The 72,089-nt window shown below is 41.8% G+C and overlaps 2 long non-coding RNA genes across 2 annotated transcripts; one reads left to right on the forward strand and one right to left on the reverse strand.

The window, feature by feature from the left end:
- The first annotated feature begins 7,798 nt into the window (after positions 1–7,798).
- On the forward strand, positions 7,799–24,388 carry LOC117530315. The gene is made up of 2 exons (XR_004566305.1): positions 7,799–7,865; positions 24,307–24,388. It is a non-coding gene; the product is annotated as an uncharacterized LOC117530315 (long non-coding RNA).
- A 788-nt stretch (positions 24,389–25,176) lies between these two features.
- Positions 25,177–26,616, reverse strand: LOC117530309. The gene is made up of 2 exons (XR_004566299.1): positions 25,291–26,616; positions 25,177–25,206 (listed from the first exon to the last, which is right to left on the reverse strand). It is a non-coding gene; the product is annotated as an uncharacterized LOC117530309 (long non-coding RNA).
- Positions 26,617–72,089: the final 45,473 nt, after the last annotated feature.

Here is a 72,089-nt window from a genome sequence, read left to right on the forward strand (position 1 = left end):
AGATGCCAGTCTCTGTCTACATTCCTCGGGGCAATTTGGCCCTGCCGAGTTGCATAGGCTCGCCAGCAGGGGGAGCTGGCGTATGAGAGGAGGACTCGGTGGAGCCGGGTCCTGGTGTGGTCCTCGAGATTGCACGGCTCATCCCGGACAGCCAGTTTGTCTTTAAGTGCCTCGTTTAGCCCATTAATGAAAACGCTTCGCAGTGCCACCTCATTCCAGTCGGCCTCCGCAGCCAAAATGCGGAAGTCCACTGCAAACTCCACAGCACTATGCTGGCCCTGTTTGAGTGTAAGAAGCCGTTGTGAGATGGAATATCTCCGGGATGGATGATCAAAAATCAGACGGAATTCTTTAGAAAATGCCGCAAAGGAACTAAGGAGTGGAGAGTCGTTGGTCCAGAGCGCGGTCACCCAGGAGTGCGTGTCCCCCCTGAGGAGATAGACTACATAAGCTACTTTGCTTTTGTCAGAGCTAAACTGATATGGACGTTGACTAAACACTAATGAACATTGCATGAGGAACGTGGCGCACGTATCTACACAACCCGCAAAAGGTTCCAGATGGCAAATGAATGGCTCTGCTGATGCAGTTGCGGCAGCGGCTGAAACTGAGGTGATATGCTGAACTGGAGCCGCGGGAGGCGGTGTTGGAGAGTGTCTGACTGAAAGCTGAGACAGCTGTGAGGTGAGGTCTGAGAGACGAGTGTCAGAGTGTTTGACATGGTCTGTAAGTGAGCTCACATGATCCGCGATGGAGTCCACGGCTTGCTGGAGCTTCCTGAGGTACTCTCCTTGAATGTTTAGCACCTACTGAAAATGGTCTGCCCCCGCTGGGTCCGTGACGTGGCCAGAAGCTTCAGTTATGATTCGGGCATGAGTGGAAGACGAACCCAGAAGCAGAGAGCAGAGTGAGTGGAAACAAAGGATTTATTGTACAGAATAAATGTGTAAGGCTGCCTAGCCGAGTGGAGACCGGCCCACTGAGCGGTGGAACCAGGGAGTCCGCAGTCCAGACAGTTTCAGTCCCCAGCGGATGGATCCGGAGCCAGGTGGCAGCCACAAGCTGTTGACGAGGCTGGGGGGAGAGACACAGATGGTGAGTGCTGAGTCAGTCACTTCCAGAAGCGGTTCACACAGTCAATCAGTGACAACTTATCACAGCTAGTCCAGATAAGCAGGCAGTTAGACAGAAAGATTTTGTTCAGTTCCTTCTAATCGTTCTAAATCAGGAAAAGTTCTCAGTTCAGTTTGAATCAGTGATAACAGATCACAGCTGGTCCTGGTAAGCAGGCAATTAGACTAAATGATTCACTTCAGTTTCTTCCAGTCGTTCCATATCAGGAAAAGTTCACAGTTCAGTTTGTATAATATTCCAAGCAGAGTTCTCGTAAGAGAGTGCTCGTAAGAGCAAAAGAGAGCAAACACTTAACTTGGCTGATGTGGAGTGTGGGAGCTCCGTCACTGTCTGCAGGAGAGTCTTGGTTTGCTTCAGTGACAAGCTGCGTCTTTTCAGGCTGGTGTGTGGAAACGCAGAGAGAAAAAATATTCACGTAAGAAAAATGACCAGCCTTACCATGGAAGGTTTTCAGAGTTTCTGGTGAGGATGGAGTGAAGAGCCAGGATTCAGATACTGCAATGAACAGGTGTGTCGATCAGCTTGAGGCACGCCACCTGTGCAGAGAAGAGAGAGAGCAGCAGCAGGAGGAAACAGAGCAGGCAGCCCACAACACATCTGGCTTTCAAACCCCTACAACGTCTGTGCGAAATTTTAATTATTACCGGACTATTAATAGAATCCAATTTGGCCATCCAATATCCAGAATCCAGAAGAGCAGCAGCGGGAGGAGTTACACAAAGCGTGGCCAGCGTCTGAATTATTGAGCCGACACAGCTGTCCCCAGCAGCCACCGCGGGAGGTGCAGCCTGGTCCCGCTGTGATGTAGACACCACATTGCAACAATCTGACGCCTGCAACAAAACTCACAAGACAGACCATAGAACAATACAGCAAAAGAGAATGACAACATCGAGTGGACAGATGGAAACAGCACAAAAGGGCTGGATGATTCCAAGTAGAACTCGAAAAGGAATACATTGACAAAGCTGGATCAATGCAGTGGCTGAAACATGGAGAACCTGGTTTTGATGGAGAAAGAATTCTGAGTGGAGCACAAGATCAGTGACTTCTAACAAATGGCTTCAAAAAAATGGCAGGTATCTCACAAAATGACAAATGCCGATTCTGTCATACAACTGTTGAGAGTGGAAACCATCTAACATCAGCATGCCAGATCCTCATGGCAGATGGACATTATACATCCTGACACAACAAGATCTGTAAATATCTCCATTGGAAAGTATGCAAGGAATTGGAGATGGAAGTAAAGGAAAACATCTGGGATCATGAGCCAGCAGCAATCTCGTCCAACGGAAAAGTAACTGTCTTCTACGACAAAGAGATATCGAAGGAGGTGCAACCAAACCTGATATTGTCATCTGGAACAAACAAGAGAAAACAGCCAAAATCATCGATGTAACAGTCCCCAATAACTATGGCCTGAATCGAGCTGAAAGGGAGAAAATAACGAAATACCAAGACCTGAAAAATGACCTAGGAACAACATGGTCATTGAAAGAAATAGATATCATACCAGTTGTGGTGGGAGCAACAGGGCTTATGAAGAAGAACCTGAAGAAATACCTTGAGGAAATCCCCAGTCACCCAAGCGCACATGAGGTGCAGTTGTCTTCAATTAAGGGAGCAATCACCATCTTGAAGAGAGCCCTCAGATACAATGCCAGCTATGGTTAAGGTAACTATAGAGCCTAGGGTGAAACTTTAGATCCCATGTCTGGGGCCCACTGCATTCTATTAAAAAGAAATCAAAGATAAATGAAAAGACAAAAACAATTTGTCAGTTCTGAATGTGGCCAACGATTTCAGCGAAAGAGCACTCTGAACAGACACAGGATAATTCCCAAATGGAAACATTTTTGGGAGGCCAAAACTATAAAAGGAATCTCCTTAAAAAGTCAATCGCATTAAAAGAAAATACAGTGTTGAAGATAAACAGCTGGGTGGGAGGCTGGCTGAACATCAAGCCTTAGTGAAAGCTTTTGTTGCACAGATTAGGAACAATGACAAGAAAATACAAGCAAAACAGATGAACAAGCAATTTGCAAAAAAAAAAAAAAAAAAAAAACAAGCTTACTACCAAAGACCAAGGAAACACAGCTACCCAACAAGTACAGATCCATCTGCTGCCTAACAACAACATAGAAATGGCTGACAGGAATCATAGCTGATGCCATTTATGAACATCTTGACACTGGGTGGCTACCTGGAAAATGAACAGAAAGGTTGTTCCAGAAAAAGATTAGGAGCTAAAGACCAGATACTGATAGACAAAGCTATCATGGAGGACTGCAAAAAAGGAGGGGAAACCTCAGCATGGCTTGGATTGATTACAAAAAGGCATTTCACAGCGTGCCACACTCCTGGATCATGAGGTCCTTAGAACTCTACAACATCAACGAGGAGATAAGATCTTTCCTGAGAGCACAAATGAACAAGTGGAACACCACCATCACCCTCAACCACACAGAGGGACAAATAATAATCCCAGACATATGAGTTCAAAGAGGGATATTCCAGGGAGACAGCCTCTTGCCACTTTTATTCTGCTTAATCATAGACCCACTCAGCAAGATCCTGAAGGAGCATGACATCAGATATGACTTAAGTAAAGGCAGAGGAAGGAAAAACCAAAAAATTGTGAACCATCTACTGTTCATGGATGATTTGAAAATCTATGCCAACACAAAAAAGGGACTCAGTCAGCTCATGGAAACAGTCCAAAAACATTGGTATGGAATTTGGACTGGATAAATGCTCAAAATGCACAATCAAAAAAAGTAAAAAGAAAAAAACAGAAAACATGTAGTTGGATGAAGGGAGCTACATTGAAGATTTGGCTGTAGACTCCACATACAAATACTTGGGAATTGAACAAAATGCTACAATCGAGCACAAAAAAAAAATGAGAAGAATACCTAAACCACTTAAAAAAGATCTTCAAAACAGACTTACAGCAAAAGAGAAGGAAAGCATCGAATGGACAGATGGAAACAGCACAAAAGGGCCGGACGAGTCCAAGAAGAACTTGAAAAGAAATACGTTGACAAAGCTGGATCAATGCAGTGGCTAAAAAAATGGAGGACTTGGTTTTGATGTAGAAAAAATTCTAACTGGAGCACAAGACCAGGGACTTCTAACAAATGGCTTCAAAAAAATGATAGGTATCTCACAAAATGACAAATGCTGATTCTGTCATACAGCTGTTGAGAGTGTAAACCATCTAACATCAGCATGCCAGATCCTCATGGCAGACGGACATTATACACCCCAACACAACAAGATCTGTCAATATCTCCACTGGAAAGTATGCAAGGTACTGGAGACGGAAGTCAAGGAAAACGTCTGGGACAGCAACAGTCTCATCCAAAGGAAAAGTAAAGGTCTTCTATGACAAATAGATCCCAGCAGAAAGACATATCGAAGGAGGTGCAATAAAACCCAATATTGTCATCTGGAACAAGCAAGACAAAACAGCCAAAATCATCAATGTGACAAGTCCCCAATGACTATGACCTGAATCAAGCTGAAAGGGGACAGATCAAATTCCAAGACCTCAAAAATGACCTACGAACAACATGGTCATTGAAAGACATCAATATCATCCCTGTTGTGGTGGGGGCAACAGACCTGATGAAGAAGAACCTGAAGAAATACCTTAAGACAACCCCTGGCCACCCAAGCGCACACGAGGTGTAGTTGTCTGCAATTAAGGGAACCATCACCATCTTGAAGAGAGCCCTTAGATACAATGCCAGCTATGGTTAGGGTAACTATAGAGCCTAGGGTGCAACTTTAGACCCCACACCTGGGCCCATTGCATTCTATTAAAAAGAAATCAAAGATAAATGAAAAACAAAAGAAAAGACAAAGAAAGACCAAAATAAATGAAAACAAAAAGATAAACAACAGGGTGTGAGGCTGGCTGAACATCAATCCTTCGTGAAAGCAAGACAAGAAGATACATACAAAACAGATAAACCAGAAGTTTGCAGAAAATCCAAGGCTAGTTTACAGGAACATGGCAAAGGACACAATAGAAGTACAACAGCCACCTGAGAAAGAAGAAGTTGAAAGGTTCTGGAGACCACTCTTTGAAGACCCAAATAACACCAGGAGGCCGAGTGAATAAAAGCAATAAATAGAAGAACAAAGACAACCAGCAAATGCCAGCAACTATAATAACTGAAGAAGGGATAAGAAAGAAAATTAATGAATACAGTAATTTAAAGGTACCTGGCATTCATAGAGTCCCAAATTTTTGGTTGAAAAGGCTGACGGCATTGCACCACCATTATGCCGTAGCTTTCACAAAAATACTGAGTGGAGAAGAGGACGCACCAGATTTGCTAATGATTGGAAATACAAGCCTACTACCAAAGACCAAGGAAAACACAACTATCCAACAAGTACAGACCCAGAAGGGTTGCATAATGGAAAAGATTAGGAACTAAAGACCAGCTATTGATAAATAAAGCTATTCTGGAGGACTGCAAAAAGCAAGAAAAACCTTAGCATGGCTTGGATTGATTACAAAAAGGTATTTGACCGCATGCCACACTCCTGGATTAGGAAATGCTCACAACTCTGCAATATCAATGAAGAAATAAGACACAGATGAACAAGTGGAACACCACCATCACCCTAAATCATACAGAGGGACAGATAATAACTGAAGACATACAAGTGCAGAGAGGGATATTCCAAGGAGATAGTCTCTCACCACTTTTATTCTGTCTCAGCATTGACCCCCTTAGCAAGATCCAGAAGCAGTATGATATTGTTGGAGTCAGAGGAAGAAAAGATCAGGAACTGGTAAACCATCTCTTATTCATGGACAACTTGAAGATCTTTCCTTACTCGGAGCAGGGACTCAGTCAGCTAGTGGAGGAAGTCCATGACTTCTCCGAGGACACTGGTATGGAATTTGGACTGGATAAATGTTCTATACACACAATTAGAGGAGGTAAAAGAAAGCAGCAGAAAACATACAGTTGGATGACGGGAGGTGGCTGAGGATTCCACATACAAATACTTGGGAATTGAAGAAAATACTACAATAGAACATAAGAAAATGGACTTGAGAGTGACACAAGAATACCATAACTGTTTAAAAAGATCTGCAAATCAGAATTAACACCAAAGAACAAGATCACAGCCATAAACCAGTTTAAATTGCCCCTGATGGCTCCCTTGACGACTCTCTCCTGATGACGTGAATGACTCATTACCATGAACAAAAGACTGAAACTGCTTTGACCTGAGTACCACATTGTAAACAGTGGACAAAGCGTGTCTGAGACCCGCTCCGCGGTTAAGGATGGGTTTCAACTGTTTTACAAAGAATGCTTCCTTGACACCTCTCTCAAACCATTTCTTCTCTCTGGCTAAGATTTTAACTTCCTTGTCCTCAAACGTGTGGTTAGTGTCTTTCAGGTGGACATGAACTGCAGACTGAGGTCCACTGGCGACCTCTCTGCGGTGCTGGCATAGCCTCTTGTGTAAAAGTTGCTTCGCCTCACCTATGTAGTGTTCATTATAGTTTTCCTGACATCTGATAGAATACACTACATTGCTCTGTTTGTAACTAGGGATCCTGTCCTAATTTCTGTCTCAAGGTGTTGACTGGTTTAAAGTAAACTGGGATTTTGTGCTGTCTGAAGAGCCTCTGTAGTTTTTCCCCTACTCCTGCTAAATAAGGGAGAGACACTCCTCTTCTTCTTGTCTCCGTCTCCTGTCTATCTGGTCTCTTTGTTTTCTGGGACTTCTGCACTTTGTCCAGGGACCAACATGGGTACCCACATACTGTTAGGGCTTTCCGTACAAGTTGTTGTTCTTTAGCCCTTCCCTCTGCAGTTGTGGGCACCTGTAGGGCTCTGTGTTGAAGAGTCCTGATCACCCCGAGCTTGTGTTCAAGGGGGTGGTTTGAGCCAAAGAGCAGATATTGGTCAGTGTGAGAGGGTTTTCTGTAAACTCCTGTCTGGAGCTGCCTGTTCTCTCCAATCGTAACATCACAGTCCAAGAAGGCTAAATGGTTGTTTCTGGCATCCTCACGTGTGAACTTGATATTGGAGTCCACCGAATTGATGTGTTCTGTAAAGTCCTCAACCTCCTGTTGCTTGATTTTAACCCATGTGTCATCGACATATCTGAACCAGTGACTCTGAGAGATGCCTGTGAACTTGTTAGGGACAGAAACACAGAATGTACACAATCTTTTATATTAGAATATCTTCCAATTACAGGATTGATGAAGAACACACACAACTTTTATTTTTCCTGGTCTCTGCAACTCTCCTGTCCATACTCCACACCAGTAGGTGGCGGTAATGTAATATGTTGGTTGGCAACCGTCATTAAAATCTAACAGAGCTGTTTCCTGTTGTCGTCCGAGGCTAAAGCTAGTTAGCTGTAGACCGTGGAAACTCTTCTCTGAACAGATCAAACTTCACTCTGTGATCCTCGAATATGTTTTTTGAAGAGCTCCAGAAGCACAAAGGTCGACAGTAAACCGGAAGAAGAAAAGGCGAAGTTAGCGCGAAAAGGTGGAACAGCTGAGAAGGTTGTTGTGAAACAGCGGCTAACTGCTGCTAATGCCGAGATATTTGAGTTAGTAGAAACAAAAAACATCGCAGAGCAGCAAGAAAAAACGAGTGGATTTAAAGAAGAGAAGAAACTAGTCAACGTGCTGGATGCTGTTTTCAAGCCTGAAGTTCGTTGATCCAGAGCAGGTTTGTCCACTAAACTTTATTTCAGACCAACTCCACCACATCCAAATGATAGCTGTTAGTTTGTGTTGGAGTTCTTATTATAGACTGAACACCAAATATCAGCATATATAAATGAGACAAACTGTGCTTTATGATGATAAACGAAGGACAGTTCAGCTTGGTGATGGACTGATGAAGCCGATCAGTTTTTTTTTCCTCATTTTATACACAAAAACAGGACTATGCACAAAATTAATAAAATCTGAAGCTCATGGATCAACATCATGACTCCAAACTGCTGAACTCTGAGCACACAAAATAAACAAGAAAATAAAATTGGAGATCTATTAGTTATTAAGTCGACTTTAAAATCCTCTTTAACACAGGGTGAATTATGGCTCCTGATAGTGTTGATAATATCACACATACAAATTATTTATTGCACATTCTGAGAGTGGAAGAGTTCTTGGACATGTGAGCAGCTACAGACATGTTATTATTGGACATTTAAAGCGCCTTGGGGCAACTGTTTGTTGTGATTTGGCGCTATATAAAAAAATTGATTGATTGATTGACATTTGAGGAGCATAAAAAACAGGACTGATGAGACACAGTGAGACAGGGAGGGGACAGCTGTTATGTTAATGAGTGACAGAGGGAGGAGTTAATGTCTAATTCTGAGGCTACATCACCCACTGCTAGGCTAAATGACATCATCAGTTGTCTTTGTCATGTCTTGGTGTGAACAGTAGATGTGATTGGTTGCTGCATTTTATTGCTGTAGGATTTTTCTGTGCACTTCAGCTGTTTTTCTGCTTGTGAATGTTACTGTGCTGTTCAATGTACTGTACTGTATGTACATCTATCTCTGCCAGATCTATATCAGGAAGAGTCCCCCTGATGTTTGGCAAAAGATCAGAGCTTCGCAGTGTTTTTCCTCGTCTCTGACACTGGTTTGGTACTGGTTTGATCATTGTTGTACCAAATCATTGTTAAATTACAAAATGCTCTGAGAGTGTATTTATTACAACATGACAAATTATTTTAATCTGACATTGAATTTGCAATCTGACATGGTTTCTTCAGACTTCGTTCAAATTATGTATCATAGTAAAGATCAAAATTATCACTATGGAAATACGGGGGGAAGTTATCAATTTTTTTGTGCCATATGGTCCAGTCCAAACCAAGTCATTGAGTTATTTTTCAACAAACCTAGAAAATTAAATTCACTCAGCAAGGCTGCAAGTTTGACTGTTGAGGCAACTAACATATGAAATATATCTAAATGGCACCTAAACACATTTTTGCTCAAAAATTGTTATAAATTTTTGGCCACAATTTCTGGCAAATGTCTTACTGTAAATGAAATTAGGGATGCACCCTATCCACAATTTTTCACTTCCGATCCGATCCCGATACCTGAATTTGCATATCTGCCAAAACCGATACTTTTCCGATCTGATACCAGAGCTCTGTTTACTTTCATATTATTATAATAATTATTGTTGATTTTATTTGAGGATTTTCTTTAAAAGGAGACCTGAAAGTTGAGCTACAATTTATCAGAAGGTGTATCTTAGATGAAAGCCTAGATTCTTTCAATTTACTTAATTCTTTCACCAAAACATCAGTTTTGGTGAAAGAATTAAGTACTCTTATTTTTTTATACACTTCTATAGCCTTATTTTTATAGACTTAAAAGACGGCACTCTCTCTCCCTGCCTGTCGCTGCCTCTCTCTCTCTGCCTGTCTCTTTCGCTTTCTCTCTCTCGCTCGATTTCTCTCTCCCTCTGTCTCTTTCTTCCTCTCAAAAACAGCGGTTTTCCTGTTGCACAATTTCAAACTTTTTCGAAAAATGAAGCTTTTCAACTGTAAAATAAATGCATCATCATCGACGCTCATGCGTAGGATTTTAATGGAGACTTTTTCCCTTTCAGCGGACAGAATCTCTGTTTGGCTTCTCCTCCTCGGCTGCACACTGAGCTGGCATTTTTTAGCCTCGGGACAGTGAAGCGGCTAACTTTTTAGCACACATTTTCAGCAACAATTCAGTTAATTTTTCGGAAATTTGGTGCTCGACAAACAGACAATTTGAACCCGAGAGCCGAGCAGAAATTTACCTCTAACCGCAGCTAGAACACTGCAGAAAAGCGCTCTCTCAAACATCCCGGTTTCAGAAAACCTCCCCCTCTCCTCCTCCTGCTTGGCAATAAACAAGCAGAGAGCATAGTAGAGAAGCTTGAATCTTCGACTGGACTGGGTTGCTTGACGTGAGGACGTTTTGCTTCAAATCGCAGAAGCTTCCTCAGCTAAAATTCTTGCTCTGGTAGTCTGACTTCTGTCTTGACTCTTGTAGAGAAGAAAATACAGAAGCCAACAAAAGCTGGAGTTTTAAACCTAACCAGACCCCTCCTACCGAGAGGCCGACTGCTATAGGCTAGTGACTAAACAATAGCTCTAATTGGCACCTATTGTGCTCTAGTTAGCACCCTCCTAAAGACAGGGCAGCTGTCCCTCCTAATGATGGGACGGAAGTCTCTCCTAATGGCTCCCTTGATGACTCTCCTGATGACGTAAATGACTCATTACCATGAACAAAAGATTGAAACTGCTTTGACCTGAGTACCCCATTGTAAACAGGGGACAAAGCTTGTCTCAGACCCCCTCCCCGGTTAAGGCTGGGTTTCAACTGTTTCACAAAGAATGCTTCCTTGACACCTCTCTCAAACCATTTCTTCTCTCTGGCTAAGATTTTAACTTCCTTGTCCTCAAACGTGTGGTTAGTGTCTTTCAGGTGGAGATGAACTGCATACTGAGGTCTGTTTGCGCCCTATCTGCGGTGCTGGTTTAGCCTTTTGTGTAAAGGTTGCTTAGTCTCACCTATGTAGTGTTCATTACAGTTTTCCTGACATCTGATAGAATACACTACATTGCTCTGTTTGTAACTGTAGTTTTTCCCCTACTCCTGCTAAATAAGGGAGAGACACGCCTCTTCTTCTTGTCTCCTTCTTCTGTCTATCTGGTCTCTTTGTTTTCTGGGACTTCTGCACGTGCCACTCAGGGCTATTGTATGTAGCACAGATTCCATCACATACAATTTGGCCAAGCACCTCAAGTGGATTTTGTCTCCTCTAGTGGGTAACTCAGACCACCATATGGAGAACACACAAGATTTTGTGAACAAGATCAAGGACCTGCAGCTGGAGGCAGATGAAACTATGGTGTCATTTGGTGTGACTTCGTTGTTCACCTGCATCCCCACTGCTGAGGCCATCTCAGCTGTGAGGCAGAGTCTGCTGGAAGATGTGTCTCTACCTGAAAGGACCAAACTCACACCAGACCACATCTGCCAACTCTTGGAGATCTGTCTTAACACCACGTATTTCCTGTTTAGGGGGAATTACTACAGGCAGATCCATGGTTGTGCGATGGGGTCTCCGGTATCCCCCATTGTGGCCAATCTGTACATGGAGCGAGTGGAGAAGACAACCTTGACGTCTTTCACGGGGAAAAACTACAGAGGATCTTCAGACAGCACAAAATCCCAGTTTACTTTAAACCGGTTAACACCTTGAGACAGAAATTAGTTCACCCTAAGGACAGGATCCCTAGTTACAAACAGAGCAATGTAGTGTATTCTATCAGATGTCAGGAAAACTGTAATGAACACTACATAGGTGAGACTAGGGATGGGTATTGATAAGGCTTTACCGATATCGATGCCATTATCGATTCTGGTTATCGATCCGATTCCTTATCGATTCCCTTATCAATACCTTGTGAATTTTGTACTAAAAGTAGGCTTTACAGGTTTTATATGTATTTCCTTGAGTCTTAAAGTAAATAAATATGAAATTAGTCACTGTATCCTTGATCTCTGGACATAAATAAAAATAAACAAAACTTGTCAGAGAGCCGCGCAACATTTGGAGCTGTGTGAACAGAACGGAGGATGATTCTCGTTTCTTTCTCGCAACAAGACAGGAGTCCCAGTTAGTAACTTTAATCCACACAAAAGTGAATCACAACTCATATTCAGGGATGAAAGTGGTGAAAAACAAAAAAAGCTGAAACTCAAAATTACCCCCCAACACCACCTGCACGGAAATGTTTGAATTCTAGAAGCTCTGAAATGCAATCTGGGACTATTCCAGACAATAAACTGGAGTGAGTGCTGAATCCATTTAGGTGAGAAAAAAAAATACAGCTTTCCTTATTCAAATTCATTCCAGTAGTATTCTGCTCTTACTAGGATGCAGCAGTTTTCTAGTTTGGCAGATAGTTCTGAAGGAAATCACTGAAGAAATTAACAAACTGAAAATATGGTTTGACCAAAGCAAACTGTCATTAAACTTAAGACAGGGATGAAATGGAGGTGTGAGAGTCACTAGGTGTTCACAGGAAACATTTATTTCTGTATGTATTTATTTATTTATGTTAGTTGATATTATATATTTTCTGTTGTGTTTCTATTCAGGTTCTTTTTGTCTCTTTCTCTAAAATTGTATATAATAATCATTAGATTATTAATATATAAGCAAAAATAAATTTAAGGAATATTACAATTTGAAAACAAATGCACCCGAACGTGATGACGACTGCAATTGCTAAATGCTAACCTTTAACATTGAAAACGCCATAGACATGCTAACGCGTTAGCATCGCTCCCGTTTTTAAGTTATAAAATACATCTATCAACTGTTTCAGAACACCATAACTGGCCGGTTTAACATAGAAAAGGTAAATAATACTCACAGACGTATGCTCTTTAGGGTTTTAGCGGGGGAAAATTAAGCGAAAGAAAGAAATAAACGAAGCAGTCGACCGAAGCATTGCTTCAATCTGCAAACCACTCTTCGATTGCTTCAAGGTTCAAAGCAAAGCCGCGCTGCAGAAAAGTTGATTAAGGACCCGCTGCAGGGTCTGTAATCAATGTAGAGAAATGATCATTTTCCTGACAAACACCCGCCAAAACAACGGCCACTCTGAAGGACCGATAACAGAATTGTTAAGCACAAAGCTTATTGATGTCGGTGGATCGACTCATTTCTTAACGATACCCGAAAGGAACCGGTTCTCGATACCCATCCCTAGGTGAGACTAAGCAACCTTTACACAAAAGGCTATACCAGCACCGCAGAGAGGGCGCAAATGGACCTCAGTCTGCAGTTCATCTCCACCTGAAAGACACTAACCACACGTTTGAGGACAAGGAAGTTAAAATCTTAGCCAGAGAGAAGAAATGGTTTGAGAGAGGTGTCAAGGAAGCATTCTTTATGAAACAGTTGAAACCCAGCCTTAACCGGGGAGGGGGTCTGAGACACGCTTTGTCCCCTGTTTACAATGGGGTACTCAGGTCAAAGCAGTTTCAGTCTTTTGTTCATGGTAATGAGTCATTCACATCATCAGGAGAGTTGTCAAGGGAGCCATTAGGAGAGGCTTCCGTCCCATCATTAGGAGGGACAGCTGCCCTGTCTTTAGGAGGGTGCTAACTATAACACAATGGGTGCTAATTAGAGCTATTGTTTAGTCACTAGCCTATAGCAGTCGGCCTCTCGGTAGGAGGGGTCTGGTTAGGTTTAAAAAACTCCAGCTTTTGTTGGTTTCTGTATTTTCTTCTCTACAAGAGTCAAGACAGAAGTCAGACTACCAGAGCAAGAATTTTAGCTGAGGAAGCTTCTGCGATTTGAAGCGAAACGTCCTCGCGTCAAGCAACCCAGTCCAGTCGAAGATTCAAGCTTCTCTACTATGGAAACCACCTGGACAACTGAGAGCCTACACAGAAACAAGCAGAGAGCAAACAACAGCATTTGAGAGGATTCACAGTGGCTCTTCTCCGGCATCGGAAAATGTCGTGGATTGGATCGGCATTTTCCGATACTTGAATTACATCGGTATCTGTTTCCGATACCTATCCGGGATCGGATTGGTCCCATCCCTAAATGAAATTGTCCCATTACTTTGCCACAAAATGTGGACAGTGTCTCTTGTCCTCTTTTGTCTTCCTGATCACTGAACATGTAAGTTCAAAACACTTAATTTTATTTTAACACCAATTTAGTTTTATTTAAACATCTTGGACATTAATTAAACTGGACATTAATAGCATCTCTCTCTCTCTCTCTCTCTCTCTCTCTCTCTCTCTCTCTCTCTCTCTCTCTCTCTCTCTCTCTCTCTCACTCATCAGCTGGTTGCAGCAGGTACATAAGGAAAATGTGCATGTCAGGTGATCTCTGGGATCAGGGTTGGTGTCTCCTGCTTTATGACGTCTGTCCCAGCACAGGGACATTTTGGTTTTGTCCCACACTTGTGATTGGTCAGCTTGGGCAGCGGAGCAGCAGCAGATGATTAAATCGGCCTGTTTTTAGTCTTTCCTCCACTTGGTCATTGACTCTTTCTTTCTTTTGTGTGTTTTAAAGTCTTTCTACAAACATGTCTGGAGTACAGCAGCTGAAGGACATGTTGAAACTACAGCAAGCACCTGCTGATGAAGGAATGATCACAGACCAGGAAGAAGAAATGAGTCATTTAAAAGAAGAGAACAAAAGAGGTAAAGGGCTGGATGCTATTTTTAATCCTCCAAATCTCTTCTACAGAACAGGTTTGCTCACTCAGCTTTGTTTATGTGACTGATACTTTATAACATGGTGTTGTAACCATCAAATATTTTCCTCATCGGGTATTCCTCCATTTCTTTGGTAACTTGGTAGCATTAATAGCCGGCTTTGCTACCAGTCGTGACATGTTGACCCGAATCGTGTAAATGTGGAAGTGTGCAGAAATGATTTGCAAAAGAGAGAGAGAGAGAAAGAGAGGCTGTGATGGAAGTCTGGTCCCAGAAACAGTCTTTGTTCACAGAACTGTTTTTGATTTTGTGGTAGCAGTCCACTTAGCCTGTTAGCATGAGTGGTGCTAGCAATCATCTTCAGGTCAGGCCGAGAAGCATCACTGGTTTAGAACTGATGCACGTATCTATAGTTACACGCACCCTATCAAGGCAAGCCGTACCACAGGGAAACTAATGCCTCTGTGTTTTTGTCTTACAGATACAAGTTTATAACACGAAACTGTACTTTCATCAACTGTTTCGACATGGTTCTTTTCTTATATTGTACCATAAATCAGTACAGTATATGTCATCTGGAAATATCATATTTTATTCTGCACTTTTAATGTGGATAACTCAAAAAAGAATAAAGTTTGAGGGAGTCTGTAACTGAACTAGTGTGGTGACTGTAAGTGACAAACCTAGGAGACATGCGTCAATATCCAGGGACACTATGGATAATCCATCAGTTGTGCAGACAGTGATTAAAAAAAAAAAATTGGATTAAATGTCACAGGTAAATGATTCAATCAGTAAAACATTAACTACATTCCTTGAAATCTGGATATATTTCAGACTTATTGTTCCTAATGCACTAATTTTCACTCTCTTGTTGAGCTGCACACTTATGAGGTCTAATCCAGCACATTAGCTCATAATCTGAATGACAAAAGGTTAATAAAGGTCAAAGGAAGAAGCATCAGCAGTTCACGACCTGCACTTCCTGGAAGGAACCTTCAGAACCTGGAACAGTGTCTGTGAACAGCTCGAGGGAGTGAGACGAAGACTAGAACATGTGAGCAACAATGACATGACGAGAGCAGGAACAGTGTCTTGCAGAAGGAGTTCCAGATACCCAGAGCTCAGTGCCCACAGAAATATGTTGCATTCTCACAAATTAAAACAGGACACAAGGGGGCAGCAAAGAGCTGAGATTGTGGATCTGAAACGCTTCTGGAGCCCACCAAACCTTCATCACAATTTTGAACAGTACAAGACTGTCAGTCCGTTTGGCTGTAAGTCTGTTGTTTTGCACTCGGGGTCGCCACAGCAAATCCAAGGTGGATCTGCATGTTGAATTGGCACAAGTTTTACACCGGATGCCCTTCCTGACGCAACTCCACATTACATAGAGAAATGTGGCAGAGGTGGGATTCGAACCATGAACCTTCTGCACTGAAACCAAGTACATTAACCACTTGGCCACCACCTGTTGAACAACACATGAGACTAAGATGAAGTATTTACACATATTTTCTGTTAAAGTGAGACATAAATGAAGAATAACATGTACTCTGAAACCTATTTTATTAATTTTAAAAATTTTAAGATTTAAATTTTACAAGATTGAAAATCAGACATTTATATTTCATATATTTGTCTCTCATGGACTATCTGCAATACCTTCATGGCCCACACTTTGGGTATCACCGCCATGAATGTCTTTACAGAGTTCCTGCAGAGCCTTAAAAAATCTCAACAAGCACTAACTTTATAAATAAGAGCTGAATTTGTATTAACATGTCTTATATCAGCCATTGAAAACTCTTCAAAATACAGAAACACAGGAAGCAGGATCGTGTGACATCGCACTTAAAAATATCAAAATAACGATCTGTGTTTGTGTGGGTGTGTCATCATTGTAATATTCCCACTCAATTTCACAAGCGCCAACCTGAGCCCACTGGATTTGAGGTTGATCTGGAAGCGTAGTACCTTGACTGGCCACTTGAGGCTGGCTTCAAAACAGAGCACTTTCTCATAAGATTCCATGTTAAAATGTCCAACTTTAGAGCAGAAATAAACATGTTTACAGCCTGGTACAAGAAACGGTTTTGTTCTCATTCAACAGTTTCCTCTTTTATGACAACTGTACGGGGGCTGAATTTTTTCTAACATCTTAGTTTAAGATGTTTTAAGTCATACAATTCTGTAAATTTGGGGGTGCCGTCACATTGAGTGACAGCCTCTGTTGGAGTGTCTCTATGTCTCGTCTGTTGCTCTGTCTGTTTGCTGTGTTTGGTTGTGGAGACTCTGTCTGCTTGTTTGGGGTATTTTTTTCCAAACACCTGGAATAATACAACTTTTGGTGGTGAAACGGATCAGACGTTGCTACTGCAGTATTCACTCTGAGTGAAACTCATTGATTTAATGTACTTGAATGGTGTTAGCACTTTTAGCAGATGTTGGTAGCTTTGCCTGTAATGTTTGATTACTGAGTAAGTACCAAGCTCATAACTTTCAGTGTCCACAACAAAGTAAACTTTTAGGAGAACCACTGCCCAGTCCCCAAAAATATGATTTAATAAACACCCAAACCCAGGTTTGGTGGTTCAGACGCATGAACACACACACATGTAACCACCCATGCGTTAATAACTTTATGCCTTAATGAGTTCATCATTTAGCTTCTGGGAATATGGCGGTGTACAGAACATGGCAAAGACAAGTATTGAGCTTTAGAGAGAATGATGTTATTTGTCTTTTCCACTGGTTTAATAACACAGTCCAAACTGAGATGTTTGCCACAGTGAAGTTTAAAAACATTTGCTCCTGCTTCTCTGACTTTATTACAGATCAGTGTGGCTAATCCACTTTGTTTACAGCCCTGGCAGGTGCATCATGGGTAATAATCCCACTAACTTTACTCTGTTGTCATTTAAGGTCATCAACAGCTGAACAAACAAACAAACAAATAATTCTGTTCCTCTTGTTTGTCCTTGAAGGCTTTTGATGTAAAGCAGCTCTTCTGCTATGTTCATGTCATCATCAGAGCCTCAAAAAAAAAAAAAAAAAAAAAAAAAATCAGTAACTGATCGGTGTCAGAAGAATCTGTGCTTTAAATTCACCTCCGTCTCCCAGTTGTCTTTTTAATATCATATGATGTGTCTTCAGTCCTCTGTGTCACAGTGTTATGAGCCAAACAAGCATCAGAAATTTGTTGCTTTTTCTCAGGGCAGATGTTCCCCACCAATGGCTTGGCACAGCCTTTCTTAAACTCTGCCTCTGTTAAAGGTTTGTCATGTTTAGTGATGAACTTGGCCACTTCCCAGCTTGATTTGGCAACGTTTTCATGATATGTCAACTTGAGGTAACCGGCTCTGGTCCACCACTGAAAACAGTGTGATTTAAGAACTGCCTCCGTTTCCTGACTCGCCTGACTTTTTGCCAGAATGGCTTTGAGGCCGATCCAAAGTTATTCTCTGTGGGCTCTCGATTTCCTCCCACACCCACTTAGGATATGGGTGAAGGGTGATTATGCCACTACAGAGTTGCTTGACTACCTTCAGTTGCTTCCACCAGGGAAATTGATGATAATCCTTCATCAGCTTATAGCTCTGCCCCTACTATAGAGGGCGCTCAGCTCTGATGCAGGAGTTTCTCAAAGTGTTCCTTCCAGTGGCAGATTACATCCCCAGTTGAGGTCAACAGAGTCCTATCCTTACTGTAGACAGCTTGGATGGTTCCCCGTTTTCTTCTCCTGTGGTGTCTCACGGTCCGCCAGAAGCACCTTGGTGCCGAGCAAAGTTCTTCTCCGTGGTTGCTGCAAACTCATCCCACACCCACTGCTTTTCCTCCCCCACAGCAGAGGCTGCCACCCTTCAGGCCTGTCATTACCTTGCATCTGCCCCCGGAGTCCTCAGAGATAACATGTCCCAGAAGGACTTCTTCATTCGGACGGATTCCCTGACCACTGGTGTCTACTACGGTGTTTGAGGGTTGCCACCCCTTGAGGCACGTCAGACCTTCAGGCCACAGCTCCCCACTGCAGGTTCAGCAATGGAAGATTTAAACATTGCCCATTCCGGTTCAATGCCCCCAATCTCCAAAGGGATGCTAGAAAAGCTCCACTGGAGGTGTGAGTTGAAGATCTGTCAGCCAGTGGGCTCCCCCAGACATTCCCAGTTCACCTGCACTATCCATTTGGGCTTACCAAGTCTGTCCAAAGTCCTCCCCCACCCTCTGATCCAACTCACTACCAGGTGGTGATCAGTTGACAGCTCTGCCCCTCTCTTCACCCGAGTGGCCTCAGATCAGATGATATCATTACAAAATCGATCATAGATCTTCGGCCTAGGGTGCTCTGGTACCATGTACACTTATGAGAATCCTTATGTTTGAACATGGTGTTCACTATGGACAGTCCATGACTAGCCCAAAAGTCCAACAACAAACGACCATTCAGGTTTAGATCGGGGAGGCCGTTCCTCCCAATCACGCCTCTCGAGGTGTCTGTCATTGCCCGTGTGTGCGTTGAAGTCCTCCAGCAGAACAATGGAGTCTCCTACGGGAGCCCCATACAGGACTCCATTCAGGGACTCCAAGATTGCCAAATACTCCAAACTGTTGTTCGATGCATACGCACAAACAACAGTCAGAGTCCCCACCACCACCACCATCTGAAGGCGAAGGGAGGGGACCCGCTCATCTACCGGGGTAAACGCCAACGTAGCGTGCTCAGCCAGGGACTTGTGAGTATCCTCACACCCGCCTGGTGCCTCACACCCTGGGCAACTCCAGAGAAGAATAAGGTCCAACCCCTATTAAGGAGAGTGGTTCCGGAGCCGAGGCCGTGCGTGGAGGCGAGGCTCACCAGACTTAACTGATATCGCTCCACCTCCTGTGTAAGCTCCAGCTCCTTCACTCACAGTGAGGTGACGTTCCACACCACCAGAGGTAGACCCTGCCACCCGGGTCTGGTCCACCGAGGCCCTCGACTTTCACTGCTACTCATGGGAGAGCGCACCCAACCCCAGCAGTTCCCCCTGCAGATGGTGAGCCTGAGCTGGGCTCTGTGACAAGCCCAGCCACCGGGCGATCGCTGATGGGACCTCCATCCATGCCTGGCTCCAGATGGGGCCCCAGGCTTTCTCCCTGAACTGTGTCACATTTCCACTACCTCATCTTTTTTCATGGTGTCTGGTGAATGACTACTAATGATGGGGAAATTGAAGATTTTTGAACAACTGAATCAGTATGAAGCAATTGTGTTGAATTTGTGTTTCAAAGCATTTGGTACAGTTAAATATGCTGACATCTGCTGGCCAATCTTCAACATAGCACTTGTATAGCACAATAAAGGGCAAGATGTCATGAAATAGTAGGGCACTGTGATGTAAGTTTAATAATAAAGGTTCTATGTGCATCTTGAAATTTTGACTATATTTTCGTGTAAAGATATTAATACAGGTGAAGTGTCGCACAGCGGCGCAAATCTAGCTCATGGTACAGGGAGTCCTAAACAGGAAGTGCCAAATTTTGAATCCACAGTAAAACAGGAAATGTTCAAATGTCAAACACATCCTGGATTGACAGACGAGATCCCATGGAATCTCACGGGAACTCGGTGTCAAGCTCACACTCAAACTGGAAGTGCCAAATTTTCAGTCCAGTGAAATAGGAAATGTCAAATCTTGAACAATTCCTGGCATGAATGGAGCTAGAGCAGAGGCCAGAGTTGCACCGGATTCCCCTGAAATCTGATTGCACACAGATGATTGACATGTCACGGCACCGCACATCTGATTGAAAGAGCTGCACTTTGAAATTAGTGAGTCACATCGACTGTTCGGTTCCTCCTGTCCAGTAGTTGGTGCTGTGAACCACAAAAAGTTCTAGTCCACCTTAGTAGAAGAAGAAAAATGTTTGCTTCAGATTTGAACCGAACACATCGTTTGAACTATGGACTTCTAATCACACCAAACTTATATTGGTGAGTAAACGACCATATTTTATGCCAGAAATGAGGTCCAGGTTGTTAAAAGCAGCATTTCTCCTTTAATTCGGGTTGCCTTATATACACGTTTAAGCTTACAGACAGCAGCTGGTTCATGCTCTGTTGGCTTATTAGTGCAGCAGATAACTGAAACAATCCTTCAAATGGCGATACAAGCATCAAATTCAGCACAAATACAGCTTAGACACTACACAAAAAAAACCAAAAACGGACTGGCCTCTTGAATTTTCAATAGGCAGCCAGGTAGGGGTCAATTGAAGAATTACACAGGGGCCAAAATTAAAAAATGCTCCAATTAAATTGAAAACTACACCACGTTACTTGTCTGATTATAAAGATTCTAAAAAAGTATAGTTTGGGCTATCTATGACTGAATGTTATGGAGTTTGGGGGTGAAAACAGCAAGAATGGTGACAAAGGTCAATTCAGTTTGTAGAGGGGTCAAAAGGTAAAGAGTTGCTCTAATTTTGGTAAAAAGTGATGCAAATTATTGGTTGAGTTAATAGGATTAATAAATGAAATAGTTTTGACAATGCTGACTGCTTGGTCTCCAAAGTAAAGGTCAAACAAGGTCAGTGTGCATAGGATTCTATGACATGTGACATATGTTACCCTCTAACATGAACGAAGCAAGACACATGATGCAAACTGTTACATTTTAAAACCTGATTAATTCAAACAATAATTTGCATAATTTTTTACCAAAATTGGAGCAACTTTAACTTTTGACCCCTGTGCAAACTGAACCTGACCTTTGTCACCATTCTTGCTGCTTTTACCTCATAACTCCATAACATTCCGTCACAGAATGTCCAAACTATACCCTTTTGGAATCTTTATGATCAGGCAAATAATGTGGTGTAGTTTTCAATATGATTGGAGCATCTTTTAATTTTGACCCCTGTGTAATTCTTCAAATGACCCCTACCTGGCTTCCTATTGAAAATTCAAGTGGCCAATCAATTTTTTTAAAGAGTTAATGTCTATGGATTATTTGTGCTGAATTTGATGGTTGTATCACCATTTGTAGGATTCCACTCTAAATATTCTCTTATCTGCTGCACTACATATGAGATGTAAGATGCTGCTCCTCAGTGTTTCTCAGTTGCCCTCAAAAGTATTGGAACACTTGGTATTTCACACATTTTAATTTGTTTATTCTATTCCAAATACATTTTTTTCTAAAATTATCTTCCTTAACTCAAACTGAAAAAAATCTCTACGACTTGATATAAATTAATTAAAAATATAAAATCCAGCTTCCTGATGAAGTAGTGTAGAGGAGGATTTTCTTAAAAAGACTTGAAAGTTCAGCTACAGTTCAGCTAAAGAAGACCTAAAAAGTTCAGCGGAGCTCCCCCAGAAGCTGAAAAGTTTTAGTCATGCTCATGCTCACAAGAACCATTTTACTGAAAAAAGTCTGAAAGACCTAAAGGAACATGGTTAGATGGTGAGGAGCTTTTCCAGGCATGTGAGAGGAAAATAAAGAAAAAGCATAGCCCCCCAGAAGCTGAAAGGTTTTTGCCATACTAATGCTCTCCTGAAGCATTTACTCAAAATAAAGTATGAAGGACCTAAATGACATGGTGAGATGCTGATGAGCTTCGCTCATTCATGTCCACGACATATGCATATTAATATACGTCTGTTATAATGATTGTTCCATCATAAAATACTGTATGTAATACATAGAGCTGTAAATTGAGAAATGCTTCTGCAACTAGGGACTGTTATGAAAATACTTGTACAAAATGATGGGGATTTGTGCACTTCAAACGTTTTTATTTAAAAACAAGGTAATTTCAGCAGTTTTGGGCTTGAGTCTGTTCCTCTTCTTTGTTACTCTCTCTCCAGTTTTGGAGAAGACCATCTCACATGGCACAGAGGTTGTTGGCATATGAAGATAGATTTTGTCCAGCTTGTAAAGAGTTGGATAAACAGCAGTTTAGCAGTTTGGCTTTCCTTTGGGTCCTGAATTAGTTCCATTCTAATTTATATATTATGATATATATCGTCTTACAAGATGTTGCAATGTGTATCACAACATGGATTTTAGGCCAGATCACCCATCCCTACCAGGGACCTTCCGCACTGAAAACAAGCACACATAATCACATGGCCACCACCCCTGCTTCCCCCCCAAAAAATGTACCATTGGTTGAATTAGTGGGTTTTTGTGTGTGTGTGTGTGTGTGTGTGTGTGTGTGTGTGTGTGTGTGTGTGTGTGTGTGTGTGTGTGTGTGTGTGTGTGTTTTAACGAGATTAATGTCACTGTCAGTGTTTGTCATATTTAATTAATTTTAATATTTTGTTCAAGTGCAGTTGAGTAATAATGATTTTTAAAAAAATTTTATGCACTTTCAATGAAGAAAAAAATAAGTGCTGAAGGTAGCTCCAGAACATTAAACAAAGATCCCATATCACAAAGTTAAAAACAATTAAACCTCCTAAACAGTTCAGTACAACAAGCAGCGATAATGAAAAGCAGATAAAGTTAATTATAGGCAACAGAAAATAAATATGTTTTAAGAATAGTCTTAAAGTCACATTTCAGAAGTCAAAAGGCAGCCTATTCCACAAGGTATGACTACAGCAAGAAAAGGTACTGAAGCCTGCTGACTTCTTTTTCGCCCTTAAGACACAGAGCAATTCTGCGTCCAAGGATATGAGGAGGCACATAAGGCTGAACAAGTACAGGAAGATAGTTGGGGTCATGACCATTCAGAGCCTCATATGTCAGCAACAAAACCATGAAATCTGCTCTTTGAGTCACATGTTAGTACTCTAGCTGCTCTTTTGCAGCTAGAGTACTAATGGGGACTAGAAGGAGAGAGCATGTCTCACCCATATTGGCCTCTATTCATTGGCTTCCTGTTAATTCTAGAATAGAATTTAAAATTCTTCTTCTTACTTATACAGTTTTGAATAATCAGGTCCCATCTTATCTTAGAGACCTCATAGTACCATATCACCCCAATAGAGCGCTTCGCTCTCAGACTGCAGGCTTACTTGTAGTTCCTAGGGTTTGTAAGAGTAGAATGGGAGGCAGAGCCTTCAGCTTTCAGGCTCCTCTCCTGTGGAACCAGCTCCCAATTCAGATCAGGGAGACAGACACCCTCTCTACTTTTAAGAATAGGCTTAAAAGTTTCATTTTTGTTAGGGCTGGATCAGGTGACCCTGAACCATCCCTTAGTTATGCTGCTATAGACTTAGACTGCTGGGGGGTTCCCATGATGCACTGAGTGTTTCTTTCTCTTTTTGCTCTGTATGCACCACTCTGCATTTAATCATTAGTGATTGATCTCTGCTCCCCTCCACAGCATGTCTTTTTCCTGGTTCTCTCCCTCAGCCCCAACCAGTCCCAGCAGAAGACTGCCCCTCCCTGAGCCTGGTTCTGCTGGAGGTTTCTTCCTGTTAAAAGGGAGTTTTTCCTTCCCACTGTCGCCAAGTGCTTGCTCACAGGGGGTCGTTTTGACCGTTGGGGCTTTTACGTAATTATTGTATGGCCTTGCCTTACAATATAAAGCGCCTTGGGGCAACTGTTTGTTGTGATTTGGCACTATATAAATAAAATTGATTGATTGATTGACATGTAGCCAGTGAAGCCTGAATGGGTGTGTTCAAAACTGTAGCAGCAGTATTCTGTACCATCTGTAGGCATCTCATACTCTTATGTGGCAGTCCAGAAAATCAAACATTACAATAGTTAATTTTGGAAGACAAAGTCTGAATGAAAATGTGTCAAAAGTAAAACACACCCTCCTGATGTGCATTTCCACTTTATCAGTTCCATCAGTGCAATTACTTACTTTGTCAGGTCAAACTCACCACTCTGATACTTTATTTTAATGAGTGCTGTTTTATCATTTACCATTAATTTAATTGTTTCTTTGCAGACATGCAGACATTTTTGGTGATAAAAGAAGAATTTCTCCCTGAACACCAGGAATGGAGTCCGAGTGTTGACCAGGAGGACATTAAAGAAGAAGAGGAGGAGGCAGATCTCACCAAGTTTGGTTTCACTGTCGTCACTGTGGAGAGTGAAAATGATGATGATGATGATGATGATGAAAAACCAGAGTCATCACAGTTTCATCAAAGTGATGAGAGCACAGAGGCTGAGCCTGTAGGCAGCAGCTCATCTGTACACAGAACACTGACAGTAGAAGCTGATGTAGAGGACGATGGAGGACCACAACCAGCCAGCAACTCAGGTCCAAACAGTGATTTACAACCAGATACCAGTGGCAGGAGTTCAGACAGTTCTGGAACTGAAACTGATGACAGTTATGACTGGGAACAGACCAGAGAAATTCACTCAAGTTTTAACTGCCAAAAAAATATCAGTTTTGTTTGTTCAGGCAACACTGATGAGAAACAATTTAAAGGCTCTAAATATAGAAAAGCATCTGGTCATATGAACAACTCAGAGCAACAAAAGGGGAGGCAAACAAGTGGAAAACCATTTAGCTGTTCTGATCAAAGTAAAAGACAAAAACAATATGGCTGTTCTGAATGTGGTCGGGGATTTGAACTAAAGGGCAACCTGAAAAAACACATGATAATTCATACAGGACAAAAACAGTTTGTCTGTTCTGAATGTGGTCGAAAATTTGGACATAAGAGCCAGCTGAACAGACACATGATAACTCATACAGGACAAAACAATTTGGCTGTTCTGATGTGGCAGAAGATTTGGACAAAAGAGCAACCTGAAAAAACACATGATAATTCATACAGGACAAAAACAATTTGTCTGTTCTGAATGTGGTCAAAGTTTTGGACAAAAGAGCAACCTGAAAAAACACATGATAATTCATACGGGACAAAAACAATATGGCTGTTCTGAATGTGGTCGGAAATTTGGACATAAGAACCACCTGAACAGACACATGATAACTCATACAGGTCAAAAAGAATTTGGCTGTTCCGAATGTGGTCGAAAATTTGGACAACAGAGCATTCTGAACACACACATGATAACTCATACAGGACAAAAACAATTTGGCTGTTCTGAATGTGGTCGAAGATTTGCACTAAAGGGCAACCTGAAAAAACACATGATGATTCATACAGGACAAAAACCATTTGTCTGTTCTGATGTGGTCAGAGATTTGGCGAAAGAGCAACCTGAAAACACACATGATAAAATGCAGGACAAACTATAGACCCCAGGTCTGGGGCCTATTGCACTCTATAAAATGGAAACCAAGAGAAACAAAAAAATAAAGACCTAATTTTGGCATCGTAGAATGGCCACAGGGTGAGCTAATAAGTTGGATAGGAAAACCAGTAGATGCACACTATCCACAAAGTTACATAAAGAATCATGCATGGACAGAATATGTCTCCCTCTTAGAGAAGACAGTCTAATTCTCACAGAATCAACCAGGCCTACAGAGTATCTAGAATAAGTACTAGGCAGCATTTAAAGTGTAGGTGACATGATATGTAATGTGTTTCTTTTGGGGGGGAGTATTTAAGACTAAAAGTAAACAAATAATAATGGATGTCGAGGTTGATGAAGACTACTGGTGGTGGATGGTACCTGCTGCTGATGTTGCAAAGATGAGAAAAATTGCAAATGCCAGGATTCACATTGAACGGGCTGTTGGGAGGATGAAATGGGCCAGTTACTCTTGTTCCAGTCCTGGATGACACTGTGTTAATCTGTGCAGCACTTTGCAATTTGCTCCCCCAACCTGTCTGAGAGTTTACACACTATACTAATTAACAAATGACAACATATGTAACCAAAAAATATAGATATGTTTCTCATAAGAATAGTACAGGACAAGCAGTGTTATTCAAAAGACATTCAGCCTTGCAATTTTGAAATGGTCAGGTTTTACTATACAGGCATTGGCCAATTTACAGTAATGGAACAGAAATTTATTGGTTGACTAAATATGACTAAAAGATACATTAAAATGGTCGTATCCCACAAAGTTTTGTCTTTTTGATATATTTCATACTTACTTAGCATACTGAATGTGACAGGTAGTGTTTCCCAGTCCAAGAGATATTTTGGGGCCCCTTTTCAATGCAACTCTTGAGTTAATGCTTTCTTAGCACCGTACACAAAGTCAGAAACATTTAATTTTCTGAAGTTTTTTAAATTATTATTTATATGGTGATGGGGGGGATCTGCATGAAGATTGAGCAGGTGAGACCTTGGTCATCCAGACACCGTCATTGTAATGTGTAATGTTCATATTATTGGAATTATTAATAAATACTTGTACATGAGCATATATAATACAGTTCTTAATCATTTGGCTGGAATCCAAGCAAGCAAGTGCAGCAGCCCCTGACAACCTTCACCGTCTTCTTTATGAGACACACCCAAACTTTGTGTGGAGCTTGTGTATGTTCTAGGAGTGCAGCCTGCTTTTAAAAAGCAGTAAACAGAATCGAGATGGATGGTAATACACTTCCTTCAACCTCTGTGAACTGAAGTATGAGTTGGCTTTTCCTTCTCTGTAGTCTGTAAGGAGCCTGTCTGCAGGGCCCTCTCCTCTCCACTGATGAGATGATATGTCACAGGACATACACGGTGGCCAGTGATGGATTCCTTTCTGCTCTCCTGAATAAAATAAAAGTATATACTATAATAAAGACGTTATTTGACTTCATTCTTTCATTCATTGCATGTCAGACAGAAACTGTGGCCAAATGTACACAATGTGTGAATAAAAATGGAAATAGGAATAATGGATAAAAATATAATTTTTAATCAGAATTAAAATATTGAGACAGATGAACATAAAGTTGATGTACGAGGTCTCTTAGATAATAAACCGACCCTTTTATTTTTTTTTAACTATATGGATTTGAATGACATGCGATTACACCAATCATGCTGAACCCTCGTTGCGCATGCGTGAGTTTTTTCACGCATGTCGGTGACGTCATTTCCCTGTGGGCAGGCCTTGAGTGAGATGTGGTCCCGCCCTCTCGGCTGAATTCCTTTGTTTCACACGCTGCTCGAGACGGCGCGCGTTGCTTTATCAAAATTTTTTCTGGACCTGTGAGGAATATCCGAGTGGACACTATTCGAAAAATTAAGCTGTTTTCTGTGAAAAGTTTAACGGCTGATGAGAGATTATGGGGTGTTTCTGTCGGTGTAAGGACTTCCCACGGAGCGGGACGTCCTACAGCGCTTCCAGGCGCCGTCGTCGGCCTGTTTCGAGCTGAAAACGTCCTAATTTAAGGCTTAATTCACCCAGGACATCGTGAGAGAACAGAGAAGATTCAGAAGAGGCCGCATGAGGAATTTATGCGGACATTCCACTGTTTAAGAACATTTTTTTAATGAAAGACGTACGCGCAAATTCGCCGAGTCGTTTCTGTGACGACTCGGCAAATCTGTGTGCGCCCGCGACAGGAAAAACACCTCCGTGTTGAAAACCATTGTAGAATTCAGGCGGCTTTTAATGGCTTTCAACAAGTGAGTAACTGAGAAATTGTTTAACAGCTTGGGCATGTTCCAACTTGTCCGTTAAGATTCCAACGAGGGTGTTTTTCCTGCCGCACCCCCCGCGGTCGGGTCCAGCCCGACATGCGACTCTGCCCGCACGTTCTTTCATTACAAAATGACCGTTAACAATGGAATGTTCCGAATAAACTCCTCATGCCGACTTCCTTCTGAAAGTTCTCTGACGACTTACTGCGTCAACAGAGCCTGAATGTGGAAGTTTTCAACTTGAAACGGCGAAGACGTTGCCGCCTACGAAGCGCAGAATCGCCGGCAGGCGCCGTGGACCGTCCTTAAAGCGACACTACCAGACCAAAATCTCTCATCAGCCGTTAAAATTTTTAACCGAAAAACCAGCTGAATTTATTGATGGTGTCCACTCAGTTGTGCCTTACAGTTTTGAAAAAAAAAGTTTATCAAAACAAAGCAACAGTCTCTGAGCCATTTCTAAACAATGAAAAAAAATCGACGAGCGGGTGGACGACTCCTCACTCAAAGACTGCCCACAGGCGAATGACGTAACCGACAGGCGTGAAAAAACTCTTGCATGCCCACGAGGGTTCAAGCATGTCTGATGTAATCACACGTGATTCAAATCCATATGGTTTTTGAAAAAATAATAAGGTCGGATACTTTTCTAATAGACCTCGTACAACCCCTGGCAAAAATTATGGAATCACCGGCCTCGGAGGATGTTCATGCAGTTGTTTAGTTTTGTAGAAAAAAAGCAGATCACAGACATGACACAAAACTAAAGTCATTTAAAATGGCAACTTTCTGGCTTTAAGAAACACTATAAGAAATCAGGAAAAAAATTGTGGCAGTCAGTAATGGTTACTTTTTTAGACCAAGCAGAGGGGAAAAAAAAATATGGAATCACTCAATTCTGAGGAAAAAATTACAGAATCATGAAAAACAAAAGAACACTCCAACACATCACTTGTTTTTTGTTGCACCACCTGGCTTTTATAACAGCTTGCAGTCTCTGAGGCATGGACTTAATGAGTGACAAACAGTACTCTTCATCAATCTGGCTCCAACTTTCTCTGATTGCTGTTGCCAGATCAGCTTTGCAGGTTGGAGCCTTGTCATGGACCATTTTCTTCAACTTCCACCAAATATTTTCAATTGGATTAAGATCCGGACTATTTGCAGGCCATGACATTGACCCTATGTGTCTTTTTGCAAGGAATGTTTTCACAGTTTTTGCTCTATGGCAAGATGCATTATCATCTTGAAAAATGATTTCATCATCCCCAAACATCCTTTCAATTGATGGGATAAGAAAAGTGTCCAAAATCTCAACGTAAACTTGTGCATTTATTGATGATGTAATGACAGCCATCGCCCCAGTGCCTTTACCTGACATGCAGCCCCATATCATCAAAGACTGTGGAAATTTACATGTTCTCTTCAGGCAGTCATCTTTATAAATCTCATTGGAACGGCACCAAACAAAAGTTCCAGTATCATCACCTCACCTTAAATGAGTCAACACCCCTGAGTCACACTAACTGTCAGAATGCTCGTAGCACGGGCCGGGGCGGAGGATTAGCAGCAATCTTCCATTCCAGCTTATTAATTAATCAAAAACCCAGACAGAGCTTTAATTCATTTGAAAGCTTGACTCTTAGTCTTGTCCATCCAAATTGGAAGTCCCAAAAACCAGTGTTATTTGTTATTATCTATCGTCCACCTGGTCGTTACTGTGAGTTTCTCTGTGAATTTTCAGACCTTTTGTCTGACTTAGTGCTTAGCTCAGATAAGATAAGTATAGTGGGCGATTTTAACATCCACACAGATGCTGAGAATGACAGCCTCAACACTGCATTTAATCTATTATTAGACTCTATTGGCTTTGCTCAAAAGTAAATGAGTCCACCCACCACTTTAATCATATCTTAGATCTTGTTCTGACTTATGGTATGGAAATAGAAGACTTAACAGTATTCCCTGAAAACTCCCTTCTGTCTGATCATTTCTTAATAACATTTACATTTACTCTGATGGACTACCCAGCAGTGGGGAATAAGTTTCATTACACTAGAAGTCTTTCAGAAAGCACTGTAACTAGGTTTAAGGATATGATTCCTTCTTTATGTTCTCTAATGCCATATACCAACACAGTGCAGAGTAGCTACCTAAACTCTGTAAGTGAGATAGAGTATCTCGTCAATAGTTTTACATCCTCATTGAAGACAACTTTGGATGCTGTAGCTCCTCTAAAAAAGAGAGCTTTAAATCAGAAGTGCCTGACTCCGTGGTATAACTCACAAACTCGTAGCTTAAAGCAGATAACCCGTAAGTTGGAGAGGAAATGGCGTCTCACTAATTTAGAAGATCTTCACTTAGCCTGGAAAAAGAGTCTGTTGCTCTATAAAAAAAGCCCTCCGTAAAGCTAGGACATCTTTCTACTCATCACTAATTGAAGAAAATAAGAACAACCCCAGGTTTCTTTTAGCACTGTAGCCAGGCTGACAGAGTCAGAGCTCTATTGAGCTGAGTATTCCATTAACTTTAACTAGTAATGACTTCATGACTTTCTTTGCTAACAAAATTTTAACTATTAGAGAAAAATTACTCATAACCATCCCAAAGACGTATCGTTATCTTTGGCTGCTTTCAGTGATGCCGGTATTTGGTTAGACTCTTTCTCTCCGATTGTTCTGTCTGAGTTATTTTCATTAGTTACTTCATCCAAACCATCAACATGTTTATTAGACCCCATTCCTACCAGGCTGCTCAAGGAAGCCCTACCATTATTTAATGCTTCGATCTTAAATATGATCAATCTGTCTTTGTTAGTTGGCTATGTACCACAGGCTTTTAAGGTGGCAGTAATTAAACCATTACTTAAAAAGCCATCACTTGACCCAGCTATCTTAGCTAATTATAGGCCAATCTCCAACCTTCCTTTTCTCTCAAAAATTCTTGAAAGGGTAGTTGTAAAACAGCTAACTGATCATCTGCAGAGGAATGGTCTATTTGAAGAGTTTCAGTCAGGTTTTAGAATTCATCATAGTACAGAAACAGCATTAGTGAAGGTTACAAATGATCTTCTTATGGCCTCGGACAGTGGACTCATCTCTGTGCTTGTTCTGTTAGACCTCAGTGCTGCTTTTGATACTGTTGACCATAAAATTTTATTACAGAGATTAGAGCATGCCATAGGTATTAAAGGCACTGCGCTGCGGTGGTTTGAATCATATTTGTCTAATAGATTACAATTTGTTCATGTAAATGGGGAATCTTCTTCACAGACTAAAGTTAATTATGGAGTTCCACAAGGTTCTGTGCTAGGACCAATTTTATTCACTTTATACATGCTTCCCTTAGGCAGTATTATTAGACGGTATTGCTTAAATTTTCATTGTTACGCAGATGATACCCAGCTTTATCTATCCATGAAGCCAGAGGACACACACCAATTAGCTAAACTGCAGGATTGTCTTACAGACATAAAGACATGGATGACGTCTAATTTCCTGCTTTTAAACTCAGATAAAACTGAAGTTATTGTACTTGGCCCCACAAATCTTAGAAACATGGTGTCTAACCAGATCCTTACTCTGGATGGCATTACCCTGACCTCTAGTAATACTGTGAGAAATCTTGGAGTCATTTTGATCAGGATATGTCATTCAAAGCGCATATTAAACAAATATGTAGGACTGCTTTTTTGCATTTACGCAGTATCTCTAAAATCAGAAAGGTCTTGTCTCAGAGTGATGCTGAAAAACTAATTCATGCATTTATTTCCTCTAGGCTGGACTATTGTAATTCATTATTATCAGGTTGTCCTAAAAGTTCCCTAAAAAGCCTTCAGTTAATTCAAAATGCTGCAGCTAGAGTACTGACGGGGACTAGAAGGAGAGAGCATATCTCACCCATATTGGCCTCTCTTCATTGGCTTCCTGTTAATTCTAGAATAGAATTTAAAATTCTTCTTCTTACTTATAAGGTTTTGAATAATCAGGTCCCATCTTATCTTAGGGACCTCGTAGTACCATATCACCCCAATAGAGCGCTTCGCTCTCAGACTGCAGGCTTACTTGTAGTTCCTAGGGTTTGTAAGAGTAGAATGGGAGGCAGAGCCTTCAGCTTTCAGGCTCCTCTCCTGTGGAACCAGCTCCCAATTCAGATCAGGGAGACAGACACCCTCTCTACTTTTAAGATAGGCTTAAAACTTTCGTTTTTGCTAAAGCTTATAGTTAGGGCTGGATCAGGTGACCCTGAACCATCCCTTAGTTATGCTGCTATAGACGTAGACTGCTGGGGGGTTCCCATGATGCACTGTTTCTTTCTCTTTTTGCTCTGTATGCACCACTCTGCATTTAATCATTAGTGATCGATCTCTGCTCCCCTCCACAGCATGTCTTTTTCCTGGTTCTCTCCCTCAGCCCCAACCAGTCCCAGCAGAAGACTGCCCCTCCCTGAGCCTGGTTCTGCTGGAGGTTTCTTCCTGTTAAAAGGGAGTTTTTCCTTCCCACTGTAGCCAAGTGCTTGCTCACAGGGGGTCGTTTTGACCGTTGGGGTTTTACATAATTATTGTATGGCCTTGCCTTACAATATAAAGCGCCTTGGGGCAACTGTTTGTTGTGATTTAGTGCTATATAAAAAAAAAATTGATTGATTGATTGACCTTGCCCAATGCAATGACTTTCATCCAGTCATCCACAGTCCACGATTGCTTTTCCTTAGCCCATTGTAATCTTGTTTCTTTCTGTTTAGGTGTTAATGATGGCTTTCGTTTAGCTTTTCTGTATGTAAATCCCATTTCCTTTAGGTGGTTTCTTACAGTTCGGTCACAGACGTTGACTCCAGTTTCCTCCCATTCGTTCCTCATTTGTTTGTTGTGCATTTTCGATTTTGAGATATATTGCTTTAAGTTTTCTGTCTTTTGCAACATTGTGTGATGATTTACCCTCTTTAAGAGTTTGATAATCCTCTCCTTTGTTTCAATTGACATCTCTCGTGTTGGAGCCATGATTCATGTCAGTCCACTTGGTGCAACAGCTCTCCAAGGTGCGATCACTCCTTTTTAGATGCAGACTAACGAGCAGATCTGATTTGATGCAGGTGTTAGTTTTGGGGATGAAAATTTACAGAGTGATTCCATAATTTATTCCTCAGAATTGAGTGAGTCCATATTTTTTTCCCTCTGCTTGGTCTAAAAAAGTAACCGTTACTGACTGCCACAATTTTATTCCTGGTTTCTTATAGTGTTTCTTGAAGTCAGAAAGTTGCCATTTGAAATGACATTAGTTTTGTGTCATGTCTGTGATCTGCTTTTTTTCTACAAAATTAAACAACTGAATGAACATCCTCCGAGGCCAGTGATTCCATAATTTTTGCCAGGGGTTGTACTACTGAGAACACGCATCACTCCTCCATTTTTTTTTTTTTAAGCAGTCATCAGTTTTGCACCAGACAGCAAACTTAAACTTGACTTGAACTGGTTGAACAGCACTGTCTGTTTAGAGTTAAACTTCTCTTAATCACTTTGAATTAACTTCAACTGGAGTGACGACTGTTCTAACCGTGTCATAAACTTTATGATATTTTGATTTTTGTTTGCAAGTTGACGAGCTTCCTATCGTGTACTTTTCTGGGTGACGTCAGCCACGACACACGTGCAGAAGGAAAATTAAATAAAATATTAGAAGTGCCAGCCTGTGATAAGATTCATCTATGTAGCTCTTATAAATGCACTAATTTACCGAGCGAACCGTTCGAGAGGTCGGCGAGGGAACCAAGTAAGACTACGCTGTCGACTGTCGGTAAACTGATCTGCTCAGAGTTGGTTCTCCTCTTTTTCTGTGGGTTTTACCGGCACACTGAAGAACTGAGCACCGCACACTGAAGCTGGAAGTTCCTCCACTCTCCCCGTTGCTGATGAACCCTTTGCGCGAAGAAACTGCTGTAATCGTTCCCATTTCTACAGACAGACTTGATTGTACCTCGCCACCATGATCCTGGGAATGTGCAATGTTTATATGCATTGACCTTTGAAATTACCCAGAAGCCACTGTGTCGCTGGAAACTCGAAACTGGCTTATTCTCTGGTCACAAGGTCAGAGTCCTGGGTTTTAGCCTTCTGGTTAGAGTTTGACTTCCATGCCGGAGATGGTGAGTTTGCATCCCGAGGGAAGCGAATGGACAGTCATAACAACACAATGCAGAGTCAACAAGTAATCTAAGGAATGCATCAAAAAATCTTACCCAAAATGTAATTCAAATTTTTAGGCAGAAAGTTGTCACTTTTTTATTGAAAAACAAACTAGATTTACATACAGTAGTGTTCAGAATAGTAGTGCTATGTGACTAAAAAGATTACTCCAGGTTTTGAGTATATTTCTTATTGTTACATGGGAAACAAGGTACCAGTAGATTCAGTAGATTCTCACAAATCCAACAAGACCAAGCATTCATGATATGCACATTCTTAAGGCTATGAAATTGGGCTATTAGTAAAAAAAAGAAGAAAAGGGGGTGTTCACAATAATAGTAGTGAGGCATTCAGTCAGTGAGTTCGTCAATTTTGTGGAACAAACAGGTGTGAATCAGGTGTTCCCTATTTAAGGATGAAGCCAGCACCTGTTGAACATGCTTTTCCCTTTGAAAGCCTGAGGAAAATGGGACATTCAAAACATTGTTCAGAAGAACAGCATTGTTTTATTAAAAAGTTGATTGGAGAGGGGAAAACTTATACGCAGGTGCAAAAAAGTATAGGCTGTTCATCTACAATGATCTCCAATGCTTTAAAATGGGGAAAAAAAAAGACGCGTGGAAGAAAACGGAAGACAACTTTCAAAATGGATAGAAGAATAACCAGAATGGCAAAGGCTCACCCATTGATCAGCTCCAGGATGATCAAACACAGTCTGGAGTTACTTGTAAGTGCTGTGACAGAAGACACCTGCGTGAAGCTAATTTAATTGCAAGAATCCCCGGCAAAGTCCCTCTGTTAAATAAAAGATGTGCAGAAGAGGTTACAATTTGCCAAAGAACACATCAACTGGTCTAAAGAGAAATGGAGGAATATTTTGTGGACTGATGAGAGTAAAATTGTTATTTTTGGGTCCAAGGGCCGCAGACAGTTTGTGAGATGACCCCCAAACTCTGAATTCAAGCCACAGTTCACAGTGAAGCATGGTGGTGCAAGCATCATGATATGGGCATGTTTCTCCTACTATGGTGTTGGGCCTATATATCACATACCAGGTATCATGGATCAGTTTGGATATGTCAAAATACTTGAAGAGGTCATGTTGCCTTATGCTGAAGAGGACATGCCCTTGAAATGGGTGTTTCAACAAGACAATGACCCCAAGTAAATGAGCAAAATCTTGGTTCCAAACCAAGAAAATTAATGCCTCGCAGATGTGAAGAAATCATGAAAAACTGTGGTTATACAACTAAATACTAGTTTAGTGATTCACAGGATTGCTACAAAAGCAGTTTGAACATAATAGTTTTGAGTTTGTAGTGTCAACAGCAGATGCTACTATTATTGTGAACACCCCCTTTTCTACTTTTTTTTTTTTTTTTTACTAATAGCCCAATTTCAAAGCCTTGAGAGTGTGCATATCATGAATGCTTGGTCTTGTTGGATTTGTGAGAATCTACTGAATCTACTGGTACCTTGTTTCCCATGTAACAATAAGAAATATACTCAAAACCTGGATTAATCTTTTTAGTCACACAGCACTACTATTATTCTGAACACTACTGTACATTTAATTGACTATAAACCGTTAAGCTACTAAAACCTTAACAATTAAATTGTTGAAAATGATTCTATTTAAGTTGGCAAACTCATATGGTTTAAGGCAATTGGTTTCCTCAAATGGTTTGTGTGCAACTCACTCAGAGTTTTACAGTGATTTCAATGTGCAGAGATTGAATAATATGACCAGAGACACTGACTGGACCACATGAACATCTAAAAGTTATATTGATGGATTACCAAAACAGATTATCTTGGACTTTGTTATAGCTGAAGGGGGATGTATGCCACATGTTTGGCTGAAACATCTGCAGTTAATAACATAATAGTTGACTGGTTTTACAAACATTTTGGCAAGTGGAAAGGACTGGTAGCTTCAATTCTAATTTCTCTGACTGTATCAGTAACTGTACTGGTCCAATTTATAAGACATTTGTCTCTCAGATGCATCACTGCTGCTTTAGATAACAAATTGGGGGCCCGTCACCCCTACTAAATGTCACTAACGAAACCAGACCTTCATTGAAGACCGATATGTTATTACTGTGTTCTATGTTTTATTTTTCTCTCTTCTTCTCACAATTTTTATTTATATTTTTACTTTTTAGTGAGTCACTGATACGCACTGTAGATGTTTTCCATAATGCACTGTGCAATGAAGAATGCTTGCTGTTATTAAATCTGGCAACGAAGAACCGCTTACACACTTTTTGTTACTGATATAAGTGCTGCAATGAGGTAACTGCTTACACACCATAAGGGTACAGGGCTGGGGGCTAAACTGAATGGGGGCTTTAGATCTTGTCAACATAATGGTAATGATATATATCTGATCCTGTCCTTTTTCAGGCGAGTATTGGAAGGCTGGATAGCCCATGATAGGTAAGATCCCATCTGAAACCCTGGGACAACCTAAGACAGTCACAGTCACGATTACTCGACCTTGTCTCTGTGGGACTCGGACTCACTTGGACTGACAATGAAGGTATGGCACAGGGGTACTGTGGTGGGGTCAAATTGATGTTTGCCTGTATGCCTACATGTCTAGCAGTATTGCTTTGATTGGAGTATTGGATCATTGTCGGGAATTGAATTATCATATTAAATTGACCTGAATTGGAAACGATGCCTTAAGGTGATGACCTCTGGTATCAAATATATCCTAAATGTGCTTAAATATGCATTAACCATTTGTGCTTTTCCCCCCATTTGGAATCATCCTATTATTCTTTATCTTTTATTGAGCCAAGAATATATTGTCACATTTATGAGTGTGTTCTAATGTTTGGAAGTGATCATTTATATATTAATAGAGCCTGTTGCTGTTGAAGAATATATTATTCATATGCTCACAGTGATCAATATTTATCAATGCTTATTAAACACATAATCAATAGCTAAGGTTAATTACACAATATCTAAATGTTTAAATATCTTTTGAAAGATATATGTTTGAATGCTTTTGAATTGTGTATTGTGTGTACCAAATTAAAGGTATGTTTATGATTCTTCTTCTTTGTCTTTCGGTTGTTCCCGTTAGGGGTCGCCACAGCAGATCAATCGTTTCCATCTCACCCTGTCCTCTGTATCTTCCTCTGTCACACCAACCACCTGCATGTCCTCTCTCAGCACATCCATGAACCTCCTCTTTGGTCTCCCTCTCCTCCTTCTGCCTGGTGGCTCCATCCTCAGCATCCTTCTCCCTATATACCCTGGGTCCCTCCTCTGCACATGTCCAAACCATCTCAATCTCGCCTCTCTGACTTTGTCTCCAAACCATCCCACCTGAGCTGTCCCTCTGATATGTTCATTCCTAATCTTGTCCATTCTTGTCACTCCCAAAGAGAATCTCAACATCTTCAGCTCTGCCTCCTGTCTTTTTGTTAGTGCCACTGTCTCTAAACCATACAACATAGCTGGTCTCACTACTGTTTTGTAAACTTTCCCCTTCACTTTTGCTGATATTCTTCGGTCACAAATCACTCCTGCCACCTTTCTCCACCCACTCCACCCTGCCTGCACTCTCTTCTTCACCTCTCTACCACACTCTCCATTACTTTGAACAGTTGACCCCAAATATTTAAACTCATCTACTTTCACCACTTCTACTCCTTGTAACTGCACTATTCCACTGGTCTCCCTCTCATTCACACACATGTACTCAGTCTTGCTTCTACTGACTTTCATTCCCCTTCTCTCCAAAGCATATCTCCACTTCTCCAGACTAGACTCAACTTGCTCTCTACTCTCACTACAGATCACAATGTCATCTGCAAACATCATAGTCCATGGGGACTCCTGTCTGATCTCATCTGTCAACCTGTCCATCACCACTGCAAACAAGAAAGGACTCAGAGCTGATCCTTGGTGTAATCCCACCTCCACCTTGAATGAGTCTATCATTCCGACTGCACATCTCACCGCTGTCACACTATTTTTGTACATGTCCTGCACTACCCTAACATACTTCTCTGCCACTCCAGACTTCCTCATCCAATGCCACAACTCTTCTCTTGGCGCCCTATCATAAGCTTTTTCTAAGTCCACAAACACACAATGTAACTCTTTTTGTCCTTCTCTGTATTTTTCCAACAGTATTCTCAGCGCAAACATTGCATCTGTAGTGCTCCTTCTCGGCATGAAACCATATTGCTGCTCACAGATCTTCACCTGTTTTCTAAGCCTAGCTTCTACTACTCTTTCCCATAACTTCATGCTGTGGCTGATCAGCTTTATGCCTCTGTAGTTACTGCAGCTCTGCATATCACCCTTGTTCTTGAAAATAGGAACCAGCACACTTCGTCTCCACTCCTCAGGCATCCTCTCACTTTCCAAGATTTTATTAAACAATCTGGTTAGAAACTCTACTGCCATCTCTCCTAGACATTTCCATGCCTCCATTGGAATGTCATCTGGACCAACTGCCTTTCCACTCTTCATCCTCTTCATAGCAGCCCTCACTTCTTCCTTGCTAATCTCTTTTACTTCCTGATTTACTCTCACCACATCATCCAGCCTTTTCTCTCGCTCATTTTCTTTATTCATCAACTCTTCAAAATATTCCCTCCACCTTCTCAGCACACACTCCTCACTTGTCAGCACATTACCATGTGCATCTTTTACCACCCTAACCTGCTGCACATCCTTTCCAGCTCTGTCCCTTTGTCTGGCCAATCGGTACAAGTCCTTTTCTCCTTCCTTACTATTCAACTTCTTGTACAGCTCGCAATATGCCTTTTCCTTTGCTTTTGCCACTTCTCTTCTCGCCTTACGCCGCATCTCCTTGTACTCCTGTCTACTTTCTTCATCTCTCCGACTATCCCAAAACTTTTTCGCCAACCTCTTTCTCCTTATGCTTTCCTGGACCTCTTCATTCCACCACCAAGTCTCCTTGTCTTCCTTCCACTGTCCAGATGTCATACCCAGTACTGCCCTAGCTGTCTCCCTCACCACATCTGCAGTACTTTTCCAGTTGTCCAAAATTGCTTCCTCTCCAACTAGTGCTTCTCTCACCTGCTCGCTAAATTTCACACAACAGTCTTCCTCCTTCAGCTTCCACCATCTGATCCTTTGTTGAGCTCTCACTCTCTTCTTCTTCTTTACCTCTAAAGTCATCCTACAAACAACCATCCTATGCTGTCTAGTGACACTCTCTCCTGCTACCACCTTACAGTCTGTGATTTCTTTTAGCTTGCATCTCCTATAAAGAATGTAGTCCACCTGTGTGCACCTTCCTCCACTCTTATATGTTACCCTGTGCTCCTCCCTTTTCTTAAAGTAGGTATTCACCACAGCCATTTCCATCCTTTTTGCAAAATCAACTACCAACTGTCCTTCCCAATTCCTGTCCTTTATACCATATCTACCCATTACTTCCGCATCACCGCTGTTCCCTTCACCAACATGCGCATTGAAGTCAGCTCCTATCACCACTCTTTCATGCTTGGGCAAACTCTCCACCACCTCCTCTAACACACTCCAGAAATCTTTTTTCTCCTTCATCTCACAGCCTACCTGTGGGGCATATGCACTGATGATATTCATCATCACCCCTTCAATTTCCAACATCACACTCATCACCCTGTCAGACACTGGCTTAACCTCCAACACACTTTTAACATACTCTTCCTTTAAAATGACCCCAACACCATTTCTCTTCCTGTCCTCACCATGGTACAACAACTTGTACCCACCGCCGATGCTCCTGCTCTTACTTCCCTTCCACTTGGTCTCTTGCACACACAATATGTCTACCTTTCTCCTCTCCATCATATCAGCCAGCTCTCTCCCTTTACCAGTCATAGTACCAACATTCAAAGTCCCCACTCTCATTTCCACCCTTCTAATTTTCTTCTTCTCCCGCTGTTCGTGGCAACGTTTTCCTCCTCTTCTTCGTCGTCTTCGCCCAGCAGTAGCCCAATTTCCACCGGCACCCTGTTGGGCAGTAGCACCGGTGGTGGACGTTGTTAACCCAGGCCGCGACCGATCCGGTATGGGAATTCGATTCTGAGTCTGCATAGTTGGGTTGGCTTGTTTTACGCCGGATGCCCTTCCTGACGCAACCCTCCTCATTTATCCGGGCTTGGGACTGGCACTCAGAATGTACTGGCTGCACACCCCATGTGGCTGAGTTATGTTTATGATTATATTTGCATTTGTTTTAAGATTTGCTTATGCTTCAAGTTTAGCTGTTATAAAGATCATTTACTTATATAATCATTTTCAAAGTGCTATAAATGCGATGTGTCCCTTTTTCAGTGAGGCCCAGAAAGATACACTGACAAACATCCACATGCTGCAAACAGCATATGGAACAGGATGCCAGTACTGACCACAGTCAGATAAGGAGACTAAACTTGATACACGGGTATGATTAGACTTGTTTGTTAGAATATTGTGCAATTTTGAGATGTGCTAATATTCTTGTGGTATAACCACGTGATGAGACTTGCTGACAGTCTTTCAGTTTGCAGTTTCCTGGCCCAAAACAATTTCCTATCAGTTTAGGCACAAGGGTCACTTTAGGAGAAAGAGGAAGCAAGAACACTCCATGGTGCGTTTGGGCAAGGCCAATGCCATGAAGAAGAGGGAAGAAGACCACTCAGATGAAGGACAACACCTAAGATTAGCATGAATCACTGTATTAGCATAGGAAGACAGAGGATTATAAAAACAGAGCCCAGCCCACTGTTCGGGGTTCCTCTTTGCTGAGAGCTTGCTGGAACACCAGACGCCTGGTTGGAAGCTCTCAGCTCCTGGGACCCTCAGAACATCTGGGCATGATCTCACTCATTCTGTAAAACTTGCATTCTGTTAAATTCTGTGACATTTAAATTCTGTTTAATAAATTTCTGAGTGGTGGTCTAGCCCTCAGTAATTATGTTCAAACTTAAATAACTGGTCAAAACCTTCTTTCAAATCAACGGACGCGTGGGATAAGAGAGACAGGGGAGAGCGAGGTCACTGGAGACCCTGGAATTATCCCAAGATTACATAATTGGGTTCTAGATTTTTTTAGTGGGGAGAACCAGAGAGGTCCAAGTTGGATCTGAACTATCAAATCCTTACAGTGTAGAAAATGAAATGCTACAAAGAACTGTGTGTAGCCCTGTGTTGTTTAATATTATGATTAATGATATATTTGATGCCAACGATGGAGCTTTATGGGTTAGAGGTCATAATTTGAAGTTTTGAATAAAGTGGAGGAGTGGTATAATAAATGGGCCTTTAGGCTGTCAGTCTCAAAAACACAGGTTATACGTTTTGTGAAGCGGCATAAAAATGTTATGTTAAAGATGTATGGTCAAGCACTCAAACAGGTAGATAGGTTTAAATTCCTTAGCACCATCTTTGATGAAAAACTGACCTGGAAACACCAATTGATTCAAGTGTTGGATGATAAAGGTCTGTGACTTGTGATGAGAGATGCAGTGGATGACGGCAGGAAGGTGCTTCAGATTCTCAGAGACCATGATGCTGGTAAGGTGGCGGTCCTAGAGTGATTTACTCCCCGGGCGAAACCCCCTGCGTGCGCCCTCTCCCCCCCCCGTGCGCACACTAACGTGGCCACCACCTCCGCCCCCCCACCCATGAAAACACTAACTTTGTCCAAAACACCCACAATCCCACAAATTAACTCACAACAGCTATTTTCAAGAACAAATTTCCGGTTTTAATGTCTACTGTAATAACTAACACAAAGATAAACAATAATTACTTCAATAAAGTTTTTGAACATAAAAAAACAAAAGACTCAGTGACTTCACATTACAACTATGTACAGTACATGTATTTAAGAAAGCACAACTGCACTACAGCACCACCTGATGGGCAAAATATTGCAAGTCATTCAGTTTTACCAACAGAGTGCACTATGCATTATCATAGAGTACCATTCACCATAATGAACAAGACTTAAACCTCCATTAAAGTCGCACCATATAAATAACAAAAGAAGTTAAACAATCTGTATATTACAGAATACCATGAAGTGACAAAAAATGTACAAAAAAACCCCTATACATTAAAGTGGCAAAAATGGTAAAGTGCAATCATGTATCATAAATAAATGAACTAACGACAGAGGTAAATTCTATACCCATTACTGTACACATAAGAAGAAATAACAAACACTATTGTGTATCATAAGTAACAGGAAGCAACAAGTGAAGAAGTTAACACTCTTTAAAGGCAAAAATGGCAAACCACAATAATTTGTCATAAATAACAAGAAATGCAAAAGAAGTAATAGGAAAACAGTCTATATACAAAAGTTTGCAGGAGGGCATCATAATTGTTTGCCACAGTGTTCACTATCCGTGATGTGAAATTCCATTGAGTAGGAGCATTTCTGGGCAACCTTGAGCAGCCTGCAGACTCAAGAAAAGACATCCTCTTTGTGGATTTTGAGAAAAATGTGGCAAACCCAGAGTGATGCAAAAAATATTCTGCACTCAGATAAGCATTTAGCCCCCTGAGACAGAACCAGATTCAGTCTGTGTGCATAGCAATGCATAAACATTGCACTGGGGGCTGTTGCTTTAACTTTGGCCTGCAAACCATTGAGAGCTGAAGCCATGACAGCAGCCATGGCTTCTTCGTAAGGAAGACTATCAAATGGCTTCGCCAAAATCCGGTCCACAACATTCAAATTGTCTGCCATTATGTGCAGCTTGCTACCTAGCTAGCTCGCTAGCTGGGACTGGCGCGAGGCTAGTGTGAAGTTTGTCCGCCTGTGAGTGCTTTGTGACGGTGAAGGAGCTCAGCAGCACCCGCTGCTCAGTAGGGACAGAAACTGCGATAGAAGTCAGAAAGAGTGATATTAGTCTCCAAACACAAGCAGCTACAAAAAAAACCACACCAGAAATAGAAGCTCGATTTGTCGCTAGTCGTTTTTAACAAAGAAAATGCCGCTAAGAGGATTAGCAAAGTCTCCGGTTCAACTCAGAACAGAATGAAAATTAAAAAATGCTCCCACGGATGTTTACACCAAAAGATCGCTGATTCGCTCATTTCGCTGTCAATCAAAAAGGGATTCAGCCTCAGACAGATCATCCAATCATCATGCAGAAGCTGAGCGTCCGGGCCAGCCCACTGCCCCATAGACCCCCAGACACGCTGAGCGTCCGATGGGCGGGACAAAGCCCAGCATTTATCCAATGACTCGTCTCGTTTCACTGCAGTTTTTGCTTCGCTACTGAACTGAGTTTAAAGCACTGTGAAGCTGCGGGAATACGTAAATCAATACATACCTTTTTCCTTTGCTCGTTTCTCCTTTTCTTCTTTCTTTTTCTTTCGAAATTGTGCACCTGATGGCTTTGATCGTTTCCTATCCATGATTATGTCTTACTCCGTTTCGACCACCTCCTCGTCCAAACAATGAATGATTCCCCCCTCCCCCTGCACAAACTCTGCACTGTGCAGCGTTGCTCACCTAACGCGAGAGGTGAGATGGGGGGGGGGGGGGGCGCTCTGCCGTAACGTAACCACGAACTCCCCCGTCAGGACCCCCCCCCCCCCCCCCCGGTTTTATTTATCATCTACCATCATTCCACCAAGACATCTTCTTCATCAAGGCAGAGACCGTCATCTTCAAGGAGGGGCAGAAGGAGCTCGTCCATAAGGACGGTCTGACATTTGACATTCAGGTGTCTGATCGACTGAAGAACTATTTAAACACCGTTCAGCCTCCAGATGAAAGTGATGTTGATCAATGTCATGGATGTTACCATCTTCAAACATGGCACCAAATATTAGGCCACTGTAACTATGATGTGTAAAAGCTGGAAAGTGTCACAGACGGGATGAAAATTAAAGGTCAAACTGATGATTCTCGATGAGGGCTCTGACTGTTGTCTGTGCTTATGCACCGAACAGCATTTTGGAGTATTTGGCCTTCTTGGAGTCCCTGAATGGAGTCCAGTTGCAAGGTACCAAGAGGCCCGAAGGGCAGCAGTCTCTGCTGTGGGGGAGGCAAAGCAGTGGGTGTGGGAGGAGTTTGGAGCAACCATGAAGAAGGACTTTTGGTCAGCACCAAGGTGCTTCTGGCAGACCGTGAGGCACCTCAGGAGGGGAAAACGGGGAACCATCCAAGCTGTCTACAGTAAGGTTGGGAATCTGTTGACCTCAACTGAGGTTGTAATCCGGTGCTGGAAGGAATCAAATCAATTTTATTTATATAGCGCCAAATCACAACAACAGTTGCCCCAAGGCACTTTATATTACAAGGCAAAAGCCATACAATAATTACAGAAAAACCCCAACGGTCAAAATGACCCCCTATGAGCAAGCACTTGGCAACAGTGGGAAGGAAAAACTCCCTTTTAACAGGAAGAAACCTCCAGCAGAACCAGGCTCAGGGAGGGGCAGTCTTCTGTTGGGACTGGTTGGGGCTGAGGGGAGAGAATCAGGAAAAAGACATGCTGTGGAGGTGAGCAGAGATCAATCACTAATGATTAAATGCAGAGTGGTGCATACAGAGCAAAAAGAGAAAGAAACACTCAGTGCATCATGGGAACCCCCCAGCAGTCTAAGTCTATAGCAGCATAACTAAGGGATGGTTCAGGGTCACCTGATCCAGCCCCAACTATAAGCTTTAGCAAAAAGGAAAGTTTTAAGCCTAATCTTAAAGTAGAGAGGGTGTCTGTCTCCCTGATCCGAATTGGGAGCTGGTTCCACAGGAGAGGAGCCTGAAAGCTGAAGGCTCTGCCTCCCATTCTACTCTTACAAACCCTAGAAACTACAAGTAAGCCTGCAGTCTGAGAGCGAAGCGCTCTATTGGGGTGATATGGTACTAAGAGGTCCCTAAGATAAGATGGGACCTAATTATTCAAAACCTTATAAGTACGAAGAAGAATTTTAAATTCTATTCTAGAATTAACAGGAAGCCAATGAACAGAGGCCAATATGGGTGAAATATGCTCTCTCCTTCTAGTCCCCGTCAGTACTCTAGCTGCAGCATTTTGAATTAACTGAAGGCTTTTCAGGGAACTTTTAGGACAACCTGATAATAATGAATTACAATAGTCCAGCCTAGAGGAAATAAATGCATGAATTAGTTTGTCAGCATCACTCTGAGACAAGACCTTTCTAATTTTAGAGATATTGCGCAAATGTAAAAAAGCAGTCCTACATATTTGTTTAATATGCACATTGAATGACATATCCTGATCAAAAATGACTCCAAGATTTCTCACAGTATTACTAGAGGTCCTGGTAATGCCATCCAGAGTAAGGATCTGGTTAGACACCATGTTTCTAAGATTTGTGGGGCCAAGTACAATAACTTCACTTTTATCTGAATTTTAAAGCAGGAAATTAGAGGTCATCCATGTCTTTATGTCTGTAAGACATTCCTGCAGTTTAACTAATTGGTGTGTGTCCTCTGGCTTCATGGATAGATAAACCTGGGTATCATCTGCGTAACAATGAAAATTTAAGCAATGCTTTCTAATAATACTGCCTAAGGGAAGCATGTATAAAGTGAATAAAATTGGTCCTAGCACAGAACCTTGTGGAACTCCATAATTAACCTTAGTCTGTGAAGAAGATTCCCCATTTACATGAACAAATTGTAATCTATTAGATAAATATGATTCAAACGCAGTGCCTTTAATACCTATGGCATGCTCTAATCTCTGTAATAAAATTTTATGGTCAACAGTATCAAAAGCAGCACTGAGGTCTAACAGGACAAGCACAGAGATGAGTCCACTGTCTGAGGCCATAAGAAGATCATTTGTAACCTTCACTAATGCTGTTTCTGTACTATGATGAATTCTGAAACCTGACTGAAACTCTTCAAATAGACCATTCCTCTGCAGATGATCAGTTAGCTGTTTTACAACTACCCTTTCAAGAATTTTTGAGAGAAAAGGAAGGTTGGAGATTGGCCTATAATTAGCTAAGATAGCTGGGTCAAGTGATGGCTTTTTAAGTAATGGTTTAATTACTGCCACCTTAAAAGCCTGTGGTACATAGCCAACTAATAAAGATAGATTGATCATATTTAAGATCGAAGCATTAATTAATGGTAGGGCTTCCTTGAGCAGCCTGGTAGGAATGGGGTCTAATAGACATGTTGATCGTTTGGAGGAAGTGACTAATGAAAATAACTCAGACAGAACAATCGGAGAGAAAGAGTCTAACCAAATACCAGCATTACTGAAAGCAGCCAAAGATAACTATATGTCTTTGGGATGGTTATGAGTAATTTTTTCTCTAATAGTTAAAATTTTATTAGCAAAGAAAGTCATGAAGTCATTACTAGTTAAAGTTAAAGGAATACTCGGCTCAATAGAGCTCTGACTCTTTGTCAGCCTGGCTACAGTGCTGAAAAGAAACCTGGGGTTGTTCTTATTTTCTTCAATTAGTGATGAGTAGTAAGATGTCCTAGCTTTATGGAGGGCTTTTTTTTATAGAGCAACAGACTCTTTTTCCAGGCTAAGTGAAGATCTTCTAAATTAGTGAGATGCCATTTCCTCTCCAACTTACGGGTTATCTGCTTTAAGCTGCGAGTTTGTGAGTTATACCACGGAGTCAGGCACTTCTGATTTAAGGCTCTCTTTTTCAGAGGAGCTACAGCATCCAAAGTTGTGCTCAATGAGGATGTAAAACTATTGACGAGATAATCTATCTCACTCACAGAGTTTAGGTAGCTACTCTGCACTGTGTTGGTATATGGCATTGGAGAACATAACAAAAAAGGAATCATATCCTTAAACCTAGTTACAGCGCTTTCCGAAAGACTTCTACTGTAATGAAACTTATTCCCCACTGCTGGGTAGTCCATTAAAGTAAATGTAAATGTTATTAAGAAATGATCAGACAGAAGGGGGTTTTCAGGGAATACTGTTAAGTCTTCAATTTCCATACCATAAGTCAAAACAAGATCTAAAGTATGATTAAAGTGGTGGGTGGACTCATTTACATTTGAGCAAAGCCAATTGAGTCTAATAATAGATTAAATGCAGTGTTGAGGCTGTCATTCTCAGCATCTATGTGGATGTTAAAATCGCCCACTATAATTATCTATAGGAACACTTTGAGGAACTCCTGCATCAGACCGGTGGACCCTCTAAAGTATGGGCAGAGCTGGAAGCTTATGGAGGATTTTCATCAGTTTCCCTGGTGTAAGTCACTGAGGTAGTCAAATAACTCTGCAGTGGCAAGGCCCCAGGGGTTAATGAGATCTGTCCAGAAATGCTGAAGGCTCTGGGTGTGGAGGGATTGTCTTGGATGAGACGTCTCTTCAACATTGCACTGAAGTCTGGGACAGCGCCTAAAGAGTGGCAAACAGGGGTGGTGGTCCCCATATTTAAAAAGGGGGTCCAGAGAGTGTGTGCCAACTACAGGGGCATCACACTACTCAGCCTCCCTGGTAAAGTCTACTCCAGGGTGCTGGAAAGGAGGGTTCAGCTGATAGTCGAACCTCTGATTGAAGAGGAATAATGTGGGTTCCAGCCTGGTAATGGAACAACCGACCAGCTCTTCACTCTCACAAGGATCCTGGAGGGTGCCTGGGAGTATGTCCATCCAGTGTACATGTGTTTTGTGGACTTGGAGATGGCACATGATTGGGTACCAAGGGAGATACTGTGGGAGGTGCTGCAGGAGTATGGAGTGAGGGGGTCCTTTTTCAGGGCCATCCAATCTCTGTATTCACAATGCAAGAGCTTTGTTCAGGTGCTCATCAGTAAGTTAGACTCATTTCCGGTAGGGGTTGGCCTCAGCCAGGGCTGCGCCTTGTCACCAATCCTGTTTGTGATATTCATAGACAGGATATCGATGTGTAGTTGAGGGGGGGGGGTTCCAGTTTGGTGGGCTCAGGGTCTCATCACTGCTTTTTGCAGATGATGTGGTCCTGTTGGCTTCATCAGCTGGGGACCTCCACCACTCACTGGATCAGTTCATAGCTGAGTGTGAAGCGGCAGGGCTCAGGATCAGCACCTCTACATCTGAGGCCATGGTTCTCAGCAGGAAACCGATGGATTACCTACTCAGGGTAGGGAATACGGTCTTGCCCCAAGTGAAGGAGTTCAAGTATCTCGGGGTCTTGTTCACTAGTGAGGGGACAATGGGGCGTGAGATTGGCCAGAGAATCGGCACAACAGCGGCAGTATTGCATTTGCTCTACCATACTGTTGTGATGAAAAGGGAGTTGAGCCAAAAGGCAAAGCTCTCGATCTACTGGTCAATCTTCGTTCCTACTCTCACCTATGGTCATGAGGGTTGGGTCATGACCGAACGAACTAGATCATGGGTACAAGCGGCCAAAATGGGCTTCCTTAGGAGGCTGGTGTCTCCCTTGGAGATAGGGTGAGCCATTTGGTCATCTGTGGGGAGCTCGGAGTAGAGCCACTGTTCCTTTCTGTTGAAAGGAGCCAGCTGAGGTGGTTCGGGCATCTGGTAAGCATGCCTCCTGGGTGCCTTCCTAGGGAGGTGTTCTAGGCACGTCCATCTGGGAGGAGACCCCGGGGAAGACCCAGGACTAGGGGGAGAGATTATATCTCCACGCGGGCCTGGGTACACTTCGGGATCCCCCAGTCAGAGGTGGTCAATGTGGCACGGGAAAGGGAAGTCTGGGGTCCCCTGCTGGAGCTGTTGCCTCTGTGACCCGATCTCAGATAAGCGGTTGAAGATGATATGAGATGATCACTATTCAGGAGGTACTTTTGTGTATTTTTTGAAAGCTCAGTGACACAGTTAAAGCTACAGAGAAGTTCATTGCTGATGGAGCATCTCATGGAAAAATCAAGTGCATCAGATCAGATAACAGCACAGAGTTTACATCTCCACAGTTTCAGTCACTGATTTGTCAAAACGCCATTCAGCATGAGACCTCAGCTCCTTACTGTCCCCAACAAAATGGGACAGAGAAAAAGACTGACCTGTCAAGTATGAGAACATTTGGATCAGTGTGTTGTATCCACAAACATAACAAGAAAAAACTGGACTCACAATGTGAAAAAGGGGTTTTTGTGGGTTATGACAAAAACAGCTCTTCATATCTTGTCTTTTATCCAGACACAGGAAGAGAACTCAAAAACAGGTTGGTGAAGTTCATCACCAAATGTGTAAATGAGTGTCAGACTCAGACAGATCTGGACACGAGAGAAAAAATTCTGTACAAAGAGATGACTGAAAGCCACCTACCAAAAACTGACATCATCAAACCATTCAGACAGGAGCCTAAAGCAGAGATTAGTGAATATATATAATAATAATATTCCCTAATATATATTAGGGAATATCATTCCACAGAAACGGCTCTCACTAAAGTGGTGAATGATCTTCTGCTTACAGTGAATTTGGACACCACTACGGTTCTGTTGCTGTTAGATCTCAGTGCTGCATTTGATACAGTGGATCATCATATTCTACTTGATAGGCTGGAAAAAAATTTTGGGATTATTGGGAGTGCCCTGCATGCTGGACGTCATACTTGACCAGTCGTTCTCACTGTGTTTTGTACAGTAACACTACCTCTAACCTAGTGACATGAATTTGGGTTCCTCAGGGGTCTGTCTTTAGGCCCCCTGCTTTTCTCCCTTTATATAGCACCCCTTGGGCACATATTGCGACATTTTGGGATTACCTTTCACTGCTATGCAGATGATACTCAGCTATATTTGCCGATAACTGCTGGTAATCTCGTTCACATAAAATCCTTAGAAGAGTTGCTTGCATCAGGAGAAGTGGATGTCTAGAAACTTCCTACTTTTAAACTCTGAAAAGACTGAAATGATGGTTCTTGGTCCAGGTGAGACATCGGCATCAATTTGACCAGTTAACACTCAGCCTAGCTAGTGTGTCATACATCACACTTGACAAAGTGAGGAACCTTGGGATAATTTTTGATCCTTCGTTGTCCTTGGTCTTCCATATTAGAAATAATTACTAGGACTGCTTCTTCCATCTGCGAAATATAGCAAAGATTCGTCCCATCCTGTCTATGGCTGATGCTGAGACCCTCATCCATTGCGTTCATCTCTTCTAGACTGGACTACTGCAATGTTCTATTTCTGGTTTACCGCAGTCTAGCATTAGGGTCTCCAATTGGTTCAGAATGCTGCAGCCAGACTTTGACACGAAGCAGAAAGTTTGACCCCATTACACCCATTTTGGCGCTCTTCACTGGCTCCTGTCCCAGTGAGATCAGATTTTAAGGTTCTGCTACAACCTATAAAATTATTCATGGACTGGCACCTCCCTACATAGCTGACCTAATTAAACCTTACGTACCGGCCCGGGCTTTACGTTCTCAGGGTGCAGGACTACTTTGTGTCCCTAAGGTGAATAAGAAGTCTGCGGGTCACAGAGCTTTCTCTTATCGTGCCCGTTCTGTGGAATAATCTCCCTACGTCAATAAAACAATCAGATTCTGTGGAGACTTTCAAGTCCAGACTTAAGACACACTTATTTTCCCTTTCATATGGCTAGCATACTGGTGCTGTTTTGTTTTACACTTTTTACTCCTTTAATTAATGTTATTAGTAATTGAAGTGGGCCGCGGCCTCAACTTCACCTAAATTCTGGGTCTTTTAATGAAGCTTAGGGCTAGCGGCTGGCGATCACCTTAGTATTTCTTCTGTTTTTCTTGTTGATTAATGCTGGCAAATTATACATTATTTTTTGTCTTTCTGATGCCTGATTCTGTTTTTTCTCTGTTTAAGGTGCAGCTCCATCCAGAAATGGGAGTTGTTTGTGTTGGTGATCCTCCTGTCCTGTGCACCAACAGCAATTCTTGTATATTCGTCCGTGAATTGTTCTGTGAATTATTTCTGTAATTTATGTTTGTAGCATGGTCCAAGCAGAGGGTCACCTCTTTGAGTGTGGTCTGCTTGAGGCTTCTTCCTCAGAGGGAGTTTTTCCTTACCACTGTTGCTCTGGGGGTTGGTAAGGTTAGACCTTACCTGTGTGAAGCGCCTTGAGGCAACTCTGTTGTGATTTGGTTCTATATAAATGAAAATAAATTGAAATTGAATTGAAAAATAGTGACACGGATACAACTACAGGGAGGGTGAGAGTTGATACAATTCACATTATCCAAGAAGGAAGAGGAGAAGTTATATCTGATATACACTGAACACTGAAGGAGGCCATGAAGTCATCAAATTCAGATTTGTGTTTTCCAGAGCTCTGAAGGAGGAAATCGATTCTCTGACAGTGAGTCCAAGGACTTCATCTCCTGATACCTGATATCAGTCAGGGTGCTGTTGTTTACTCTGTAGATGTCTGTGTGTCCTTACCAGGGAGATGTCTCACCAGACCATCACTGACCCACCAAACCGGTCATGCTGAGTGATGTTGCAGGCAGCATAACGTTCTCCACGGCTTCTCCAAGACCCTTTCATGCTCTGTCACATGTGCTCAGTGTTGAACCTGCTCTCATCTGGAGAAAGCACAGTGGTGGACCAACCAATTCTAGTGTTCTATGGAAATGTCAGTCAAGCTCCACGTGCTGGTCAGTGAGCACAGGGTCCACTACAGGACGTCAGGCCCTCAGATCCCCTCATGAAGTCTGTTCTGATTGTTTGGTCAGAGACATTCACACCAGTGGCCTGCTGTAGGTCATTTTGTAGGACTCTGGCAGTGCTCATCCTGTTCCTCCTGCACAAAGGAGCAGATCCTGGTCCTGCTGATGGGTTAAGGACATTTTGTGGCCCTGTCCAGCTGTCCTAGAGTAACTGTCTGTCTCCTTGAATCTCCTCCATGCTCTTGAAATTGTCCTTATCTGTGTCTAACGTGTGAAAATGCGTGCAGAGTTTTGTAAATCACTGTATGGAAGGTTTTCTAAACAGTGTGAAGGTGAGTCTGTGCTTATTGGACAGGTGTTTTACTTCTTGAGTGTAAAGATCTGTTAGTTGTGTGAAATTTTCATTTTAGTGTGTAAACAACTGTAAAAACTGTACTAACAATCACAATAAAACATTGAATTGTTATATTATTTATTCAATTGCACTAACTTCTGAATTCATGCTTAAATCGCACTTGTGTACGAGTGTTGTTCTCGCCACCTAGTTCAGTGCTCAGTACCGGAGCAGGACACTGTTTTAACCCTGTTGTAGCTGCTGCCCTGAACATGTGCGTGGAACTTTCAGGTGTTTTTACAGGCTGCCTGATCACAAAGATGTATTTCTTAGATTGTTCACAGTTACTGCATTGATGACACTTATGATCGTGCACAAAGCTGGGCCTCCAGCAGAGACTTAACAGTTTGTCTTCATGATTAATGGACGTGCACGTGCGCTACGTCTTCTCACAGTGGAGAGCGGCTGCTGCTTTTACTGTGTTTTACTCTTGGTCACATTTGTGGACCTGTGATCCATTCAGCACTGAGGTGTTAAGTTTTATGTCGTCACAATAATGAAGGAATTCGGCCAACAAGATATCAGAGTTTGTCTTCATTTTGGCACAATGTGACATCAAGAAAAACAAGACGGGCAAACACCAGAGAAGATAGTCTGACATTTTCCTCTCCAGCTGAAAATTGGTGAGTTAAAATACTGTTACAGCTTCCACACAAACCAGCTGATTCTGTCCTTTTTAAAGGGTTTCTTGATTTTATCTGGAGTTTGCCAAAATACAAAAAGCAGACAAAATCATCACCATTAATTTCATTTCTGGCCGATGTGACATTTTGCCTTGTAGTTCAGTAACACATGGAGCCGTCCCAGGGTGGCAGCTGGAGCCAGGTAGAGGTCAACCAAGGGTTACACAGGGGTCACCATTTAAAAATACTCCAATCAGATTGAAGCATATACCACATTATTTGACTGATCATAATTTACATCACATTTTAACAAATTTGGAGCAATTTTAACTTTTGACCCGTGTGTGTACTGAAGTTGACCTTTGTCACCTTTTCTGCTGTTTTTAACCAATAACTCCAGAACATTCTGTCATAACAAGTCTAAACTATAGGCTTGTAGAATCTTTATGATCAGAGAATTTATTCTCTTTAAACAGGACAGAAAACCTCCTCGGTTCGTGGACTGTTTCATCAACATTAACACCAAATTTGGTGCTTTCAGACAAACTGATGGTTTCTTCATGAAAATCCTATCAACACCTTTATTTTGGTGAAATGCTGCCCCCGTGTGTCTGATGAAGGTATTATAATTATAAAGGCAGAAGTAGAAACAAAGTGTAAATAAAACCTGAGACAAAACAAAAGACAAGACAAGAGTGAATTTCACCCAAAAAGAAGGCTATATTTTCCCAACAATTTCTAATTATATATTTCCAGAAGGATGAATTGTGAACAGTGTTTAAATGAAGAAAAAAGAATAAATACATAAATAAATAAAACCACCACCACCATGATCATCAAAATCAATCAAGAAGTGGAAAGGGGGGTGAGAGGGTAAAAATATTTGGGTGAATTTCAGTTTAGAACTCCCCCTCCCCCAAATGGTCCATATTTTCCCCAAAATTTTAAATTTCAACATTCAGAGAATGTTGAAAGTATCGCAGCATACAGGACTCCCGAAACACACCATCTCACACCTTCAAAAGAAGACCTGAAAGTTCAGCTACAATTTGCCAGAAGGAACATCTAAGATGCAAGCCTAGATTTGATGTTTTGTTGAAAGAAAATCTTCATCTATACCACTTCATCATGAAGCGGTTTAACTGGTGAAAATGCAAAACATGCACTACGCACAATTTCTCCAATCACAGCCACATAAGCCTGTAGCTTCTTCTATGTTGTCTGGGTGTCTTTCCTCACTCTTCTCCTTCTCACACAGTTTTTGAGAACTGTCTACTCCACACAGATTTACCATAGAGCCATACTATTTGTATTTCTTCATAACTGATGTAAATAAACATATTCAGTGACTTGGAAATGATCATGTATTCATTCGCTGACTTGTCTGAAGAAAACTGGCATTACAACTGATTACAACTGGGCTCATACTTTAACATACCCTGCAATAATTTTAGATTTTTTTTTTTTTTGCTTTTTTTTTTTTTGCAGAGAATATGAATAACACAAAAACTTCTTTTTCCAGTCATGGTTAGTGGTCAGGTGAAGCCATTTATTGTCAAACAACTGTGTTTACTCTTATTAAATCATAATGAGACAACAGAAAATAACCAAATGACCCTGACCCAAAGTTTACATACCCTGGTGATTTAGGCCTGACAACATGCATACAAGTTGACACAAACAGGTTTGAATGGCTACTAAAGGAAAACATCCTCACCTGCTATCTGTTTGCTTCAATCACTTTCAATCAATGTGTGTGTGTGTATAATAAGGTCAGTGAGTTGCTGGGCACCTGACAGACCCTTGCATCTTACATCAAGTGCTGCATTGACATTTCTGGTTTCTGAGTCATGGGGAAACCAAAGGAATTGTCAAAGGATCTGTGGGAAAAGGTAATTGAACTGTATACAACAGGAAATGGATTGGTCAGAAAAAGATATCCAAGGAACTGAGAATGCCAGTCAGCAGTTTCAAACTCTAATCAAGAAGTGGAAAATGAGGAATTCTGTTAAAACCAAACCATGGACAGGTAAACAAACATTTCAGCAACAACTGCCAGGAAAATTATTCAGGATGCAAAGAAAAACCCACAAATAACTTCAGCTGAAATACAGGACTCTGAAACAAAGTGGTGTGGCTGTTTCAAGATGCACAAGGAGGCGGCACTTGAAGAAAAATGGGCTGCATGGTCAAGTCACCAGAAGAAAGTCGTTACTACACAAATGCCACAAAGTATGCTGCTTACAATATGCCAAACAGCCCAGAGAACAAAGTCAACTGGAGTAATGAGACCACAGCCATAAACGTTACATTTGGTGAGGAGTCAACAAGGCCTATGACGAAAGGTACACAATTCCTACTGTGAAGCATGGAGGTGGATCACTCATGTTTTGGGGATGTGTGAGCTACAAAGGCACAGGAAACTTGGTCAAAATTGATGGCAGGATGAATGCAGCATATTATCAGAAAATACTGGAGGAAAATTTGTGGGTGATGGTCTAGTGGTTAAGATACTGGGCTTGAGTCCAGAAGATCATGGGTTCATATCCCCGCCTGACTGGAAAATCACTAAGGGCCCTTGGGCAAGGCCTTTAATCCCCTATTGCTCCCAGTGTGTAGTGAGCGCCTTGTATGGCAGCACCCTGACATCGCGGTGAATGTGAGGCATAATTGTAAAGCGCTTTGAGCGTCTGAAGCAGATGAAAAAGTGCTGTATAAATGCAGTCCATTTACCATTTGCACTAATCAGGTCTAATCTCCTGAGATATCACTGAACCACTCTGGGGAGATCGCAAACATGCAGTTCATGCAAGATAGCCTAGGAATGTACAGGAACTGGAGGAACTATTTGCCAAGAAGAATGGGCAGCTTTACCATTAGAGAAAATAAAGACACTCATCGCCAATGACCACAAAAGACACCAAGGTGTTACTGATGTAAAAGGGGGCAATACACAGTAAGAACTGCAAGAACTTTTGATCAGGGTCATTTGGCTAGTTTCTGTTGTCATTATGATTTAAAAAGTGTAGACACAGTTGTTTGACAATAAATGGCTTCACGCAACCACTAACCATGAGTGAAATAAAGTTATCATGACTCATATTCTCTGAAGAAGGGCCAAAAAAGATAAAATTTGCCAGGATATATAAACATATGAGCACAACTGTATTTACAGGTATTATACCAAAGCATTCCATTGCTTATATAACACATCATCTTGGCTTTCATATTTTTAATTAATTTATATCAAGTTGTAAAGCTATGCTTTCAGTTTGAGTTTAAGGAAGATAAGTTTAGAAATTTTTATACTGAGAAGCCTTATTCACTTTTTGTATATGAAATGGCATAAACAAATAAAAATGTGTGAAATATCAAGGAGCCCAATAAGTTTAGAAGGCACTGTATCTTTTACCATTTTCTGCATCTTTCTCTTTGGTTCAATTCAATTTAATTTCAATTTATTAATTTTATATAGCTCCAAATCACAACAGAGTCACCTCAATGTGCTTCATAAAAAACAATTCATAAAACAAAATAAAATGAATTAAAAGATTAAAAAGCATAGCAAAAGAGTAAAAAGCATAGTAACATAATATGCCAGTATGCTAGCCATACGAAAGGGAAAATAAGTACGTCTTAAGTCTGGACTTGAAAGTCTCTACAAAATCTGACTGTTTTATTGATGCAGGGAGATAATTCCACAGAACAGGGGGATGACAAGAGAAAGCTCTATGACCTGCAGACTTTTTATTCACCCGAGGGACACAAAGTAGTCCCGCATCCTGCGAACGCAAAGCCTGGGCCGGTACATAGGGTTTAATTAGGTCAGCGAGGTAGGGAGGTGCCAGTCTGTGAACAATTTTATAGGCTAGTAGCAGAACCTTAAAATCTGATCTCACAGAAACAGGAAGCCAGTGAAGAGACACCAAAATGGGTGTAATGTGGTCAAACTTTCTGCTTCATGTCAAAAGTATGGCAGCAGCATTTTGAACCAATTGGAGACCACTAATACTGGACTGCAGTTAACCAGAAAATAGAACATTGCAATAGTCCAGTCTAGAAGAGACAAACGCATGAATCAGGGTCTCAGTATCAGCCAGACAGGATGGGATAAATCTTCGCTATATTTTGCAGATGGAAGCAGTCCTTGTAATGTCTCTAATGTGGAGGTCAAAGGACAATGTAGGATCAAAAATTACCCAAGGTTCCTGACTTTGTCAGTATGATGTATGACACAGGAGCCAAGGCCAACCGTTAACTGGTCAAATTGATTCCGATGTCTCACTAGACCAATAACCATCAGTTAAAAAGTAGGACGTTACTACAACTCTAATTCCAATGAAGTTGGGACATTGTGTAAAATGTAAATAAAAACAGAATACAAAGATTTGCAAATCCTCTTCAACCTATATTCAACTGAATACACCACAAAGACAAGATATTTAATGTTCAAACTGATATACTTTTTGTGCAAAGATTTGCTCATTTTAAAATGGATGCCTGCAACACATTTCAAAAAAGCAGGGACAGTGGTATGTTTAATTTTTTTCAATGGCCGACAGGTCTGGACTGCAGGCAGGCCAGTCTAGTACCCGCACTCTTTTACTAGGAAGCCATGCTGTTGTAACGTGCAGAATGTGGCATAGGATTGTCTTGCTCAAGTTAATGTGACAATGTGACAAAGTTTTTATTCGGCACACAAAATATTCAAATAGAAAAAAAATGAACAATTCCACAAACAAACACAGACAAAACTAGTGAGTCCGAAAGGGTGTGGGCTGAAGCAAAGCTTATTAGCCCCCACCCCTGCTCGTACAAGTCCAACAATTCTTATCAGTCATAGTTACATAAATACAAATTCACTACTACATGTCGACACACAGACATGCACATCAATATACTATTCACTTATAATTATATTTATATAGTACCAGATCACAAGAAAGTCGAATCAAGGCACTTTACGCCAGTAAGGACTAACCTTACCAACCCCCAGAGCGAGCACTAGGCAACTGTGGTGAGGAAAAACTCCCTATAAGGAAGAAACCTCAAGCAGAACAGGCTCTTGGGGGTGACCCTCTGCTTGGGCTGTGCCATATATACCTATATACATACTTATATACTTTACAAACATAAATATATACATACATATACACAGTCACTTATATACATATACACCTACCCATATCTATATATCTACATACGCATATACATACCCACACATTCAAATATACAATGAGTCCCACTTATAAATTGAACATTCCATATAAATCAAATTATATTTGCTTCTTTATGATACTTAGACATGATGTTCTTTTTGAGTAGTTTCTTAAATCTTACTAAGGTACTACTCATTCTAACCTCTGTTGAACATTTGTTCCATTTCCTCACCCCAACCACAGACACACAAAAACCCTTTACATTTGTTCTTACTGGTGGTTTCATAAAAATTGCACAACCTCTTAAACTATATCTGGATTCCCTCAATCGGAACAGACTCTGGACATGTCTCGGTAAGGCTTGGTTTTTTCGCTCAAATAAAGTTTGAATTGTAATGTAATCGACCAAATCTATGAATTTTAATAAATTTAAAGACACAAATAAAGAATGAGTTGGTTCACGATATTGTTTATTGCAGATGATTCGTATGGCTCGTTTTTGCAAAAGGAATATTGGATAATAAGTGTAAGTGTTTCCCCATGACTCAACACAATATGTCATATATGGTACCATCAGAGAATGATATAAAGTAAGTAACCCTTCTTGCGGCAGTAGGTCTTTGGCTTTATACAGAATGGCTATAGTTTTTGACAATTTTGATTTCACATAATTTATATGTGGTTTCCAGCTAAGTTTATTATCAATTATAACACCTAAAAATGTATTCTCTGTTACTAACTCAATTTCCTTATTGTTTATAGTTAAAATTTTACATTTGGGTGCCTGTTTATTTCCAAATATAATACATTTAGTTTTCCCAAGGTTGAGTGACAACTTATTAGCATCAAACCAAACCTTAAATTTTTCCAGTTCTTTCTCCACTATGTCCAGAAGCTGTTCAAGATTTTCACCGCTACAGAACACAGTTGTATCATCCGCAAAAAGGACACATCTCAGTGAACTCGACACCCAACTTATATCATTTATATAGATTATAAACAACAAAGGACCCAGCACTGAGCCCTGCGGCACCCCACATGTGACATCCCTGAGTTCAGAATTTGTATTATTGAATTGAACATACTGAAATCTGCCTTGTAAATAACTAGCTATCCATTCATATGCCAGACCTCTGATTCCATATTTCTGCAGTTTAATTAATAGTATTCCATGGTTAATTGTGTCAAACGCTTTCTGTAAATAAAAAAAAAACACCTATTGTGTATTGTTTATTGTCAATTGCAGTTGCTATACTTTCCACAAAGTCCATCAAAGCATGTGATGTAGTTCGAGACCTTCTGAATCCATATTGTTCTTCACAAATGATGTTATGCTTCAGTAAATAATCATTTAATCTTTTAGCAAATATTTTTTCCAAAATTTTGGAAAATTGTGGCAGGAGTGATATAGGTCTAAAATTAGAAAATGTGTGTTTGTCACCAGTTTTAAACAGAGGAATTACTTTGGCTATTTTCATTTGAGAAGGAAATTTACCAGTACTTAGTGACATATTGCAAATATAATTGAACGGTTTTACTATACAATCAATAACTTTTTTTTAATAAAGCCATATCCAAATTATTAAAATCAGTCGATTTCTTACTTTTTGAACCATGAACCAGATCAAGTATTTCCCTTTCATCAGTACCACCAATGAACATTGAAACAGATTTGTTAAACGTTGAATTATTTACCCAGAAGTTATTAGTTGATGAGTCAGTTTCACTGGCAAGATTTTTACCCACATTAACGAAGTATTCATTAAAGTGTTCAGCAATAGACTCGTCGTTATCAATCGTGATGTAGTTGTTACTCTGAAAAAATGAAGGATAATCTCTAGTTACTCTATTCTTTTTTACTATTTCATTTAATATGTTCCATGTGTTTTTGATGTTATTTCTATTTTTGACAAGTAACTCATATTTTTTTACTGAGTCTCATGATATTGATTAACTTATTCTTATATGTTTTATACTTACTTTCAGCTTCCTTAGTTTGTAGTTTTATGAAATATTTATATAGTACGTTTTTCTTTTTACATGCCCTCTGAAGCCCCTTAGTTATCCATGGTTTGTTGCTATATTGATTTCTATATATTTTGTCAACAAATGGACAGTGTTTATTATACAAACTGGAAAAAATGGAGATGAAAGCATCATATGACCTGTCAACATCATCAACAAAAACATCTGACCAATTCTGACTTGATAAATCCTCCCTTAAATTATCAATTGTTTCAGGTGTTACTTTTCTACTCATGAATTTGATATTGCTTCGATACATACAACAACCCTCCAATGCAAAGACTGAGAAAACTGGCAAGTGATCACTGATATCACTGATCACTTGCCAGTTTTCTCAGTCTTTAGTTATCAGGGACGTCCCTGAAAAAGATGTTGCTTGGATGGCAGCATGTGCTGCTCCAAAACCTGGATGTACCTTTCAGCATTCCTGGTGCCATCACAGATGTGTAAGTTGCCCATGCCATGGGCACAAACACACCCCCATACCAGCACAGATGCTGGCTTTTGAATTTTGCACTGGCAACAATCTGGATGGTCTTTTTCCTCTTTTGTCCGGAGGACACGACATCCGTTTCAGACCACAGCACACTTTTCCACTTTGCATCTGTCCATTTCAAAAGAGCTCGGGTCCAGAGAAGGCAGTGGCATTTCTGGATGTTGTTGATGTATGGCTTTCGCTTTGCATGGTAGAGATTTAACTTGCACTTGTAGATATAACGACGAATTTTGTTAACTGACAATGGTTTTCTGAAGTGTTCCTGAGCCCGCGCAGTAAGATCCTTTACACAGTGATGTTGGTTTTTAATGCAGTGCCACTTGAGGGATTGAAGCTCACAAGCATTCAATGGTGGTTTTCGGCCTTGCTGCTTACGTGTAGAAAGTTCTCCAGATTCTCTGAATCTTCTGATTATATTATGGACTGTAGATGATGGAATCCCTAAATTCCTTGGAACTGAACGTTGAGAAACATTGTTCTTAAACTGTTGGACTATTTTTTTCAGGAGTCGTTCACAAAGTGGTGATCCTCGCCCCATTTTTGCTTGTGAACGGCTGAGGCTTTTGGGGATGCTCCTTTTATACCCAATCATGACACCCACCCTGTTTCCAATTAACCTGTTCATCTGTGGAATGTTCCAAACAGGTGTTCTTTGAGCATTCATCAACTTTCCCAGTGTTTTGTTACCCCTGTTCCAGCATTTTTTACACTCAACAAAATATAAACGCAACACTTTTTCCACATACACAATATCACCATTTCCCTCAAACATTGTTCACAAACCAGTCTAAATCTGTGATAGTGAGCACTTCTCCTTTGCTGAGATAATCCATCCCACCTCACAGGTGTGCCATATCAAGATGCTGATTAGACACCATGATTAGTGCACAGGTGTGCCTTAGACTGCCCACAATAAAAGGCCACTCTGAAAGGTGCAGTTTTATCACACAGCACAATGCCACAGATGTTGCAAGATTTGAGGGAGTGTGCAATTGGCATGCTGACAGCAGGAATGTCAACCAGAGCTGTTGTTCGTGTATTGAATGTTCATTTCTCTACCATAAGCCGTCTCCAAAGGCGTTTCAAAGAATTTGGCAGTACATCCAACCAGCCTCACAACCGCAGACCACGTGTAACCACACCAGCCCAGGACCTCCACATCCAGCATGTTCACCTCCAAGATCGTCTGAGACCAGCCACTCGGACAGCTGCTGAAACAATCGATTTGCATAACCAAAGAATTTCTGCACAAACTGTCAGAAACCGTCTCAGGGAAGCTCATCTGCATGCTCGTCGTCCTCATCGGGGTCTCGACCTGAGTCCAGTTTGTCGTCGTAACCGACTTGAGTGGGCAAATGCTCACATTCGCTGGCGTTTGGCACGTTGGAGAGGTGTTCTCTTCACGGATGAATCCCGGTTCACACTGTTCAGGGCAGATGGCAGACAGCGTGTGTGGCGTCATGTGGGTGAGTGGTTTTCTGATGTCAATGTTGTGGATCGAGTGGCCCATGGTGGCGGTGGGGTTATGGTATTGGCAGGCATCTGTTATGGATGAAGAACACAGGTGCATTTTATTGATGGCATTTTGAATGCACAGAGATACCGTGACGAGATCCTGAGGCCCATTGTTGTGCCATACATCCAAGAACATCACCTCATGTTGCAGCAGGATAATGCATGGCCCCATGTTGCAAGGATCTGTACACAATTCTTGGAAGCTGAAAATGTCCCAGTTCTTGCATGGCCGGCATACTCACGAGACATGTCACCATTGAGCATGTTTGGGATGCTGTGGACCGGCGTATACGACAGCGTGTACCAGTTCCTGCCAATATCCAGCAACTTCGCACAGCCATTGAAGAGGAGTGGACCAACATTCCACAGGCCACAATTGACAACCTGATCAACTCTATGCGAAGGAGATGTGTTGCACTGCATAAGGCAAATGGTGGTCACACCAGATACTGACTGGTATCCCCCCCCCAATAAAACAAAACTGCACCTTCAGAGTGGCCTTTTATTGTGGACAGTCTAAGGCACACCTGTGCACTAATCATGGTGTCTAATCAGCATCTTGATATGGCACACCTGTGAGGTGGGATGGATTATCTCAGCAAAGAAGTGCTCACTATCACAGATTTAGACTGGTTTGTGAACAATATTTGAGGGAAATGGTGATATTGTGTATGTGGAAAAAGTTTTAGATCTTGAGTTCATCTCATACAAATGGGAGCAAAACCAAAAGTGTTGCATTTATATTTTTGTTGAGTGTATATGTATTGCAGATATCCATTTCAAAATGAGCAAATATGTGCACAAAAAAAAAAAAAAAGTGTATCAGTTTGAACATTAAATATCTTGTCTTTGTGGCGTATTCAACTGAATATAGGTTGAAGAGGATTTGCAAATCACTGTATTCCATTTTTTTTTACATTTCACACAATGTTCCAACTTCATTGGAATTGGGGTTGTAGACATCCAGCTTCTCACTGATGCAAGGCAATCTTCTAAGGATTTTATGTGGATGAGATAACCAGCAGTTATCAGCATGTACAATCGAGTATCATCAGCATAGCAGTGAAAGGCAAACCCAGAACGCCGCAGTATATGCCCGAGGGTGCTATATAAAGGGAGAAAAGCAGGGGGCCTAAGACGGATCCCTATGGAACCCCAAATTTCATGCTACTAAGGTTAGAGGTAGTGTTATTGTACAAACACAGTGAGAATGACTGGACAGGTATGATGTCAACCATGCCAGGGCACTTCCAGTAATCTCAAAATGATTCTCCAGCCTATCAAGTAAAATATGATGATCCACGGTATGAAATGCAGGACTGAAATATAACAGCACAGGAACCGTAGTGGTGTCTGAGTCCATTGCAAGCAGAAGGTTATTTACCACTTGTCAGAGCTGTCTCTGTGGAGTGATATTTTCTAAAGGCAGGACTGCAGTAGCTCAAAAAGATATTCTCAGTAAGGTGGCCCTCGAGCTGCCGTGAAACCACTTTTTTTCCAGAATTTTAGAGCATAATGATAGATTTGATATCGGCCTATAGTTTTCTCAATACACTAGGGTCAAGATTAGATTTCTTAAGTAATGGTTTAAGCACTGCTGATTTGAAACATTTAGGAACAGCTCCCAAAGTTAATGAGAGATTAACAATTTCAGGCACAGTCAAGCCAAGAATGGGCCACAGGTCCTGTCAAGAAAGATGACTTTAAGCTTGCTTTCAGCTTGGTTTCATCTTGGAATATAATACGTGCCATTGGATTAATACACACGTTGTTGGAATAAACTGAACAGTGTTTGGTACTTTCCTGGAGTGACTGAGGTCATACCGGACTTTTCCATTGCAGATGGAGAGGCCCACGGGATGAACTCAGTGGTGAAGACGATGGAATATATCTAAGATGATTTTAAAATAACAAAGTATGATCTAATGAAGTATTAATGTGTTAAAAGTAATATCTAAGAATGATTCAAACATAACAAGTATGATTAAATGAACTATTAATGTAATAACAGAAAGAGTTGATTAGAAAATGTATGTTACAAATAAGTGAAATGAATGATTAAAGTGTTGTTTTTCATAAAGGGTGCAGCTACAGAGAAAAGAGGAACTGAAAGAAGTTGTTTTTGTGCAGAGGCAGAGACAAAAAAAGAAGTTAATGATGTCGCAAGCGAGGCCAGAAGGGCTGAGGAGGCAACTGTTCAGAACATTAAGATGTAATAAGATATGAGATGAATAATAATGAATGAAATGTTGTATATGATCATATGAATTGTTTTTATGTGAAAAAGAGTTGAAATGAAATGATTGAATATGCTGTTGTCACTTCTCCGCTGCTACGAGGAGATCACAAGACTTGACCATCTTGTGAGCTGCAATTGGAATCAAGGAGCGAGAGGATTGGAGACATAAGAGATTATTTGAGAGAGTTTTCAACTCCCACTCAGGCCGTCCAGTCACGGAGTAGCAGAGCATTGGAGAATAATCACTGGCCTTAAGTCTGAGTGGGGAAGTTTCAACGTTTTCTCTCTCATGGAACATCACATCTTTCCAGAATGGATTAAATCAACTTTTGGTTGATTGAAGAAGGAATAAACTCTTATGTGGATTTATTTCCTGAAGGATATAAACTCTTATGTGGATTATTATCTTATGTGGCGCTATATAAGAAAAAAGTTGATTGATTGATTGATTATTTCCTGAAGGATTACAACATCACAAGGATCGTGGTCAGCTAACAACTAAAAGCTGATGAAGAGGAGACCAAGTTCATCGAACTGGGGATTTTAACATCAAAAACCTCCTTCCCTCACTCCTAGAAAATTTGTTGAGAAGTTAATCCAGTCCAGTCAGAGTAAGATCAAATAGCATTATTGAATCAAAAACAAAAATCTCTGCCAATCATTATTCTGATTATATTTGAATTACTGTTGTGAAATTATCATCATATAACCGATTTTGATTATGTTGTCAGCACTTGCAAAACCTGCAATAAATTTCCAAGCATGCAGTTAAAGTGTTAAGGCTCGGACATTGGATTTATTGATTCTTCTTAAGGTGTAAAAGTTAAAGTTTTTTGGGTGTATGACATCAAAAAGTGTTCTAAAAGGTTAGTCTGGTTTTTAACGAAATTAACGCATCCTGGGGACTCGCTGTACGAGTCACTAAAATTAAAATCTAGCAACATTCCAAGAGCCCTGATCCATAAGAGGAGAGCTGCCGTTAATGGGCGTGGCCGGCTCGTATCCTGGTTCCAGAAGGAGGCTATTCGACCGGGGTGCGAGATCAGCGTCAGCGGGGTGGACGTCCGGATGGAGGCAGTGAGCGGCTAGACGAATCTCCTCGCCACCAGCTTAAACAGCCTTTGTGCAGCCTCGCCGGGTAATACCCGCGGAGACACGAAGGTCGGACCCCAGAGACGGAGAGCTGGTCTTATATGAAGCGGGATCTGACACGTGGCGCCCGAACAGGGACCTGACGAAGTGTAGTCGGGTCCGAGGAAGAATCCTGGCCAAAGGAGAGTCTTTTGCCATTGGATAGGTGGGAAGCTCCTGAGTGGATCACCAAGGGATACAGTGTTGTGGAGAGTGTCGGCTGATGGCCTGTATAGGTCCAGTAACGGCTTGAAACACATCTGTTTTCCAGAGAGGTGAAAATTTGGAGGCGACCACCAGAAGGACGACGTAAAGACAACAGGAGTAAGCATCCCAGGGAGCTGGGATCAAGGACGAGAAGCAGACGTGTCACTGCTGGATCGTCTGAACTGGGACGAGAAGTAGACGTGTCACTACTGGATCATCTAAACTGGGACGAGAAGCAGACGGAGATAGCCTGCTGGATCGTCACGAAACGACGAGGAAGGGAAGCAGACGAGGGAGCCTGCTGGATCGGATCGTCAAAAAGAAGAGCAGGTATGAGAGTATACTGTGCAAAATGGTGATCTACAAGAGAGAGTAGGATCATCAACCCGTGAGGTTCCTGAGGGGAGAAGCGGGAAAAGGAGCAGCTGATTTGGAGTTAACCTCTGGAATTAGCGCTGAATAGCCAAGTAGTTGTCACTCATCCCTGACTCAAGGCGGCAAGAGAGGCTTTGAGAGGCAGACGACTCGAGATGACAAGGACCATAGCTGAAGTCCAAGGAGACGACAGTGGTGGAATCGACAATCTCGGCAACCAAGAGAATAAAGAAAGGATAATCATTACGAAACAGTAAGGTTAGTGTAAAAACAAGCAGTAAAAATATGGCTGAAAAGAGTCAGGACCTGTAGCAACCCCTGGATCCGAACCAGACGGGGGAAAAGAAGTGAATATTCAACCACACAGAGTAGTATTGTATGGACGAGGATATGATTTTTGGGCAGAACAGTTCAAAATTATGTCAGAGATCAAAGTGTAGAACCTGATGAAGAAAGTTTCAAGGAAGCTATGGCAGACACAGTACACAGATTAGGGGTATATTATCCAGGTCAGCATAAAGAGGGGCAGATCCTGGCCGTATTGGCAAGCCCACCAGTCCCAAAAGACAAGGCGGGGACCAGAGATTGGCTTGAGTGGTGGTGCAAAATTCTCGAAGAAGGGTGGCAAAGAGGACAAATCACCACTTTAATAAGTCCTGAGAAAAGTTATGACCCCGTAGTAAAAATGACAGCTGGGTTGTTGGGAGTAGAGACGGTCCTGGTTGATGTTAAGGCAAAAGCAACGTCCGTATAGCCGAATGTAAGTCCGTGGCAGAACAACTAAAAGGGGTAGGAAGAATGCTTAAGGAACAATATCCTATGATGGATGATAAGGATGGAAGTCAGATCCTCACACTGGAGACAAGAGAGTAAAACAGATTCCCAGGCCAACTCTGAACCAAGTGATGAGGAAAACAAGCCAGAAGAAAGTGAAGATGAATTAACAACCCAGGGAGGTCCTAATTTTGGAATAAATGGTCAAGAAGATAAAAGCCCGGACCAGCTCCTCACAAGCTTCGACCCAGAGTGGCAAAAATTGCCCTTAGGAAGTGTGAGAGGAACAACCTCAACAGTTAAAAAACATACAGAACGCCTGATTGAACAGGAAAAAAGACAAGAAGCCTTCAGGGAGTATCTGGACAGATATTCCGTCGGTCGCCGGAATGTGGGCCCAGAAGCTTGAGACAGTTTAAATCTGAAGAATGTGTTCCCGGACCGAGTTACCATAGTAAAGAGGAAGGGCCCTTGCAGGAAATCTTAGAAAAGCCAAAGCAAAAACCCACCGTGTATACGGTGAATCTGACTACATGGAAGACTTGAACCCTATGCCCAAAGGAACCAAAAAGATGGTGACCCAAGATGGAGGACGGGCATATCATATTTTGGCAGTCCTTGGGATAGATGGAGATAGTCTCATTGTCTTCACAAATCCCAAATTGAAAATTGCCAACCGAAAATTCCGAGCAAGCCTCAAGGAGAAGGCAGGCAAAGAGTACCAAGAGGAGCTTAAAGACATAAAGAGGGAGAAATCTGGAGGGAAAATCGATGGTGATAACAAGTGCACCACGAATGAATTATCATGCACTCATACATGTGCCTTTTGAAAGCTACCCAGGGAGAGAAAATTCAATCGAATACACGGAGAAAATGTTGAAAACTCTGGGAATAGCTATTGACATGGCCAAAGAACGCCAGCATCGGCGAGTGGTGATATGTGTGGACGGATTACGATCTGGACAAATGACATGGGAAGAGGCAGAAAAGGTTGCCATGGCAGCCGTGAACCTACACATGCGTACCCCAGGAGTATAGGGATCAATGAGAGAGATTGTGGTGGTCACTAGCAATGAGCATGAGCAAGATCGAGTGAGAAGGGCACTTGAAGCGGTAATTTAGGACCAAATAGAGCAGGTCCAAAAAGGGTGCAGTTGGAGCAAGTGGAGTGTCAACTAGTCCCCCGTTAGTGATGCAGCCCATTCCCATGGCGACAAGTGAGAAAAGATCAACCCATGCTGTGGGAGTGCAGCAATTAAGGATTAAAACCCACGACCAACATTCAAACAAGTTGCAAGTGGGCTCCAGACTATCATACACCCGACAGGCTCCCAATCACGAATGAAAGAGCCTTTCCAGGCTCCTCCACCAGATAATGGAGAAGAGGATCCTATATTCATTCCTATACCAGTCGGAAATACTGAAGCAACTGGGACACCCTGAAAGTTAGAACAAACGGGGACCCACAACCACAAGACCTATGTCCTCCCCATGAATCTGATATGGATGAGGACCAAGAGAGTCAGAAGAGGAGATCAATCTACAAGACTCAGAAGAGGATGAACCGCTATCTGTGGTAGGAGAAAGAGAAGTCTCGCGTCCAGAGCTACGAACTGGACGTTACAGAGGACGAAAGAAAGACGTTGGGGTGTATAATGTGCGTGTAGCCTCTGAGAGAATTGCAAGAGATGTCAGAGTCATCCCAGTGGAGACCCGAGATAAGCGACAAACCTATGCTCCAGAAGTTGGACAAACTGGGTATGACATCCCAGAAGAGTGGATAGAGCGACAAGATGAAAAGAAAACTCTCGAGGTAACAGCTACTGTTGGAGAGTGGGCTAATATGCTAATGTGGCCTTTCTATCCTACATTGACTGCCTGTAAAGAGTTAACAAATAACTTCAGAGTCGCCTATTTAGGCGTTGCCCATGATGTAATGCTGAGAAAACTAAAACAGCAGCTTTACGCTGGTCACGGCAAGTGTTGAGAGAAATCAATGAAGAAAATCTGGATGATGAGGAAGAAACAATTCCACCATCATCAGGATTACAACCGAGCCTCCCAAATCAGAACTTTCCTGCTGGATCTAGAGGGCAAAGACTGCCAGCAATTCAAGCTGAAATTCAAGCAGACGGCAGGGAATTCCGTGAATTCAAGAAATTAAAGATGCTGGTGAGAGAGAAAGAACCAAATGAAGACCTAAAGGATTATCTGAAAGAAGTGTGGCCCCTTATTGACAGAGCTTCGAACAGTGAAGAGGGTAAATCTATGTGGCTAGCCCAAGTTACCAGTCAACCCATCAGTCGGGGTGAACCAGCACGAAACCATTATGCCAGGTTAGTGTTGGAAGATCCTAACGATGAAGATTCCCATATTGCTCGAGCTAAAGCTGGATTAGACAAAGGTCAAACATTGGTTCAAGTTTGGCATGGGCTGAAACAAACGATTTTGCCACAACGCTATGTTAGGGCTCTGAGAGAGGTCACTAAAGGAAGAAGAGGGGAGATAACATAGACGGCACTACAGTCCCACAAATGGATGCGGTGGTAAAGAGCTGGGATTTGGAGCAGCAGTTCTATGAAGAAAAGAGGAAGAAGGAGAGCACCCCGAAATCAGGACAAAAACCGGGGGGAGTGGAGAAAAGAAATTCAGTGTCCAAACCACCACCTCCTCAGTCACATCAAACACCACAGAGGAATAATCAAAGACCTCCAGCCGGACAATGGAGCTCTCGGCCGAGAGGTCCACCACCTCCACCACCACAATCGCAACCTACACCTGCACCTCGTGGTGGTGGCTATCTCCCTAAAGAGGAGTACGACAAATTAACTCCGGAACAAAGGAAAGCCCTCCAGGAAGTCCGCCAAGCTACAGCGGCGGCTGGAGGGCAACAGAAGTAATGGCTTCGGAGGAGCGGGTCACGCTAGACCATGCCTACTGGGAAGGGGACGATATCTACGCTGATGTGGATGGAGAACCGTACCTGGTAGACACGGGAGCAGAGGTGTCCATGACCCGCAGAAAACCTTGTTACCATAGGATACCTATTGATCCAATATGCAAATGGGGCAACGGAGAGAACACCATTTGGAATATGGAAGGGGATAGTTTGGTTAAAAGGCCCCTTTAATTTGATATCAGTCAGAGATTTGAAAGAATTGCATCGGCCCAAAAGACTTCGAACTCTAATAAGACGACGAGTGAAAAAATTACAAGCAAGAGTTGTACGAATGGGTATAACTCCAACTGGGAAGAGTCCGGTAAGCTGGTTACAAAGAAGTGGATGTACCGGCTGTCACAGAAGAAAAAATTGAAGAAAGTGATTTCTCTGAAGCAGGGAAAGAGAAATTGAGGGAAATTATCTCCGAAGCTAATGTGGCACGATTTAAAAATGATTGTGGAGATTTGGGACTAAACACATTCATGTCATCGAAGGAGGAGTACATCCACCAGTGCGACAATATCCCTTGAACCCTGGAGCGGTTGAGGAAATGGATAAAATAGTAAAAGAATTGGAAGCTCTGGGGATCATTCGAGTGGAATTAAATCCGATCACTAACAGCCCCATCCAAGCAGTTAAGAAGCCAGAGTCGGCAGGAGGAGGCTGGAGACCAGTAATCAATTTCAAGGCTCTCAATCGACGAACAATAGCCAATAGAGCGAGTTTGATAAATCCCCAAGGAGCACTGAAAACTCTCCAAATTAAGAAATATAAATCATGCATTGATCTGGCAAATGGATTCTTTTCCCTGCGATTAGCAAAACAGTCACAAGGGAAAACAGCATTCACACATAAAGGGAAAAGCTATGTGTGGCAACGACTACCGCAGGGATACAGAAATTCACCAAATGTTTTCCAAGCAGCAGTAATGGAAATATTGAAAGATCTGGGAGTAACAGTCTATATCGATGATGTGTTATCGCAGATGATGATGAAAATGAACACCTAATGCGGCTGCAAAAGGTGATACAGAAGCTCACAGAAGCTGGATTAAAACTCAACCTGAAGAAATGTCAGTTTGGACAATTCAAGGTTAACTATTTGGGATTCCAGGTATCATCAGACTTGGACTCTCAGAAGGATACCGAGAAAAATTGAGTCAGATTAAACCACCTCAATCTGAGAATGACCTACAGAAAATATTGGGACTGTGTAACTATGTGAGAGATCACGTTCCACATTATCAGAAATACGCAAAGCCCCTTTATGCTCGTCTCAAGAAGAAACCTGATGGACAAGAGCAAAAGCAATGGATTTGGACAGCTACAGATCAGGATTGCTTGGAAAAGCTAAAGAAAGCCATTCAAGACGCAGTTAGGCTGGAGCCGCGTAGTCTGACTACTTGTCTGCTAGCCGAAATAAGCTGTGAAGAAGAGGATTCGGTGGTAAAAGTAAGCAATGAAGGAGGGGGTATGGTAACATTGTGGAGCTATACTCTGTCTTCTATTGAAAGAAAATATCCACCAGAAGAAAAAGAACTAGCAGTCCTGGCTAGATATTGGAGTGCGTTAAAAGAACTTGCACAAGGACAGGGAATAAAAGTCATCACTCAAAGCCAAGTCCACCGGTTCCTAAGAAAAGGAACAATTGAAAGTACTAAAGCCACAAATGCCAGATGGGGAAGGTGGGAGGACATCCTGCTAGACCCTGAGCTGGAAATCGGGCCAAACCAGTCGGCGACAAAAAAGTTACCGAAGGAGACGCAACTCCCTGTGGAGCCATACGACTGGACTATGTACACTGATGGATCAAAGAAAGGTACAGACAATGTAGCTCATTGGGGCTATATTCTGAAGTATCAAGATAAGGAGAAATATCGTCGGAAAGGTCAAACGCCAGGGAGTGCCCAAGCTGGAGAAGTTACAGCAATACTGGAAGGACTCTTGGAGTTAAACAAGAGGAAAGTAAAAAAGGGCTAAGGTGGTTACAGACAGTCATTACTGCGCACAAGCCCTGAAAGAGGACTTATCCATTGGGAAGAAAATGGATTCGAGGGAGCTAAGGGGAAGCCTGTAGCTCATATGGATTTATGGAAGAAAATAGCCGAGTTGAGGCTAACAATGGACTTAGATGTTGTACATCAGAAAGCCCATGTAAAAGAAGGAGCACATTGGAGCGGGAACGAAGAAGTGGACCGCTATGTGCAGCTGAGAAAAGTCGTCCTTGTCGGGATCGAGAAGTGGGAACAGACACCCAAGGGAAGGGTAGTTCAAAAGAGTCCGTGAAAGAAGTGGTGCTGGCCGTACATGAAGCGCTTGGCCATGCAGGCACCATTCCCACACGGAAGGAGCTGGAGAAGCTGCAACTTTGGATTCCGAGAAACCAAGTCTACCGAGTTCTCAAAGACTGTGAAGTATGTGGTCGATACAATGCAGGACGACGAGGACAAAGGGTGGATGGTTTCACCATAAAGAGTACTGTTCCATGGGGATCAGTATGTATGGATGTTGCCGGGCCCATGGGGGTGACCGTAAGAAAGGAGGAAAAGTATCTGTTGGTGCTTGTGGACTCTATGTCAGGCTATGTGACTGTTAAGCCTGTGAGAAAAGCCAACGGCA

This window comes from Thalassophryne amazonica, chromosome 18 (assembly GCF_902500255.1).
Source record: "Thalassophryne amazonica chromosome 18, fThaAma1.1, whole genome shotgun sequence".
In the NCBI taxonomy this organism is placed as follows: Eukaryota; Metazoa; Chordata; class Actinopteri; order Batrachoidiformes; family Batrachoididae; genus Thalassophryne; species Thalassophryne amazonica.